Genomic DNA, 72,089 nt, shown 5'->3' on the forward strand with positions numbered 1-72,089 from the left:
GGTAAGGCTGGGAAGAGCAGGATGTTTCACTTGCTGTACCACAGGGAAGTGTAGTCTGTGAGGCTGGACCAGAAAATTTCATAGGAAAGAGCTGGGGATGGCACTGGAGTTGCTCGGGAAGTCTGCAGTTGATTTGAAATCTGTTGGGACAGATAGACTAGGGACAGAGGTGACGTTAATCTTTAATGTACATTTGAAACTGTTAGGTTCATGGCCATGCTAGCTGGGAAGAGGAATCTCAAGACCAGGGAAAGGGAGAGATCTCAAGGAAAGGGGGAGATCCTATCCTCAGGAATAGGCAATAAGCAGGAAAATATAGGCTGTTGGTTGGCAGGAGTGTGTTTGAGATTTCTTGAGAGGTGCCACGACAAGTTAGATTGACTATAAAAGGTTCATTGGGGAACAACTGTTATCTGAAAGCAGGTCTGCTTGTGTTGGGAGAATACAATTTGAGAGGCTTTTGTCACATTCAAATAGTCTTTCCTGGGGTGTTTAGGTGGTGTTGAAATTGAAATATTATAGGGACATGGATGACTGGGGAGGATTTTAGCAAATTGTGAAAGGGACAGTCTGCAGCAGGATTTGGGGTCTGGTGTGGAAAGGTTGAGAGAACTTGGCTTTGGTTCCTAAAGGGAGACTTGGATGGTCAAGGAGACAAGCAGTCAGTAGAGGTTTGGGGCATTGGCAACTGGGGTATCAGTGGTGAGATGAAGTACAGCTAATTGGGGGTGTTGAAGAGAGGTGCAAAGAAGGCAGTGGGAGGCATTGAAGGAGGGATCAGTGAAGTTGAGGGGAGAGTTTGCTGGATGACTATGAGAGTGTGTGCATATCAGAGAGGAGATAGCTTGGGTTTAGTTCTGTCTTGTAATTGGGAGTGTAGGGTTTGTTCAGAGTGTTGATGACTGGATGTCTGGACAGTTATTGAATGTAGGGGAGTCAGTTGGCACTGGATGTTTGGCAATCATTTGTCCAGAAGAAAAGGGGAGTGTGAGAAGAAAGATGAGATGTGTGGTGGAACCCGGTGATCTTGAGAGAACAGGCACCAGAGGGTGAGGATGAATGCTGATGATGGAAGGGGTCAGTCTGATGTGGTCGTCTGACAGGAAGGAGCTGCCATCTGCAGAAAATGTGTAGGCAGAAGAAGCTAGAAGACCCTCTTGTGTATGAGACGGATAAGTAGGAGGTGTTTTAGAGTTTCTGGGCAGGAGTGAAGGGGGTCTGGGGAATGTTGGGGTAAAGGGATAAGTATGGAGGGATTAAGGGGAGGACAAGTAAGGAATATAAGTGATGAGTTTTCGACAAGAGAAGTTTGTATGGATGGACTCTGAGACAGTGGGAGAGATTGGCGCCTTTTGTAACTTAGGAGTTGAGGGAGATAGTTGTGGGAATAGAATGTGAGAGTGGATGCCAGGGTTAATTTGTTAGATTCAGAGATGAGAAGAGAGGCTTCAACAAGAGTATACAGCAGGTTAACCATGGATGGTGTTATGTAGCATTTTGGAGAGATAAATGACAAAGACAAAGGTCAGTCCTGAAGAGTAATTGGTATGTATTTTGTCACATCTATAAAAGAGCCTGGGTCCCATCAGTCTTTGGCTGCTAGACTCAGTAAGTCCAAGGAAGGTGCATGCAGGAACGCTGAATGATCCCTGGGGACAGTCCGATGCCCAGTGGCCCTCTTGGGGACATTTAGGTTATAGTTAGGTAGGTGTGTAAGGATTTAGGCAGGCACAAGCCCAGTGACTTTCATTGCCACATTTGGACAACACCCCTTCCCCCCCTCCCACCTCTTTGAGGGAATGTCACTGCTGGTTTGGTAGACAATGAAGGGTTACTTTCCCCAGTCAAAAAGGAAAAGGCACTATTACAAGGGGTGGGGCTGTGAGAACATCTGTTAAGGGTGAAGAGACTGCCTCCTTGGATGAGACTTCTACGCTCTCAGAAATTCATATGCTTTATACAGTTGTAAGTGCTTTTCCTGCACGTATCTTGCACCACTTGCATGCTTAGTGCCCACAGTGGTCAGTTGAGGGCATCATATCTCCTGGATTTTGAGTTACCAATGGTTGTGAGCCACAATGTGACTGCTGGGAGCCAGAGCTGGTTCCTTCACAAACGCAGACAGTGCTTTTAACCATTGAGCTATCTCTCCAGGCCCTGATTTGGACTCTCAAGAGGAGAGCATCTGTCTTAAGCTAAGTGCTTTAGGAACATATTGAGAGCTGTGGGTTCTTGTGCAAGTGCCATATATATATATATATATATGTGTGTGTGTGTGTGTGTGTGTGTGTGTGTGTACATATGCATACATACATACATACATACATACATACATACATATGAAGTGTTCTTAGGTAAAAAAATGGGGTGAACTGGAACAACACAGGGAAGTAGTCATGTGGGGATGTCATTTCAGTTGGAGATCTCTCATCATGCTATTGTCATGGTGTTCAGAAGCACAAATTCATCTCAAAGTTGGCTTCACTGTTAATGGGAATCAGCTCTTCACGGTGGTAGGTGCTCTCTCTGATGTCGCAACTTCCAATCAGACCATGGTAATTTTCTAGAGACAGCTTTAAGTTGTCAACAACCAGCCCTCTTAGCAGCTGAGAGATGGATTTATGGACTGAAGTATCTGCAGAGGCCAAAAGAGGGCATCAGATTCCCTAGTGCTGGAGTTGCAAATGATTTGAGTCACTGTGGGAGTGCTGGGAATTGAACCAGGGTCCTCTGAAAGAGCAGCCAGTGCTCTTAACCACTGAATTGTCTCTCCAGCCAATGTGTTTGTTCTTTAAGACATGGTCTCATGTCTCTCAGGTTGGCTTCAAATTCCCTGTGTAGCCAAAGGTGACCTTGAGTTCTGATACTCTTGTTTCTATCCTGAGTGCTAGACGTACAGGCATGAACTAGGAAATCCAGTTTTATTCTGTATTTGGGGGCTTCATACAGGGCTTCACAAAGGGTAGTCATTCTGTATATGAGTGCCTTAAAATATAGAGCATTTAAGATATCACTTTTGCAACAAATGAATTATTTCCTAGGGGTGCCTTTTCTAGGTATTAAAGACTACACTTGCCAATACTTGTGATAGGGATGTTTCAAATGCCTCATGTGTTGTCATTACCACAAGGGAAGATCAGACAGATATTTCCATGATGACTCAGGATGACAATTAAGGAACCTCAAACACATTGCTGGGGTGCAAATCAGTAGAATTTGGCCTTCTCCCCTCTTATGTACCTATTGGGAGGCACTGTATAGCCTGCTGGGCTGTCAGAAAGAAGCTGTAGTGGTTCTTAATGGGACCCTGGCTCCTCACTACTCTCTTTAACTTCAAATCTCCGCAGCTTGAGAAATCCCATGATCAAAGATGTCAGATTGTTGAGAAAATGAGCTGTGAGTTACATCCTAAGGGCCTCTCCTAGAGAGGATTATGGGTCTTTCATGCTCCCAGTGAATGACAGACGATGAATCAGGTGTTAAAACATGCTTGTGCTCTGTTCTCACTTGTGGCCTTATTCTGCATCCTGCCCCATTCTACACTTCAACTGTGGGAGGGATGTATTCAGAACTGATTATTTATTACTGACAGTTGGCTCTTTAAATGAGAGAGACAGTTGGCTTGGCAAATTCCATCGTTCCTGGTGTTGAGAAACTAAAAAAGAGGCCAAGCTTGTTTTCACTCACTTTCTGACTTAGAACCACTAATGTTTATTTTTGTTGCTGTGAGCTGAGATTTGGGCAGATTTAAAAGCAGAGAAGAAATAGAATGGAGTGCAAGAGAAGAAGAGTCAGTTGTGTTTCTGTAATAATAACCAAGAGGGCATTAGTTTTCTTCGGCCCCCTTTTCAATTCTATGTGGTAAAGAGGGACTTACTTTTGATCTTTGACTCAACTGGCAGGTGTGTGTGTGTGTGTGTGTGTGTGTGTGTGTGTGTGTGTGTTTCTGTGCGCACGTGTGCACTTGCCCACACGTTCACATGTGCATGAATGTACAGGTACACATATATGTGGAGGCCAGAGAATAACTCCAGGTATTGCTCCTTGTGTAGTCCAGGATCTACCCAATTAGGGCAGACTGACTGGGATTTGGAGCCCCAGGGATCCATTTGTCTTCCTTTTCCTGTACTGGGATTGCAAGTGTGTGTGCCAACATGTTTATCCTTCTAGTTTTTCAAGTGGGGATCCTGGGGACCTAACTCAGATCTTCTGGCTTGCAAGGCAAGTACTTTACTAACTGATCTGTCTCCCTTGTCCACCAGAGGTGTTGTCTTCTACATGATAGAAGAACTGAATATGAGTTGAGAGGTGAACATTAGCATCTATTGAAGCGCTTTGATCAGTGAGGTGTTATGATCAGCTCCATGAGAGCCAATTGTGTGCCTTTCTCTCTTCAACTCCACTTCTGGTGACATTGACCACAGTGACAATATGCATACCAAGAAAATTGACACTGTGCGTCAGCCTATCCTGCCTCCATTTATACCCAGAGATCCAGTAGATAAACATTCACCAGCACACCACTTGTCCCTAGACCTTAACAATGACACTTTGTTCAAGGCCCCCATCTTGGATGAACAAAACAAATTAGACTCAAGAGAACTGGGAGTCATTGAATTGCTAGACTGTTCAGGTCAGGAGAGACAACACTGGTGAATTTAATCATTTCATTTTCCTTTTAACTGAGCAGCTCACAATGGAAAGCAAGTTACACAGATCATGTATTGTACAGAGAGGAAGGTTGGGATTAGAAGAAGTCTCTTGACTCTCTGGCTAGAGGATTAAAATATTTTATCATATTAATAATATAGAGGTAATGTTTCAAAATGGGAAACAATAATGAAGTTGAACAAGACGTATATTAACAATTACAAGTGGTTCCCTATTCATGATGGTTTAGTTGTGCGTTTTTGACATATTGATGGTGTGAAAGCTGTATGCAGTCATTACAAATCATCCTCAGATCTTGACCTTTGATCTTTCTCCAGGCTAGTGATATGGTGCTAAGATACCCTCTTGAGAAGATGGGCAGTGTCAGTGAGCCGCAGTTCCTAATTAGTCACGATGTCCTGAGAGTAAACAACCGGGACCCTGCAGTGTGCTGGGTCATTAAACTCTGATATTTGTTAGACTGCCTTTATGAGATACAGTTTTACTTAGGGTACTTTCAACTCACAGTGCATCTATCTAGGTAAAATCTTACTGTGAGTGGAAAAGCAGCTGTAATTAGGTCAATATCTCATGTTTCTAATTATTGAATTCATACTATGTTCTGGGCACAGAACTGGCAGCCTAAAGTAGTGTCTAATTTAACCTCAATCACTATCATGTGTATGGTGATTTCCACTTTACCTAAAAGACTCAAATGCAAGCGAGGTTGTGTGGTTTGCGTATTCACAAAACTAGTACTGAGCAGAAACTGGGATTTAGATGAAGTACTTCTATCTTCAAAGTTTACTCTTCCACATGTGGCAGATTGCTTACTTGTTATTTATTTATTTATTCTGAGGTTTTCGAGAAAGTCTTATGTTGCCCAGGGTGGCCTTGAGCTTGCTATGTAGTGGAGTCATGTGCTATCCCTACTAGGCTCATAGTTCATTTATGGATGTGACATTAGCAGGCTGGCTTGGACATGGTGCACACTTTTAGGCTTGGAAGGTGCAGGCAAGAGAGTCAAGAATGCAAGTTCAACCTTAGCTGCAAAGTGTGCTTGAGGTAAGCATGGGGCACATGAGGCGCTGTTTAAGCAAAACAAAACTAAATTGAACTGAAGCAAACAAACAAGGAAGCAAAAAAAAGAGGCCTGCCTCTGAAACCACACTGCTGTTTAGAAAGTGTTTTTTTAAAAAATACAAACCTGTGCAGGAAAACAACCTACCATTTTCTGAGGTTAGCTTTATGCTGCCGCAAGTGCCCCTTGAGCCTGAGAGATGCCTGCTGTGTTCTGTTGCCTTGGTCCTGCTGGGAAAATTCACTGATGGGGCGTTGATTGCTCTACTGATAAGCTGCCATCTATCAATTTGGCTAATGTGTGTGCTAGTTTGTGTGGTTTACTGGAAAGAAATTTGACACAGCTTCTGTTTTCCATATAGGAAAGCAAGCTCTCTCTCTCTCTCTCTCTCTCTCTCTCTCTCTCTCTCTCTCTCTCTCTCTCTCTCTCTCTCTCTCTGGAGGATTTGTCTACAGCTGTATTATGTATATGTGCGACTCTGATTATCTAATGAATCTCCCAGCTTATAACAGAAATTCTCCAAAGAGAAATCAATTCCTCATGGAGTAAATGAAACTTTAAAGGCTCATAGCATAGGGTAAATAATATTTTTTTAAAAAATGTTGTTATTATGGAGAACTGACCCATGGTCCCATTGAACACTATTGCCCAACTCTCTCCTTACTTGCTATTTTGAGACATCGTCTTCCCAAGTTGCCCAAGCTTGCCTCCTATTTGTTTTGTAGCCCAAGCAGGCCTTCAGTTTGTGATAGTCTTACCTTAGCCTCTATTGAAGCCATGATCACAAATCCACATGGCACACTCACTTCATGAAGCCAAGGAATATACCTATTTAAGCAAACCGATTCTTTTTCATCCCCTGAGACAGGGTCTCATGTAAGCCATCTTAGTTTTGAACTCAATACATAGCGACAGATGACACCGAACTCCTGATCTTCCTGTTTCCAACTCTACAGTGCTGGGGTTATAGTGTGAGCCACACCATCCAGTTTTATGGGGTGCTGGGCACTGAATTGAGGGCTTTGTGCATGCTAGACAGACATTCTACCATTGTGAGTTACTTCCACAGCTCTAGAATGTTTCTGAAAAGACAAAATATCTTTCAGTATAGTTTCAGAATTTGTCTCCATACTGGGCTGCCAACCATAAGTAGTTCAAGCGGGCTGCAGTGATCAAATGAAAAGACTTGGAAGCATATATGCTCTCACTGAAGCCTGAGACGGAGGGCTGTAATGGAAAAGTTTAAGAACAGCTATGTGTGGAAGCCTAATCTTGGAATCAGAGGTAAAATGTGGATTCAGGCTATATTGGATGAACACAGGTACTCAAGTATTTGGGCAGGTAGATGCTGTTGGATTTATCTGGAGCCTGAGAACAGCTTTTCTCCCTTTGCCAGTGATGTTCCAGTAAGCTGAGTATGCAGCTACAATAGGAGTATGCTATGAATCCAGAGTCGAGAGTTAGGGAGTGAGGGGACCTACTCAATGACTCAGCTCTTTGAAGTGACCAGGGGAGTGAGTGAGGAATGGAGACAGAAGATGGAACCAAATGGTATTCTTGGTCAAAGACCGTTTTGGTATCTAGCTGATTGTCAAGTCACCCCACAGCTGGGGCTTTAAACATGATAGTAGTTTACTTTCCTCACTAACATGAAGGTTGACTGGACTCAGCAAGGTAGTTTGGCCTGTGCTCTCTCTGGTTGTTTCTGTTAGGCAGGCATTGAAGGTAGGGCAATCTCAAAGACTCTGTGAGCATCTCCAGCTCTGTATGGTCTCCATAACATGGCAGCTACATACCACTGGAACTTCTTGTGTGGCAGATGAAAGTGACCAAATAGGTGTCCAGCGACAGAGGATCTTCTTTTCCTGGTTAAAGAAAGAGGGAGTTACAAAAATCTAACCTTTTTTTTTACCTCCAGCTTCAGTTTTCTTTTTATTATTTGAAGGTTATTTTTAGGAAAAATATAATTACATAACACCTCTCCCCACCTCTGCTATATTGAACCTTCCCATTCTCCCCCTCACTCCCTCTCAAATTCATGGCCTCCTTCTCTTTAACCATTATTGTTACATATTTATACAAATGAACCCATATATAAATACAGCCTACTGACTGTAGTATAAACTACAGTCTATTTAGTTTTGCTTGTATGTATATGTTTTAGGTCTGACCAGTTAGTATTGGATTACTTCTCCTTCTCTCGGCATTCCTTATTTGCCTATATCTCTTCATCTAGGGTGGGGCTCATCAGATTCTCCCCTTCCATAATAGGATGGTTATTGGTGGTGTCCTTGTTCAGGTCTTCTTTAGGCAGGCATCTCATTGAAGTCCTATGGATGGGTGAAGCTTCCCTGCCATGTCTAGGAGACACAGCCTTTCAACCTTTTCTGCAGTCATGTTTTTATTGAATTTTATTTAAATTAAAAATAATCTTATTTTACATACCAATACCAGTTCCCTCTCCTTCTCCCTCCCGTGTCTTCCCACCAACCCTCCATCCCAACCCCCATCCACTCCTCAGGGAAGCTGAGGCCTCCAATGGGGAATCAACAAAGTCTGTCATATCATTTGGAGCAGGACCCAGGTCCTCCCCTGTGTATCTAGGCTGAGAGAGTATCTCTCCATAGGGAATGGGCCCCCAAAATCCATTCATGCACTAGGGATAAATACTGGTCCCACTGCCAGAGGCCCCATAGACTGCCCGGGCCTCCCAACTGACATCCATGTTCAGGGGGCCTGGTTCGGTCTTATGCTGGTTCCCCAATTGTCAGACTAGGGTCTGTGAGCTCCCACTTGCTCAGGTCAGCTGTTTCTGTGGGTTTCACCAGCATGGTCTTGACCCCTTTTGCTCATCACTCCTCCCTCTCTGCAACTGGATTCCAGGAGTTCAGTTCAGCATTTAGCTGTGAAGCTCTGCTTCTGCTTCCATAGGCTACTACATGAAGGCTCTATGGTGGCATTTAAGGTAGTCATCAAACTCATTGTAGGGGAAGGGCATTTAAGGTAGCCTCTCCACTACTGCTTAGATTGCTAGTTGGGTTCATCCTTGTGGATCTTTGGACATTTCCCTAGTGCTAGATTTCTTGTTAAGCCCATAACGGCTCCCTCTATTAAGGTATCTCTTTCCTTGCTCTCCTTCTCTGTTCTTTCCCCAACTCTACCTTCCTGATCCCTCATGTTCTCTTCCCATCTCCCCTTCTCCCCTCCTCTTTCTCCTCCATCCCTCCCTCCACCTCCTCCAACCCTGTGCTCCCAATTTTCTCAGGAGATCTTGTCTTCTCAGGGGTCCATGTATGTCTACTAGCTTCTTTGGGGTTGTGGATTTTAGTCTGGTTATCCTTTGCTCTATGTCTAATATCCACTTATGAGTGAGTACATACCATGTTTTTCTTTCTGTGTCTGGGTTACCTCACTCAGGATGGTTTCTTCTAGTTTCATCCATTTGTCTGTGGATTTCAAGATATCATTGTTGTTTTTACCACTGAGTAGTACTCCATTGTGTAAATGTACCGCATTTTCTCTATCCATTCTTCAGTTGAGGGGCATCTAGGTTGTTTCCATGTTCTGGCTATTACAAATAATACTGCTGTGAACATAGGCGGTCACATTTTTATGTATCATTCTCATACCTGTAGGGGAACATATCTGTCAATTTGCCAAAAGTGGTTGAATATATCAGATGAGTCTATGAACGCATGCTCTTAGTTCAACTCAGACACAAGTCAGTATATTGTTTCCTATTAATCACCTATCCAGTAAGTTTACTACAAAAGTGACAAGTGTACTGGGAATTGAACAAAAACACTTTGGTTTAATCTTAGAAGATGGGGAAGGATTGTTTCAAGATGTGTAAAAAGGATAGGCATTTTGCTGGGTGCATGGAAACTTGAGGCTAGAGTCTAAACACGTAAATAAGCATACACATTTAGTCAGTCCCTTAAAATCCATCAAAAATCTATTTGGACACATATTTATCCATCTTTAAGCTGTTTTTTGTTGAGTTTTAAAGTACCATGGAGCTTCTGAGCTATTTTGTGGTAATTAAAGCTGTTTGAGAGATGACAGAGTCTAAGTGTTTGAAAAATGAAATTGCATAGCTGATAATTTGTGAGGCTTCTGATTATCTTCTTATTCTGAGAGTTTAAAGTTCATTTCAGAATCATAAATAACAAGATGATGAGACCAGATATCCTAACTAAGGTGCAGGCTTCATCCATTTAAGGAAATTATCTCCTGCCAAGTTTTGTAGTTGCCTAAATCTAGTTTTATAGATCAGCCCCACTTTTTTGTCCTTATTCCATTGGAATAATCAGGAACATTTTTCTCATTGAGATTACATGTTTTTTAGTATGTTTAGAGCTATTTAACCAAAATCTCTGACCTGTATAGACATATTCTCTTGAGCTTGAGTGTTTCCCACTCCCTTTATTTTGATGGTTCATGCATCCCAGAGAACCCTATTTGAGTAGCCGGGTTACTTGCTTGTAGCAAATGCATTATTCTTTGCTGATTTCTTTAACTTGAAATGAAAGGAAGTAGTAATCCATTTAGATGTTGGAAGAATCTGTTATTTGGAGAGACATAAACAAACATCTACTCTCTCTTTGTAAGGGACTAACAACAAACCAAAGTATGACCCATCAGTATAACATGACCAACCATGGTGTTTATTTGCCTTATCCAGAGCATAGGTATTTAATGGTTGCTTGGGAAGAAGGGTTCAAGAAACCTCGACACTCCCTGAAGATACATAAGGCAGTCAGTCAATGACTGCTCAGAGAGAAGCATTTCCTTCAGTGGGATAGCTGTTTGGAAATTGCACAGGCTTCTGTAAGTAAAGCCCCAACCTAGGCTGTAAATGACCCCTAACCTACATTCTTGCCAGTAACCCTAATTAAACTCATTGGTTCATCAAGCTAGACTTGGTGGAATTGTTCCTTTGGTTTGTCATTGATTCTCTGTGTGAAGTGAATAGATTTTTTTCATCCCCCAGGTAAAGTTAGTGCAACACTCTAACAAATTACTGAAAAATTTATGGCAGCAAACCTTATTGTTTCTGTGGTTCAGGATTCTGGATGTAGATAAGCGGAGTCCTTCTCATCAGAAACTCCCCCTGATTGGCTGGGCAGTTTCGTTTCCTAAATCACATTCAAGGCTATTGGTAGAATTTACCTTCTTGTCGGCTATTGAATTGAAACTTAGTATCGTTATGAGGTGTTGATCAGAAGCCTTTCCCAGGTCCTTTTTACATGTGTCCCACTACAGAGAAGCTCAGAACATGGCATCTGGCCTCATGGGAAGAAGAAAGACACAAGAGGGAGTACCCCAAGAAAGCCAGAAGGAGAGAGCAAGTCAACAAGACATGTAAATTTGTAACACAATCTCAGAAGTGACAGTCCATCACTTCTGCCGTATTTTGTTGATTACTATGTCCAGCCCCCACTTAAGGGAGATTACTATAGACAAGAGTGTAGATGTCAGTAGGTAAGGACCATTAGGAATAATGTTATAAGCTGCCTAAATAAATAATAAAAGTTAAGAAAAATACAAAATGGATAACACAGTACCTAAGTATACAAAAATAAAACTTACCAGTGTGATTGAACTACTAACAGGATAGATATGTAAGAGAAATGAAAAGCTCATGTCCAAACTTTAAAAAATTTATTTTAAAAAATTACATTTGTGTGTATGTATATCTATGTGTGGATATGTGCACAAGTACAGTTTCCTACAAAGGACAGAAGAGGGTGTCTGATGGTTCTAGAGCTGGAGTTACAGGCAGTTGTCAGCCATTTGCTTAGACTAAACTCAAGTCCTCTGGAAGAGTAATGCGTGCTCTTAACCCAGAGTGGGAATATAAAGAACCAGTGTGGAAGTTCCATAATACAAATGCTTTACTAGCATTTTCAGAGTTCCGTGGTCCAGCAGTATCAACAAATTTACTAAGACTTGTTGAATATTTGTCAGGATAATGAGTGGGTCATTGGAAAGACAAGAAGGGACTATTGAGAGGAACAAGAACCTTTGCTTATTTTACATTTATTGCAGATCACGGGAATACATAGGGAAATCAAGACATGGATGGAAAAGGAGCAAAGGACAAAGGGAAGCTACATTTTTATCACTGGTAATTCAGCTGAAGTCTCTCATCTCCTATGCCATGCATCTCTGTACCCCCAGGAACGGAGTGAATCAGTGGACCAACTTTTCATGAGTTGTGACCCTACCAGGCTATCCTGGGAAATCTGTCTCCCCTCGCTCATGAAATGGTAGTAGAGGAAGAAACTTGGGGTCAACATTCAACATCAGCAGAGAACCTGATGCATATTCCCATAGTTTTAGGATCATAGTGTGTGGTAGTAGTCAAAATTATTCATACTGATGTGGCAGTGTGTATGTGTGCATGCTTGCTCATGGATTATAATTGCATTGAGTTTCTTTTAATTTGCTTCTGCTGTCATCTCAGTTGCATTTTCACAAACATACTTTCTCTTTTCCCGATAGGAGCTTGTACTTATTCCTGAGTCTAATTGTTTTTGGCAACCTTCAATTTCACATTCTTCAAAATACTGTCCATGAGATGCCGTTTTCTAATGATTGATGAGTTCACTGTTCTGCCAAGTAATTGTCGCCCAGTTAGGTGCTTGGATTTATTTTTAAAGTGCTGGATGACATAAAATTCTTTTTTGAATCCTAGGGAGGAATCATAGTTTGAGCTGGTGACAGAGTCAACACCTAAACCCAAAGCCTGTGTTGTATTCCTCATATCAAGTTGACCAAAAGAGTCAATAGATGAAATTATCATTTCAAGTTACTGACCAATCTGCACTGTGGGAGAGCTGGATGTGTGGGGTTTTCTTCTTTTCAACAAGGAAGTACGTGCTGTCAACCCTTGGGATGATGGAAGTTCAGCCGAGTCAGGACAGGCTCCACAAGGGAATGCTAGTATTGCCCTTCTCTCCACTCCCACATTGTCAAGTTCAGGCTATCGTCTCTAGTGACAATGGAGGAAGTAAGTCACTGAACCAGAAGAGTTACAGTTAGTCTCAAAAAATGGTAGATTCTTTATATATTATTGAAAACGCCAATCAGAACATACCACCACGACCCTTTCTAAGGCATATATCAGTATCCTTCCTGCAGCTTCCTGATTTTGTCCATTGATGATTTAAGACCCAGTTTGTCTTTGCCTATCCACAGATTATAAAGGCCTAATTTCCTCTTGGGCCACTCATATGACATCTGACTTTAAACTGGAATATAAAATAAGCCTTTAGTTTTCAGCATTTTCAGGTCTTGAGATGCGTTATTTCCAGCTTCTGATTAGAAAAAAACTGTGCCCACCTCTTTTTTCCTGCAGAGCAGTTTTATAAGTGGCACAGTCTGATGGTTAATTTCTGAGTCACAACAGCAGCATGTATACAATTACACTATAATTACATGCTTATATATCCATCCTTCTCACTAAATTGGTAACTCCTTCCAGGTGGGAGTCCCATGTCACTCATTTATGCATTGAAATGCATATAACAGTTCCTACACCTCCTAGCAAATTGCCAGCAAGTGTATGTCCACATGAACGTCCCCATTCAGTCACTTGTGCTCATGGTTTTTAATCACCCTGAGTTTTTTTTTCTTTCTTTTAAAAATGTTTGTTGAATCTAAGTGACGTGTGTGTGTGTGTGTGTGTGTGTGTGTGTGTGTGTGTGTGTGTGTGTGCGGTTGCTTACCCATCCATGTGCATGTGGAGGACAAAGGTCACAACTGGTGTCTTCCTTAATGGCTCCTACATTATGTTTTTTGAGACAACATCTCTTACTAAACCTGGAACTCTTTCTTTTAGCTATTCTGGCTGGCCAGCAAGCCTGTTGTAATCCACCTGTCTCTGCCCAGCCAGCAAGCCTGTTGTAATCCACCTGTCTCTGCTCCCTGTCCTCCAGCAATGGGGTTATAGGTGTGTACATATAAAGCCTGGCTTTCAGATGATTTCTGGGGAATCCAGTTCAGTTCCTCATCCTTGAGCACAAGGTGTTTTAACCAAAAAGCCATTTTCATAGCCTTGTGAGTTTTATTTTCTTGCCCCCTTTCTTAAAATTATGAAAACAGGACAAAAATACTCAGGAAAATTGTCAGTAAATGATAGGAAATTCCTCCTCTCTCAGAGATGCAGCCATGAAAACTGAAGGGCCAGATATTATTTTAGAAGATGAGTGTTCATTGACCATGTTCTCATCCGCTTTAGACTCATTTCATGTCAGCTTCAAGTCTACCAGCCTGTACACTCTGTCCTTGACTGAGAATTAGGAGGCAAAGGCTTCCTGTACCCCCTGCTTTCTGTGTTTTCCATGAACGTGATTTGTGTACAGACTACGAACCTTCTAATTCTTACTCTTGCTGAGCAAAAGGAGCTGTAAATAACTCGACCTTCCAGACATGATTTGTTCCGGTCCAGGCCCCTCTTTTTAGTCATCCTTGGTTAAACATTTAATTTTTGTACGTGCCCTTTTTCGTATCTGAGTTCATCAAATGACTTTATTATTCATTTCCCACTTTGATCAGAGAAGCTCTGAAATGTTCAAGGCTTACAAAATGGAAGCATGATAAAATATCACATGCCACTAATACAGTCAAATTAGTACATGTGATTCGAAAGCTTATCAGCGCATTAAAGAACTTCATTTGGATTCTGTCTGCTTTTAAAAGGCCAAACACATTAATATAATGTCTGAAAAGATTTCTTTTTTCTTTTCTTATCAGAATAGTGGAAGGGTCTGAATCTTTAACTTGGTTGAAAAATTCAGGTTCATAGTCCCTTGTCTACAATTTTGAAATTCCATAGATGCTAATGAGCCAAAGTTGTTTTATAACTTATTAAGACAATTCCAAATGAGCTGAAGTGAATTATAGTCCTTCTTTAAACTGTTTTGAATGAATTTTGTGGGAAAATATTAATATTTAATTACTGCTTGTTGTTCCAAACCCTGTGGCAATTGTTATGTGATATAGATGTTCTATATTTGTATGATCTGCCAAAATGTGAAGTCTGTTTTAAAACATATTTAGTCCTAAGATTCACGAAAGTTGGTCCCTGGGTGTTAGTACTCTATATAAGCATTTGTATGGACTTTGCTCCTTGAAGTGTTGGTATTATATACATAGATTTGCATGAAATTAAATTTCACCATCTTTATATTGTTTTCAAACATTATTCAATAGTTTCTGACTACAAAAGTATTTAGGACTGAAGCCACACCATGTCTGGTTGAAACTAACATGAGTAGGCTAGAGAGATGTCTCAATGGGTAAAAGGGTTTATTACATAAGCATGTGAACCTCAATTCATATAACAGAACCCACATAAAAAGCTAGGCTACATGTGTGCCTATAACCCCAGTACTGTAGGGGACAGATACAGGAGGATTTGCTGGCTGCTACCCTAGCTCCAGGTTCAGTGAAAGATCTTGTCTTAAAGTAATAGAGAGTGATAGAGCAGGATCACCCACAGGCATGTGCATACACCATACATATAACACGTTCACATACATATATATAATATAAATAGAGACATAAATAAATTAATATGGAAGAAAATAAATGGGTATAAAGAACTTTGGAATTTCTAAATATTTACCACATTTCCAAGCTTAAAAGTTAGTCTACCAATTTCATGGATATTGACAAAATGCACAAGACTCTTAGGTTCTATGGAAAGGACCTTATTATCCAATGACAAGTGACAACACACAGATGTTCTGTGTTCACATCAGGATCCCCTTGTTCTCCAAGTACCATGGAAAAATGTGAAGTGACCCAGAGGGTGTCATGAAGCGTTCAATTTGCACCTCAGTTGGGGAAGCCTGTATTTAGAGAACCTGAATCTTTTTACTGTACATCAAGCAAGTATGAATGACCTTGTCTTGTAGGGAAACATTGTCTTTACTATTTTGACTCTTTAAAAATTGCCTTCTACTCTGAAGAGAGATGCAGTGTTTGTCATATAAGACAGCTTGCTGCCTGTCAAACTGCCTTCTAAACATTTATATTCACAGATTAGTGTTTACATCATCTTTGGTCAGAGAAGTCTTTTTGCTGTAATGGGCAGAGACTAATAATTGCGCAAAGTGCTGAGAATAAGTGACTGTTGAATGCCCAGCCATAACTGCACACTCATATCACCATCTCCAAGAGTTAGGGAACACTGTAGAAGGCAAGAAAGAAGAATGTAAGAGCTTGAGGTATGGGTGAAATGCTGAGGAACCCTGTTATGATAGAATGTGACTCCTACACTCTTGAATTCTGGGCAGCTCTGATTACCTGAGCAATATCTGCAAAAGATTGGGGCTATCAACATCATGTCTTGGAGGCAGGGAACTTATGAGGCATCTCTCCTACCTGAGGACTGATCGGCCCTTACCGGTTGCTGGTGGTGGGGGCGCAAGAGATCTCACCTATCCTGAGTATCTATAGACAGTTAATGATTGCTGAGGGAGGGAGGGACATTTTCTTTAGTGGTTTAGACTCTTGTAAGTTGCCCATGCTACTGTAAATAACCGCAACCCACAGTCTTACAAGTAGCCCAATGAAAGTAATTTGTTGCTACCAAGTGAATGGATGACTAAATAAGTAAAATGTTATTAATTCAAACAAATAATAAAACAACAGCAGAAAAAGATTGCTTGCTCTACAAGGATCTTTGTAAGAACAGGAAATAACAAAATCAGACCCATGGAGAACTGTCTTCTAACAGGAGTAGGAGACAAAAGATTAAGTGAACTATTAATATATGTATTATATATTACATGTATTAAAATTTAAATATATAACATATTTTATAATATAGCACAATATTTCATATATATACATAAACTGAGATGATACTTTGAGATATAGTCCACTTGAGCATATTTTTTTATATTTTCCATAGCTAACAAGTTAAAAATAGAAGCTACTGTAAAGTGGTGTGGCAGTCTCCATCTAAATCACAATAGAAAGATCCAAGAAAATGATGCTGACTAATCCCTCTGTCATACCTTTTCTTCAAATGTCTGGGATCTAGTCGGCAAATGCTGTGGGAGGCCATCTGATTATTGATTTGCTCACTTGGTAGCAAGTTTGATATCATTAATTCAGACCTCTACAGGTTTAGTCACTATTGCCTTATTCACTTTTCATTGCCATGGCAACATGTCCAAGAAAACGTATAGGAAGAAGGATTTGAGTTCCCACCATGGTACCCTTCAGGATATGTAATCCAAATAAATCCTTTGCTCCCCAAGTTGCTTTTAGTTATGATGTTTCATCAAAGCAATAGTAACCCTAACAAACACAACTGCCAGCTGAGGACTGAGCCTTTAACACACATGCCTTTTGGGGGAGATACTTCATATTCAAATCACAGCAACTGTCAATCAATTGAGGAATGATAGAAATTACCTCTTAGTTTATAGTCTTAGGAGACTACAATAAAATTGATGTATGTAATACACATAGATATGTAATAGTAATGAATATAACATATATAATGCTTACATGATTTAGATGGGGCACAGGATACTTCATTTATGTGCAAGGCATCTTATTCACATGAGTAATAATCAAGCTGTCAAAAAGGGAAATCTTGAAAATAACACCAATGTGTTTTCAGCAAATATATGTCTTTAAAGTGTATATGCCTTATTAAAACATAAATATGTTCCTATTCTAAAAGCAGAAGTGTCTAAACTAAAGCATGGATGTCTTATTTCGCATACAACCAGCACCACCTCACTCTAATGGTTCACTTGCCTCCCAGGAGGTGATTGGTGTGAATGGTTTGCTTTGTATTCTTCCAAGCTGGTTTCTATAAATTTACACATATTAATATGTAAAAGTCCAAATATAGTTTAAAAATCATAAATGGGATTATCCTGTGCAAAGTCTTATATATTCTCCTTTTTTCCTTCAAAGTTTCTTGAAGGTATTTCAATTTTAGTATACATGAAATTGTTTCCATTTGGAAATCTGTTGCACAAAATTCCATGGGTTGAGCCGGGTGGTGGTAGCGCACGCCTTTAATCCCAGCATTCGGGAGGCAGAGGCAGGCGGATCTCTGTGAGTTCGAGGCTGGGCTGGACCGATAGCCTCCAAAACAATACAGAGAAACCCTGTCTCGAAAAACCAAAAAAAAAATCCATGGGTTGGATATATCATATTTGAAACACATAATCTAAACTTATCTTTCAGGACTACTTAGAGTCTTTCATAGTTATTTTGGGCACATGTTATGACTGCATTCTCTACCAAGTAAGTTTCATAGACTAGCTCCTGTCCATTTGGATCTATAATATATGACAACTTTGACACAACCATGTATCAATGATGCACACTGAATACTTTTCTCTTGAGATTGTAATTTAATTACAAAATTTCCTCCTTCTTTTTCCTCCCTCAAAACCCTCCTGTATACCCCTCCTAACTTTCCTTCATGGCCTCTTTGTTTTCATTAATTCTTATTGCATTTATACATGTATATATGTATATAAATATGAAGTCCTCTTCAGTCTGTATAATGTTTTTCAGGGTTCACCATGTGGCACTAAACAACCAGAAGGTGTGCTCTTCATTGTGGAAAACTACCCGTCCCATTCCTAGATTTCTGCCCTTGGCTGTAGTTGTTTGTTTAAAGTTGAGTCCTTTTGAGTTTTTCTCCATCCAGTTTGTCATGCACATTGGTGTCACCCTTGTCCCGCTCACATTTGGTCAAGTAATGTTGGTGAGACTTTAGGGATGTAGCTTCTGTCATTGTTAGGAGACAGCATCTCAGAGAAATCTCTCTTATCCTCTGGCTCTTAAAGTTTTTCTGCTCCCTCTTCGGCTATGTTCCCTGAGCCTTAGGTGCCAGAGTGTTTTGTAGATGCATTCATTGGGAAAGGGTGGGACGGGGCTCCACAACTCTTCATTTTGATCAGTTGTGGTTTTCTGTAGTGGTCTTCATCTGTATGCACACTGTTTACATACTAATAGCAAAGTTTTGAGAGCTTTTGTTACGAAATTCATTCTTCTAATTGTAGAGGAAGGGAGCTTAATGAAGAATAGGATTCTTAGGAAGCCTCAAAGTATCTCTTCATCAATTATTTATTAGTCACAAATGGAAAATTTAGACAGGAAAAAGCTTTCATCAAATGACCAAAATTAATATCACTGATACAGTTAAATGAGTATCTTGTACTCATAACTTTGAAACCTTGAGAAAGAAACAAGATCCTCTATGTAATGTTCTGGCCAGATAGGTGTTACTTGTATCAGATCACAAAGAAACATAAGCTAAATTTGTATGAAGTGACACTTTTAAAACAAATGACCCATGTGCTTTGAAAATAATGAAATAAAAATATTGAAGAAAGACAGGCTTAGGAACTCTTCCAAGTCAGTGTAATCTAAATATACATGAAAACTTAACACAGTGTAACCCTGGACAGAATCTTGTACTAGGAAAAGTATTCTAATATACGTTGCCAAAACAACCAAAAATGGAATATGGTATGTGAACTGGTTTTTATATCCATGCTAAAATTCCCACTTTCAGTAATTGTGCTGTGGTCATATGAGGTCGTATGCAAAGGGTGGGGGGGGAGATAGTTTGTCCTGGGAAGAACAGAAAAGACACACCAAAGAACTGAGGATGAAATAAGCCTATTGGCTTCAAATGAGTCATGGAAAAAGTGGGTGTGCTCTGTCAGGGGATGAGTAGTGAATGAGTCCTGAGGGAATGTGTTTTCTTTTGACATGAGCATGACTATGTCAAGGACCCCAGCCTCACATAGGAATGGCAAAGGCTTCCCTGGGTAAGACTCAGGGCAAGTAAAGCCTTCCACGGTTGTGTGTTTCCAGTCTGAGGTTGCTCCCCCACACAGAAATCCCCTACCCAGACTATCTAAAGCTGCCTCCTTGTTCTGCTGTGTATATTAACCCAACTCTTCCTTTAGTTGCATACAATTAATCCACCTCCTTCATTCAGATTTATAAAATAAACATGCTGAGTTTCCCAGCTGCTCCTGATGCATCTCAATCAGACCACTCAGCCCACCCAACCCCAGCTTTTCTGCATGTGTGTTTGTGTCTATCCTGTCTTCATTCCCTTATCACCATAGTCAGGTCAATCCCTAAAGCTGTGAGGCAGAGGCACCTGTGTGTGTACTGATAGACTATGGTAATGCAAAAAGTAGCAGCTAATTGAACATCAGTGGATATAGACAGGAATATGAGGCATGTATAAATTCTTCCAACCATATTTGCAAATTAAATTCTTTAAGATTGAAATAATTTCAACTGAATCCAAGAACATAAAGAGACCCAGAGTACATAAGTTATGGAATTGAGCTGTGGAGTCCTGTTCAACCACTTGCCTGAGGTGGGCTCTGCTGGTAGGACTGGAGGGAATGTTTTTCAAATGAATTCTCTATAAATAGTTCATACTCTTGTCCATAACCCAAGATAACCTTGACATAACCATGTATCAATAATGCACCCCAATTAGAAACTGCCCAAATTCTCCAGTTTCCAAAAGACAAGTAGCTGAATAGCAGATAATTTTCAGAGGTAGGAGAGAACTTATATTCTAATATGTTTTGAGATTTAATTTATTTATATACTATGTATATGAGTGTTTGCCTGCACGTGTGTCTAAGCATCACATGCATGCAGTGCCCATGGAAGCCAGAAGAGGGCATCAGATCTCCCTGAGACCAGGACACTCTCCCTCTCCCCCTCCCCTTCCTCTCCTTCTCCCCTCTCCCTACTTCTCTACCTCTTCCTTCTGCTCCCTCTCCTCCAACCTCTCCCTGTTTTTGCAAATGGTTGTGAGACACTATGTGAGTGTTGAGAAATGAACTTGGGTCTGGAACTTTAAAATGGCAAGTTGTTGTTTTAATAAAACATCATCTTGCATCAAGCGTGCCCCACTAATTCTTCTCCTCAGGCATTTCATTAAGTTGTGCTTTGGCAGAGAAACTTGCTCTTGCATTTCATTTTTCACTTTCTGTAAAGCTGATGCAGTTAGTGAACAATAGAGCATGCCTTAAGTTTAGAAATGCATAAAAACAAATTATTTTTAAAAGATCAATAATCTCTCTTTTCTATCTCTGGATTGCTCCAAGCAACTGGCATAGCAATTATTTTAATGGATTTCTTGAGATATAATTCACATACATACATTTTATCTGTTTAAAAGTATACAATTCAATAGTTTTTAATATATTCCCAGAGGTGCAATGACGACCACAATCCAATCTTACAGCATTTTCATCACCCCCTAAAGAAACCCTGAACCCATTAGTGCAAATCCCTATTCTCTTTTCTCCCCCTTGCCCAAGGCAACTACTAATCTACTTTCTACATCTCTGGATTTAGGACGTTCCATATAAATGAGACCCAACAATCTGTGGACTTTGTGTCTTGCTCCTTTTGAAATTTATCATGATGTTTTCAGGTTCATTCAGTTGTAGCCTGTATCAGCACTTCGTTTCTTTTTATGGTAGGGTCATATTCCATCATATGAACAGAATTTTGCTTTATGCAACAGAATTTTGTTTATCCACTTATCATATAATGCTTCCATTTTGCTACTAGAACAGCAGTTCTTAAACTGTGGGTCGAGAACCCTTGGTGGTCAAATAACCCTTTCACAGGGGTTACCTGAGACCATCAGAAAGCACAGATATTTACACTGCATTTCATTACAGCAGCAAAATTACAGTTATAAAGTAGCAATGAAAATAATTCTGTGGTTGGAGGTCACCACAATATGAGGAACAGCATTAAAGGGTTGCAGTATTAGGAAGGTTAAGAAACACTGTGTTTGCTTGCTCACTTCTCTCGACTAGCATGAACTAGTGTGTAGTCACTGTGTAGCATGTCTTTTTCTCCACAGCAAGGAAAGCTGGTGCTAAAAAGTGTATACATCCCTGTTTTCAGAAAGCTTTTCAAGTTTTTAAAGAGCATCCCTCTTTACAGTGGAATACCTTTCTGAAGCAAACCAAAAGTGTATGTCTCCGGGTTCTGCTGCCTTCTGTAGCATTTGATGGAGGATCTTTTATACATTTGTAATAGATAGAAATAAACCAGATTTTGGTATGGAGAGATGGCTCAGAGGTTAAGAGCTGCTGCTCTTCCAGAGGTCCTGAGTTCAATTGCCAGCACCCACATGGTGGCTCACAACCATCTATAATGATATCTGGTTCCCTCTTCTGGCAGAACACTGTATGCATAATAAACAAAATAAGCATTTTTAAAGGTTTTTTAAAAAAGAAAGAAACAAGATTGCAATGTTTTTTATTGTAAACTATGTAGTGAGTTACTGGTCAAGATTGTGTAGGATGAGTTAAACATTAATTGTGTTCTACTAACCAGTGTGAGTATATCTCTTATGCAGAGTTACGTTGAATTAAAGTTCTTTTAAAAAAAAAGAAACAGTGTGTTATAATATGCAGCTATGGGTATTGCTGTGAAGATCTTTCGGCATATATTTTAACTTTAACTTCCCTTGCATGTATTCTGAACACACATGCAAACATAGATAGATGACTTATTGATAGACAGACAGACAGATAATAGAGGGCTAACAGTAGAACAAATGGATCATATGTTGACTCTATGTAACATCATGAGTAATTGCTAGACTCTTTCCCACTGTGACAGCACCTGTACATCCCCAGCAACAATGTTCTATGGTCCCAATGCATGTTTTTAAATGACTATTATAACTGTCCTAGTGGGTATAAAGTGGAATTTCATTGTAATTTGGATTTGCATTTCCCTAATGGCTAATGATGTTGACCTTGTTTTCACGTGCGTGCCGGCCATTTTAATATCCCTATTTGGAGAAGCATCTATTGAAATTCTTTGCCAATCTTTTAATTGGGTTATCTTTTTACACATGGGTTGGAAGACTTTATACATTCCCTACTCATGTTCCTTGTTAGATATGAAAGTGATAATTGGAAACAGCAATTTACAGAGGTTGCTATCATTGGGCTGCCCTTTTTCCACTTAAATTTTTCTTGGATGTATTTCAATTTTAGTGCCAGTCTCAATTAAAAAAAGAAGGAAAGAAACTTTCTAAGTAAAGGTACCTCTTGATATCCTCAAGGTATTAGTTCCATTACTCCCTCACAGATATAAAAAATTATGGAAGCTCTAGTCTCCTACATAAAATTGTATTGCATTTGCTTATAACCTATGCACAGCCTCTTGTATCCTTTAAATCATCCATAGATGACTTATAATACCTACTATAACGTAAGGCTATGTAAATAGTTGTTATACTATATTGTTTAGAAAATAGTGACACGAAAGAAACCTGGATATACTCAAGACAGAAGCAATTCTTTTTCTGAATATTTAAAAAATGTGTTCTTTGAAAAGTTTATATACATATGTATATTCACAATGTTTCTTGGTTACATTCACCACTCATCCTGTTCCCTCAAACTTGTCCTGAGCCCACCACAACATATCTCCCTCCCAGCTTCATATTCTCTCTCTCTTTTTTGGTAACAAATTGAGTCTAATTAATGCTGTCCACATGTGTATATTTGTGGAATCATCACACAGGACACCTACTAATGGCCAAGTTCCCTAAAGAAAAATGACTCTCGATCTCCCAGAAGTTATCAACTGTTCATAGTGTCTGAGCTCTAGTTGGGGCCTCAGAAACCCCTCTTCCTTCCAGTTTAGAATATTAAACTGGCTTTATCTTTTACAGGCAGTGTACACTAACCACAACTATTTTAAGTTCATGTGTTAAAATCATATCATATCCAGAGACAGCATTTCCCACCTTATCAGCTCCTACATTCTTTTTTTCCATTAAAAATAATTTATTTGTACAATATAGGTCAAATGCCCAACAGGCTCCCAACAAACTTGATTTTCAAGTGTCCCAACCAGAAGACATGGATATATGTGGACAGGGTCTGCGACACAAGGAATGACTGTGGTGACTGCTCAGATGAGTCAGGTAAAAACGAAAATTCCCTAGTTGATCTTTTTAATGGGTTCTGGGAGTGGCTGCCCTTACACTTCAATTACATAAATTAGCTCTAACTTAGAAACCTTCTAAAGGGGATTTCTCATACACACACTAAGAAATTCCATCATTCCCTGGGCTGCAGGGAACTCCAAGCTAGAGAGCAGGCTTAGCCAGGCTGGGGGTCCTGGATTCCATTTCACCAAAAACAAATAGGAAGGAGGGAGAAAGGGAGAAAAGAAAGGAAGATAGGAGGAGCAAACAGAGGGAAGGAGGAAGAGGGAGGGAACTACATTATCTCATGTCTATTTAAAGTAGACGAAATCTCCAGCAAGGAAGTTTAAAAAGTTAGTTTTGTCAGAAAATGTTCTTAATAGAAGGCTCTCCTCTACTATAAGCTTTCATTTGAGTTTCTCTGGCAATTCTGAAAGATCTACAAAAGTTTTGTTCAGTGCTTTAGCTCTCAGAAAACTAGTAGCTAACCTGGTCCTTTCTTTCTCACTTCCATCTTTGACCCCCATCATGTTCCTAACGTGGGTTAACACTGAACTACAACAATTCCCACTTCACAAGCAGGCAAGACCCCAGCCAGGAGACACAATTCCAGTGCATGACATCTCCAAATGGTATACTGGAAAGCTGCATCAGAAACACACAGATCAGCTCTTTGACAGTGGTGTGGGGCAGAATGAAAATGCACCCTTGTAGTTAGGAAGAGGTCTGCCTCTGTAACAAAGGCATAGAAGTGTGAACAGGGCCTTTGTTTCTGGCTAGCTGCCAATGCAGCTCCTACATTCTTTCTGTGCCCTCTTCTGTAATGTTGCTTGAGCCTTGAGGTGGGGGAATTTATGTATGTGTCCCCTCTAGAGCTGAGCACTCAACACTTTATTCTCAGCACTTTACCCAGCTAAGAGTCTCTGCACTAATCGCTGCCTGCTGCAAAAAGAAGTTTCTTGACAAAGGTTGAGAGCAATACCAATCTATGGATGTAATTATAGTTTTAAGTTAGTTTGGCAAGATGGCCATTCAGCACCACAATCGTAGGCTCCTCCCTAGGGCTTCAAATATCCGCAGCCATAGATTTTTGATCATGTTCACAGTAGCAGACACGAATTCCTTTCTGTGGAGCAGGTCTCAAGTCAAATAAAGTAGCAGTTGGTTACCCCCATCACCAGTCTTGCCACTGTCACATCATTTTGGGAACATCTTGCCTGACAGGTTGCTTTTGTAGTCTGGCGTTGGGTAAGACCATTGATGTCATTTCTACCTCACAGCCTTCATAGCATCCTTCAGCAGTAAGGAAAATAATATATTGGACACGTAAGAACATGAAGACTTGACTTTATTTTATCAAATAATTTTAAATTAGTTATTTTGTGTGTACATGTATGTAAATAGATGCTTGCAAGAATAACTTTCAGGACTTGGTTCTCCCTTTCAACCATGTGGGTCCCAGAGATCAAACTCAAGTAAGTGGCCAGGTTCAAGCCTTTATCCACTGAGCCATTTCAGAATGTATGTATGTAATACCATATTAAATATTATATATGCCATTAAAATTCTTAATAATCACCACCTAAATGAAGTCTTCTGTTCATATATTTTCAAAAGGAATATTCTAAGCCACGCTCTTAGATAAGCTAAGCTGCTGTAACAAAACGACCTCAAATATGGGAGCTTAAAGACAAAATGTTAATTTTTCCTTCTTTTAAAATTAGAAACAATCTTGTTTTACATGTCAATCCAAGTTCCCTCTCCCTCCCCTTCTCCCCTGCCCCCCCCACTGGCCCCCATCCCATCCATTTTCTACTCCCCAGGGAAGGTGAGACCTTCCATGGGAGATCTTCAAAGTCTGTCATCATTTGGATCAGGGCCTAGACCCTCTCCCATGTGTCTAGGCTGGGAGTGTATCCCTCTATGTGGAGTGGGCTCCCAAACTCCTTTCATGTACTAGGAATAAATACTGATCCACTACCAGAAGCCCCATAGATTATTCAGACCTCTAAACTGGCATTCACATTCAGGGGGTCTGACACAGTCCTATGCTGGTTTCCCAGCTATCAGTCTGGAGTCCATGACATTCCCCTTGTTCGGGTCAGCTGTTTCTGTGGGTTTCTGCAGCCTGGTCTTCACACCTTGCTCATCACTCCTCCCTCTCTGCAACTGGATTCCAGGAGTTCTTCTCAGTGTTTAGCTGTGGGTATCTGCTTCTGATTCCATCAGCTACTGGATGAAGGTTCTAGGATGGCATTAACGGTAGTCATCAATCTCATTACTGGGGAAGGGAATTTAAGGTAGCCTCTCCACTACTGCCTCGATTGTTAGTTGGAGTCATCCTTGTAGATCTCTGAACATTTCCCTAGTGCCAGATTTCTTTTTCAGCCTGTAATGGCTCCCTCTATTATGGTATCTCTTTTCTTGCTCTCCTCTATTCTTCCCCTGACTTAATCTTTCCTCTCCCTCATGTCTTCCTCTCCCTTCCTCTTCTCTCCTTCTCTTTATCCAAACTCCCTCTCCTCTCCCCCATGCCAGAATGTCTAAAATAAAAAAACACCGATGACAGTTTATGCTGGAAAGGATGTGGATAAAGGGGAACACTCCTCCACTGCTGGTGGGAGTGCAAACTCATACAGCCACTTTGGAAATCAGTATGGCAGTTCCTCAGGAAAATGGGAATCAGTCTACCACAAGATCCAGCAATTTAACTCTTAGGTATACACCCAAAGAATGCAATTCATACAACAAGGACTTCTACTCAACTATGTTCATAGCAGTATTATTTGTAATAGCCAGAACCTGGAAGCAACCTACCTGCCCCTCAACTGAAGAATGGATGGAGAAAATGTGGTACATTTACACAGTGGAGTACTACTCAGCAGAAAAAAAGTGGAATCTTGAAATTTGCAGGCAAATGGATGGCACTAGAAGAAACCATCCTGAGTGAGGTAACTCAGTCACAAATAGAAAAACATGGTATGTATTTGCTCACATATGGGTTTTAGACATAGAACAAAGGATTACCAGTCTACAATCCACATTGCCAGAGAAGCTAGGAAAAAAGGAGGACACTATGAGAGACATACATGGTCTTCCAGAGAAGGGGAAAGGGGCAAGATCTCCTGAGTTAATTTCTCTTTCACTTACCACTGCTGAAGTGGATAGTTGTTTTAGTACTGTAGGCTGAGAGGCTGAAGACAATAAAATGCGTTTGTTTCTTACTTATATTTCCTAAATGATTAAATAATCAGACCCAAGCTTTCTAATTCTATCTGTGTGACCTGCAACCATGAACTTTGGGAGAATTAATACATTTTGGTGAGGTGGGAGAAGACTAATTGCTGCTAAGGGATCCATCAGTGGTATCATGTATCTAGAGCTATAATATGGAAAGGAGTTTGAAAGAGACAAAGATGGAAAGGCAAGGTGAAGCCACAGGAGCTTGACTGCTAGGTTAAGGACTATACCAGTTTGGTTCTGTACTGTCTCCCACAGGCCTATGTATGTGTTAGGCTTGGTCCCCAGCTTGCTGTTATGGAAGATGGTCAATGTTTTAAGAGGTGGAGGGTTAGCAGGAGATCATCAGGTCATTGTGGATATGCCCCCAAGGGAGATTGAGGGACTACACTCTTCATTTCTCTTTTGGCTCCCCATCTTGCCATGAGATGAGAAGATTTTGATGTACTATGCACTCCTGCCATTGCATTTCACACAGACCAAAGCTAATAGGACCAGTTGATCATGAAATCTCTATAATGGTAAGTTCAAATAAACCTTTTAAAATGCTAAATTAGGCATCTTGGATGTTTGTTTTAGTGGCAGAAAGCTAGTATGTATTAGTAGGATGGGCATATTACAGATATGATAGGTCAGTGGATAAGATGAACACAGGCTGATTTGCAGGGGGAAATGTCAGAGAATTCTAGGGTTGTAACAAATACATTGAGAATTTTGGGAAGAAACACTGATTAAGACTAAATTAATGGCTTAAGTCAAGGTAGCACAAATAAGAATGGAAAGAACCAATGAATCTGGGAGGAAATATCCTTAGGATTTTTAGACTGATGACTTGTCAAGGTGGGAACTATGATGGTCTCCTGGCAGCCATCTCAGTTAGAGTGAACCTAAATGAGAAAAGTTGCGGAGTTGTCTTGGGTGTGTCTGTGGGGGGTAATAAATTTAGGTTTGACTTTATTGATTCAGGTCATTCTGAGGTTTTCTCTGTAGACCAGGCTGGCCTCGAACTCCCAGAGATCTGCCTGCTTCTGCCTCCCGAGTGCTGGGATTAAAGGCGTTGGTGGCGCCTGGCCCATTCTGAGGTTTTCTAATGAAAGCCTCCTCTTCATCTTTAGAGAAAGGGACATAGGTTTCAGAAGATAAAGATACCCCCTCATGCTGTATATTCATAGCAGTTAGATCATGAGAGTCATCCTAACCATATCATGTAAAAAGGATAGCATGTAGAATGAAGAGGTAGTAGAACCAGGAGAGATTCTGTATCAGACTCTGTATTGGTCTGTGTCAATATTCATCCTAAATAACAAAGATTACAAACTAGGTATAGAAGAATGCATGGAGAATGTAGAGTAGTGCTAAAAATTTTGGGATCAGAGATACCTGTGGTGATATCCTACTTGTACAAATAAAGCCTTCTGAAGATCAGAGAATTGAGCTTGGCACTAGCTAATAATATAGGAATGTACACACAGACAGGAAGTGAGGTAAATGGGCAGAAACAGGATATAAGCAGGGAGAAACGGGAACTTGCTCTCTTGTCTGCTGAGACAGTAAGGAGTTATGGTGTGACGGTGGTTTGCTCCTTCTCTATAATCTCTCGGCATTTTCCTCTGTATGTGACTCTGGGTATTTATTACATAGACCAATTAATATCTCCATTTACAGAAACCAAGGAAAGAAATGGTTTCTGTATGGACACTGTAATCAGTTGTGTGGCATATGAGACAAAGGCCACCACCTGAACTAACCCACAGTGATTTAACAAAGTTGAGTTTGGATGGGTTGATGGGAAGGTTATATTGGCTATACTGACAGTAGTGTGAAGGTTGTGGAGAGTAGACCTTGAGTGAAAACTTCTCTCTTGGAAAATCAGGTTTCAAAGAAGGTGTGAGAAAGGGTAACAGTTTAGTGGAATGTGAAACTTAATAACTTTTTGTTTTTTATGTGTATTATGTATTATGTCCTGGTTAGTTTTTTGTCAATCTGACACTAGCTAGTGTCATCTGGGAAGAGGAATATCAATTGAGAAAATGCCTCTATAAGATTGGTCATAGGCAAGTATGTGGCACATTTTCTTGATTAATTATTGATATGAGAGGACTCAGACCACTGAGGATAATTCCCCTCTGGGATGATGCTTTCTTACACAAGAAAGCAAAGTGGGCAAACCAGTCAACATCATTCCTCCATGGTCTCTGCTTTAGCTCCTAGCTCCAGGTTCCTTCTTTGAGTTCCTGCCCTGACTTCCCTCAGCGATTTACCTGTAAGTGTAAATGAAATAAAGCCTTTCCTCCCTAAGTTGCTTTTGGTGAGTGTTTATCACAGCAATGGAAACCTAACTAAGACACAGAGGGACACTTACCCATGATTTCTGTCGCACCTGCTGTGCGGCCTGCATCTGAGAATGTAGCGAGGTGGTCGGGATAGATAACACAGAGACCGGTCGGTTGCTTTAAGAAAACTTTATGCTTCCCAAGTCAGCTTAGGAGGAGACCCCAGTCCGCTTAGGAGAGAGCTCTCAGGAGAAGTCCCCCTAAGAAAAAGGAGCTTCCCTTTTTAAGGACTTCTGCCATTCATCTACATACCATTCTTTCCAGACTTCTCACCCTCCTGGCTGGTGGTTAATCTCCTGCCCCAGAATCAGGGAGACACAGCAGGGAAACAGGAAGAGACATCTAGCCTTAGGGGGTGTCAAAAGCATGGTATTTCAGTGAGCAAGCCCTTATCTGAGCCCTATCAAGAGCTTTAGCACTGAATTGTTTTCAGTAAACATCGCACAGCTGCCTGCTCCCAGGCCAAAGGGGAAGTGGGTTTCTGCTCAAGGTCTGGTGTCCCCACAGATTTCCATAGGGAATGAAGCTCGGTAAAGATAAAAGTGAGAAAGGAAAGAATTATGGGAGCTAGAAAAGGAATCAAGAGTTTCCACGGATGGGATTAGTTTTGAATAAGAGTCCTCTTTCCCATAAGTCATTCCCTTTATGAATGGCTGTAAATATGTTTTTGACTGAGATGAACTATGTTTTCTTATAACTGCTTTCACATCTCTTACATAGCTTCATCCCTGCTTCCTCTTTAGTTTCTTTTATAAATATCCATAGTTCCTTCAAACATTTTTCATATGATTTCATCTCAAAGTTTTGTGTGAGCAATGTTTAGCTCAAGTGTCAAGGCCAGAACTGCCAAAATTTTCCAGACATAGCTTGGCATATGCAATACCAACCCTACTGTTTATGTTTCCTCTCATGATCTAGGCACTACATAATTACTGCTGGTCTACAAATGGCATTATGAACCTTTAAAATAACACATTCTACAAACATTATGTATTGTGCTTATAAACAATGAAAACCCCCAGGCCTTGTTTCAGGGACTGTTTTTAAACCAACATTCCCATAGTAAATCTTAGTCTTCTAACAGATTTAACTGAAAGGAGATTTTGATATTTGGGTCTAGTGCTTTCCCTTTCTAGTTTCAGGTTGTTATGTTATGCTAAATTGTCATCCCATTGCATAGAAGGTGGAGTCCCACATTCAATATATCAATTGTCCTTTTCAATAAGTGCTGTGGGCTTCAACATACACAATGCTGTTTAGAGAGACAGTGTTCTAAGAGGGTTCCCATGACCCCTGTCCTAATGAGGTCATTTAAAGTAGGATGAAGAAACAAGCAAGAGTGACCTCTAAGCTGATTGCACATTGGTTGGAATTGCCTAACCTTGAAGAACTGGATTCTGCCAACAACCTGGATGAGTTGGGAAGAAGTCCTCAAGTTTTGATTGCAGAGGACCCAGTGAAGGAACTTCAACAGTTGTGAGCTAATAAATATGTCATTTTGGCCACTGTTAATGGTTGTCTGTTAATATACATAGGAAATAGAAGTATATGTATTCTGCTTTACTGTTCATGTTTTAGTAGGCTAGTTGGATGGTGTGGATTGCACAGGGAGACAGCACCATTCATTTGCACCTCCAATTTGCACTTCTAACCTGTGGCTTCTATAGCACTCTGAAGCGCCTCACCCACTGAGGCTAATGAACTTTGCTCAGTGAGAGGCAGAGCACTTCATTATAGCGTAGCACGCAGCAGAGGCCTCTGAGATAGAAGAAAGCCACCTTCATGAAAACAGAACACACTGAAACCTGGTACCATCTATGCTGCATACTCTTGTGGTGCTTATTAACAGCCTTTGCTGATTCACTCTGTGACATAGCATCTGAATCAGGCATTAGTGTACTATCGCTGTCACTGTGAGTGATTTATTTTCCTCAGGATAAAGAATGTTAATATTCTGGGCACACTTAAGACTCTTGACTAAGAAGCAAATCTTGCCTTCTCATTAGTACTTTGTGGGTGTCAAGACTTTCATTAAAATTCCACTTCCTTTAATGTGGTCACCTTGGAATTTTTTTTGAATGACATCAGTGGCTTGGGGAGAATTGGTTTTTGCAAATAAATAACACAGAATGCAGGATGTAATTGAATATGGCATACTTTGTAGCATCATACTGTATTGCTTTATTTAAATCTGAACAAAGAGGAAGCTTTGGCTTCAGATGCTGATGAGCTTCTATGAGATTCTATGACTAATGCTTCTCACCAACATCAAGCTTCCTGAGGATGGATAGTATAATATCCATATATAGACTCCACAGTAGTGGAGGAGAGAAGGAAGGCAAGGCACCACACCTCGTTTTTGAGATTTATTTTTATTTTAAATGATGTGTGTGTGTGCGCGTTCATGTGAGGGTAAGTGCATGTGTGTGCCGTGCCGGTAGAGAACAGACATGGGCATGGATCCTCTGGAGCGGGAGTTACAGGTGGTTGTGATCCATCTGGTGTAGGTGCTCTTAACCACTAAGCCATCTCTACATCCCCCAAGTCATTCCCACCTCATTCTAGAAAGTTATGAATAGGTTGAGAATCCAGGAGACTGCATAGATTTTGTACTGACTGATGGACAAGTGGGTGATATTTTCATTTTATAAGAAGAATTTGCTATTAGAGATGTCTTCAGACAATAGCTATGGACTTGACTTAAGGTTTTTCAGCCTCAGTGATACTGACTTTTAGGGTCAAATAATATTTTTGTTTTTAATTGGGGGCAGTGACTGTCCTGTGCACTGTTGGGTGCTCAGCAGCACCCTGGTCCTCTAGTCATTAAACATCAAGTACATACTCTCCAAGCTATGACACCCCAAATGCCACTGTTCATTGTCTGATATCCTTGATGGTAATTGAGGTGCTGGAATAACCTCTGCTTGACAACCACTGGTCTAAATCAAATAAACAGACATGTACTTTCCCCCCAATTTTCCATTGCTTGTGTTACCTTAATTTTCTCAACTCAGTTTATCTGAAATGGGTTAAGCACTTACCATTAGTAAATCAATGCTCTGAAATTTGACTCATACTTGTGATTTGTATCATCCACATACCCCTCCAAAAATTTGTACCAGCAACTCCAGATCAGGGGTTCTCAATCCGTGGGTTTCCACTCTTTGGGGTCACATGTCAGATATCCTGCATATGAGATTATTTATATTATGATTCATAACAGTAGTAAAATTACAGTTAAGGAGTAGCAACAAAGTAATTTTGTGCCTGGGGGTCAGCACAACATGAGGAACTATGTTAAAGGGCCGCAGCATTAGGAAGGGTGAGAACCATTGATCCAGATAGTTTGTGAGAGTCAATATACTGTTAACTAGCGTCTTTGCTAATATTTACCCATAGTGCACATTTTTTAGGAAGTCAGGAATACATTATTGTTTATTTATTTTGTTATTCATGGGTTTGAGGCAGTGGGGGCATGTGTCTATCACAACTCATATAGAGTTCAGAGGCCAGTAGGGTTCTGGGCATTGAATTCAGGTTATCTGTCTTGGTGGCAAGTGTTTTTACCCACTCAGCCATCTCACTGGTCTCAGAGAAATATTTTATACATTAAACTTATAATAATATTTTCCATCTGGCTTAAGGTGTGGCTACACATACCTGTATTTTCAGCAATTGGGAGGTGGACAGAGATCAGGTATTCAAGGCCAACCTTGACTAAATAGCAAGTTCAAGGCTGCAGGAGTAACTTGTTTCAATAAGAAAACAAATTCTTTTCCACTTCCCTTCATTTCTTATTTGAATGTCAATTTATCTAATAACATTGAAGATGAAGAAGGAAATGGACATTGCTGGGTTTTCTTTCTGATATATTTGCTCTCACTTGCACAAAATGTACTCTCCTAATGGAATTTTCTCAACAATGACAAAGCCCATTTCAACCTTCTTATAGAAGAAATGTGATCAGGAGCATATTAGCTCAAGCATTCTTACCCTACCCAAATTGTCCTTGAGCCGATTAGTTTCTAACAGTAACTGGGAAGAGCCTCAGATATGAGTCAAACACTCCAGTGAGAGAAGGCCGTTCTAACATTTGCAAGGAAGATCTGGAGTGTCATCAATTTGCCCACGGATATTCGGTTAATAACTTGTCAGAAGAGGTCATTTAAAAAATTTTCCAACTACCATGTGCCTTTGAAAGGATCTTGTTCTAGAGACAGGGAAGCATCAGGTGCTAACCAAGGAAAGCAGTCTGGCTAAACTGGCAATGGAGATAAGAGGCTAAATCCATTACTGAAGTCAGCTTCCTGCTGTTCATTCCATGCAGTCCAAGCTTCTCGACAGTAATGAAATTATCTTCAAGTGAAAGACCAAGACTTGGGATAGAAATTGAGCACGGAAAATCAATACCAAGTTTCAGTGGTTCCTGACCAGAACATTAAATTCCATTTTTAGTGCTTGCAAGTGAGTCCTGTGTCTTTGGTTGGTAGACAGCATCACAAAAAAATTCGATTTGGGTTTCTTTGAAACCTCTAAAAAAACATTCAAATCTGGGAAGCTAGTGATTATTTTCCTCCAATGATATGAATACTGACTTGAGATGTTTATCTTTAATTGGATTGGTATTTTAATTAGGTATTAACTTCCTTGGTTCTGTGAAAATGAAGATGAAGGTAATTATTTGGTCTGTAGCCCTTTGAAAGGAGAACACTTGTCAATAACATCAGAGAACACTGGCAGTGAGGAAGGTCAGAAACGATCCTCTGATCTTTTCTCACTGGATACGCTTTGTAAATATAAAAGAGAAATGGTTGTGCTAGAGTTTTGCAGATTTTCCTTCAGTCTATAAGACTATGATATAGATCTTTTTTCTTCTTCAAAATTGCCAAAGAGAAGCTTGGCAATTTCCATAGCTCTGTATAATATTTGCATATAAACATATGTATACATACAAACATATGTGCATATACGGGTAGGTATTTGTAGTTATATCACTCTGTAGTGGAAGAATATGGCTCAAGGGCCAAATTCACTTTGCTGCCTGTTTCTATAAATATAATTTTATTGAAATTCAGTCATGCTCATTTGTTTATGTCTTACTTGTGGCTAATTTTGTGCAATGATAAAGTTAAGTAGATTTGACAGAGACCATATGGACCTCTACAGAAAAACATTGATGACTCTCTGTACCAGAGTCATATTGTTGCCATCAGCACATGGTAGAATCTGAAAAGATAGAATAAATATTCTTAAAAATTGTCTCAGTGTGGTGGTGTATGTCTTTAATTCCAGCACTCAGGAAGCAGAGGCAGGTTGATCTCTGTTAGTTTCAGACAGGCCTGGTCCATATCGCAAGTTCCAGACCAGTCAGGGATACACAGTGAGACCCTGTCTCAAATAAAACAAAACAACAGCAAAAATATCAATTTCTAACTCACAGTTTATGTTAAGTATGGCCTTTATTGACATGGAGGTAAGATGGAAACTTGTGAGATAAGAGAGGTGGCCCAGTGGTTAAAAGCACAGTACCCTCTTGTGGAGGACCTGAGTTTAGTTCCTGACACCTATGTTGGATGGCTTACAACTGCCTGTAATTGAAACTCCAGGCAATTGGATGTCCTTCCTGGCATCTGCAGGCACAGCACTCACACACATAAGATTATATGACTATATAATGTAAAAGTAAAACCAGGTAAAACAGAGTGCACAGAAGCTAAGAGGGAGGAACTCACAATATTAGAAACCTCTAAAAGAGGTAGAAAGAAAGAGATATAGTTGATAATCTGGAATTAATGGCCATCTTACCAAAAACATTAACTAAAATAGGCATGTGTACACACAGAGTTAATGTATTAAGACCTACTGCATGAAAAGCTAGGAATATTTTTGTTGGGTTCATTCTTAGCTGTAGCTTGGTACAATATTGAATTGGTGCATGACACAAATGGTCAAAACTGAATACTTCATCTTTCCCTTTAAACACTTTTTTCATGTGCTAGTACTATCATTTTGGAGACAGACATCACCAACTTACTTGTCAGTTTATCTGCTTTCTTTCTCATCTACCAGGATTTCCCCTGGCTTGGTTAGGTGCCATCTCTGAAGATGTTGAAAATTCCATGACCCCAGTTCTTCTTCTTCTTCTTTCTATACATTGTGCAGTTTGAGTTATGTACACCTGTTGTGCTTATTCCATACATCTCATGGAAGGGCCCTTGGCATTGTGTCTTAATTGTTTCTTTGTTTTGGAAGAGTTCCTTTTCACAGCATGGAAAACTAGGAGGTACTAAATGTTTGCATGGAAATGGGTAGATGGATATGGGCAGAGGTTGTGAATCCAGGTTTTACAGTTTCTCCAAGTACATAAGCAGGTATATAATGCTTTCTTGTTAATTAATTCCACTAAAATTTATTAATCATTCTGTTTCTATTTGAAACCTTTATATGTGACAGGAAAATAGTGGTAAGCAAGACAGACAAAGCCTGTGGCTTTATAAGACTTTCATCCCAGGGGAATCAGACATATAGTGAAGATTTTCATATGAATCTCTCTACTATCAATGCTGTCCTTCAGTTGAAAGAAACTGTCATTTATTATATCCTCTCATTCAAACCAACTTATATTTCTGTTGGCCGACATTGGGGAGAAGTAAACTAATTAATTAACAAGCAAGCATGTATACACTCATAAATGTACTTGGCACAACTATAAAAACTAGACTTACAACCTCTGTTCACATCCATTTACCAATTTCCATACAAAAACTCTAAGATGTTACAATAATCCTCATGATAAAACAATCAGAATATTGGGGATTCATAAGAAGAAAAAAACATAATTACATACAGTTAATGATAAGTGGTATGGTAATAAGTAGGAAGAGATGACCATTGAATGTGTATTAGTTTGGTGACGGTGTGACAATCAGAAGGCATAAAGCTTGACACTGCGAGACCAAGAAGAAGAGAAAAGTGAGTGTGGGATGGGTGAAGTAGAGAGAGAATCAAAGGGACAGGTCAAGTCATATCAAATTATTGGATGCTGGGCAGGCATGTGGAGTTTTCTCTGAGACCGATGGCAGTACCATTTCTGGATAGGAGCAGAAGAGTAGCATAATTACATGTGGTTTCCAAGTTCTTAGGTTGCTCTGGAGGACTAGCCAAGATTACAGGAAGAGAAGGGGAAACCTAGTTAGGAGACTGGACTGTGGCATTGACAGTAGCAGTAATGAGAAGTAGCCATATGTGGGAAATTTCTTTGAAGGAAGAAGTGCCATGACTCACTGGAGAATTAACTATGAGTATGAAGAAACTAGAGGGACCAATCATAGCTGACCTCAAGCACTCAGGTATTTTATCTGAAAAAGTGAATGTAAAGAAACAGCTGTTTGTGTGCACACACACACTCATATATCATTAAACCAACTGAAAATTATTGAATAATTTTATAACACTATATGTAATTTCCACAATAAGTATTAAAATGTCCTCAAACCACCTCAGGAGTATTTTATGAAATAAAAATGTGTCTAAAGAAAAATTTAGTCCTTTGACTGACCAACCTCCCCCATATCCCCACTGCTGTATTGGAGATTATAGCCAGGGCTTTATAAATGTTAGGAAAGCATTTCTTCCCTTTACCCTGTATTTATAAGTTTTAAACATTTTCAAGGTTTTTTGTTATTGCAATTTTTATTTTATTATTTTAATTTTAAATAGCTTGCTTCACATGTCAATCCCAGTTCCCTCTCTCTCCCCTCCTCCCTCACCCCCCACCGTCCCCTCCAGCCTCCCACCCTATCACCACTTCCTTCCACATAGGGGGTATACAGAGTCTGTCAACTCACTCAGGGTAGGGTCCAGGCACTCCCCCAAGAGTCCAGGCTGAGAGATCATCCCCCTTTGTGTTATGGACACACGAAGTCCGTCTGTATGCCAGGGATGAACACTGATCTACTGCCCAGGGTCCCATAGGTTGCCCAGGCCTCCTCACTGACTCCCCATACTCTGATGGTCTGGATCAGTCCCATGCTGGTCTCCCAGCTGTTGGTCTGGGGTCCAAGAGCTCTGGCCTGTTCAGATCAGCTGTTTTGCCAGCCCATTTTTTGCCAATTTGCTCATCGCTCCTCTCTCTCTGTCACTGGGTTCCTTGGGTTCAGTTCAGTGTTTAACTGTGGGTGTTTGCCTATGCTTCCATCAGTCCCTGGATGAAGGCTCCAGGATGGTTATAGACATCAATTTCATTATCAGGAATGGGCATTCAAGGTGGTTTCTCCACTATTGCTTAGCTTGCCAGTTGGTATCATCCCTTTAGATCACTAGAGGTCTCACTGGTGCCAGATCTGTCTTCTAACCTATGATTCTCTCTCCCCCCTATTCCATCCCCCCACTCAACCTTCCTGTTCCCCCATGACCTACTCTCTCTTCTTCTTCTCCCCCTCTCTTCTTCCCAGCTCCCACTCCCCCCCCCTCGCCGTGTTCCCAATCTGTTCAGAAGATCTTGCCTCATTCCTCTTCTCTGGGGTATCATGCATATCTCTTAGGTTCTTTACTGTTTCCCAGACTCTCTGTCAGTGGAAGTGTAGACTGGCACTATCCTGATCCATGTCTAAAATCTATATATGAGTGAGTACGTATCTTTTATTTTTGGACAAGTTCTCACTAAGTTTCTCAGTCTGGCCTTGAACTTGAAACCCTCCTGCTTAAGCTTCCCAAATATCAGTGATTCCAAGTCTATACCAGGCCTACCTCCTAAGACCTTTCTTTAATTCAGTCTTTCACCACACATGAAATAGGCTCATAGGCAGATAACAGGTCGCAACTGGTACATGGTAAAGCAGGCAGCAGAACTCTGTTCTTTGTTTCCTTTACAAGTTTGGGCATAAATCACCTTGACTTTTATAAAAACACCATGTTCTTTTTGTATCTATTTTAAATAAAGCTTGAAGCTCATCATGAGAGATTCACTATAGAAAATTGTTTTAAACAGTGAGTTAATAGTTTAAAACATTCCTGAACATGACACATATTTTTTAAGATGTCTGTAATTCAATTTCACTTTTCCTTGGTGGTGTGTATGGGGGGGGTGTTAAATCTAATCAGTCCTATTTTGTTAAATCCTGTTTCTCCTATTTTTAGTTATTTTATGTAGAAATAATCTACCAAATGACTTTAAAATGCATGTATAAACTTTTTCTGCACACAATCCCTTTAGCTCAAGTTTATCATCTATAGCACACAGATGGAAGAAAATCTACCTGAATATATTAAATTTGTTTTCCCTCTGAGATGAAGGGAAGAAGGCAATTTAAACTATGAGGGTTTTTTTTTGCTGAAGTGAACATAATGTACTCATTAATAATTCTCTTCCTTGTCATTCATCACATCTTGTGGCAGTAAACAATTTTTATGATGTTTTACTTCTTATGAATTTCTAACATTACCATATTCTGTGATGTAGAGTCTATTGGTTGTGTAATGGCTTAGGAAAGTCTACCTCTTTTTAATGTTTTATAACACGAGTGTCTAGTGGTTCAAATAATATGTTATACTAAGACAGTTGTAGTTTTGATGTTGATAGGAAAAATAGTCAAGATTTCTTTTTAAACTGCATTTACTGTTATTACTATATAGGCAAATATGCAGAACAGATGATAAATTTGTGGGGTCAGTTCTTTCCTTCCATCTTTATGTGAGTTTCAGGAATCCAACTCAGGGCACCAGACTTCACAGAAAGTGCCTTTAGTCACAAAACCATCTCACTGGCCTCAAGATTCTTTTTTCATTTAAAGAAGCTACTTGTCTCCTCTTGACAGCGAGGGGATCCTCCTAGGCTAGACCATGCCTTGTCACTAGCATTTCAGTGTCAGGTCCTTACACAAGCCTTTACATCTTTACTTCTTTGATTGTGACATTTAAGAGATGCCCTCCTCAAGCCAAGTTAATACATTGATAATGCATTCAGTTCAAGTATGGCATTCAATTGTTGTTTTTCAAAGATGAAGAGGAGCTAACAGATGAGAATTTTGTTGGAAAGCGCTACACAAACAAGTTTACTATCTTGTTTGTTTGCTTGCTTATTTATATATTTATTTATCTATTTTTATTGCTGTGCTGGTAACAGAATCCAGGGCATTTGTACAAGCTGCTACTGACTTGTACTCCCAGCACTGATATTTTCTCCCTCTTACTTGATACAATTCCCACAGCACCAGAATGATGAATATTCTGTGTGATGGTTACTCTTGTCAACTCAAATGGAAGTGGAATCAACTGACTCACTTCTGGGCAGGACTGTGAGGGCATTTCCTGGAAGGACTGATGAGATGGAAAGATCCTCTCCTAGAGTGGGCAAGTCCCTTCTCACAGCAGCCTAGAAGGAGGTCTGAGGAAGAAGCCAGGCTGTTTAATTGCTTAACTACCTCCCTTCTCTCTCCCTTCTCTTGCTAGTGGGTCTCTCTCCCTCTCTCCCTCTCACCCTCCCTCCCTCCCTCTTTCTCTCTCTCTCTCTCTCTCTCTCTCTCTCTCTCTCTGTCTCTCACTCTGTCTCTGTGTGTCTCTTTCTGTCTCCCTGTCTCTGTCTCTCTCCCTCTCCCCCCCTCTCTCTTTCTTTCTCTTTCTCTCTCTCTCTGCTGAAGCTGCTGTTCTTCCCTGACATCAACCTGGCTTTCTTGTTTTTTTCAAGGTTGACAAAGCCAGTGGGGATTCTGGGAACCCTCCAGACTTTCAGAACTATATAGGCAAGACTACAGTTCTCAGTTTCTCCAGAGTGTAGATGATCATGATTGGCCTGGACTGTGTAAGCCAGTCTAATAACCTCCCTTAAATACATATTCAGAATCCTGACTACTATATCATGTTTTGAGGGTGAGCTGGGCCCCTATAAACACAAGTGAAAAGTACAGTTATCCCTAGTTTTGTTTAGTAAATTGATCAAAACCTGGAATTTAATACTAGGAAGAAAGTGGAATCAGTTGGTTCTTGGAATCAAGGAGATATAAGGGATTCCCACATAGATATGGATGAAGTCTGTAAATGTGAGGGCTATAACCACTATAATACAAAGCATGATATTAGTATATCTTCTAGGGCAGGGTTGCTGAGAAAAGGCTCTAATCACCTGCTTTCTTACTAAGACACCCTCAACCTGGCCCATCTCTCCAGCTCAATGGCTATTCATTCAATGGTAGCTCTTTAGTAATGCTGCCTATGTCTATACCCCAAACTGCTCCAACCATCTCCAGTGCCTCTACCACCATGCGGAAATTCGTAGAAGTAAGTTCATTTCTAAAAGAGGAAGAGAAAATCTCATGTTAACTATCTTTTCTTCTGGAGTGCTCCCTGTTATAAATCAACCTGTAGACATTGTCCAAAACTGAATCTGCACTGTTCTTGAATGAAGGTAATCACTCTTGTTGTCCATATCAACAGCTATATTTCCCACAGACACTTAATAACAAAGCCTCCATTTTAATTAGGTTGGTTTTTTCTTCATGCTGCTTATTTCATGAGTGACAACAACTATACTTCATTTGTCTCTACTTTAATCATCTCATTCTTCTTTGGTTTTAACTATGAACTCCTTCACCACGGCTCTGTCCAGAACAGACCCCACCCTTTTAGAGCTAGCAAAGCTATTTCCTGGGAATAAGACTGCTAGCATGTGTGTGAGTAAGATTACTAGCAAGTGTGCAAAGGGCCAGCATTTCAGCATCTTAGAGACTGGGATAAAGAAAGGAATTTTCCATGAACTCACCATAGTTTTTCATCGCCTACACATAAACTGGCATACTTTAATGCCCTTTCTGACATTTATCTCCATAGTCTTAACTGAACCATCTGTTTGAAACTCACACAGTGGTCTGAATTTTCTGAGAATACTGTGTTAGCAACTTCTGTCTCATTTGGAATAAACATGGGAATCATAAAAAAGGAAAACCTCTGTTATTTACTCAGTGTTATTTGATCATAATGACTAAGTATTGATTGGCTATAGGGACATTTAATATTATTTCCAATTAGCACTAAATAAATATTCTTAAGGTGATTGACTACCAGGTGTGTTTGTTTGTTTCCCTAGAATTTATGAGCATTCACGAGGTTGCTTGCATATTCAAGATACTTCTGAAGGACTGGCAAAGGAACCAGGAGACCCTAGTGGCCAGAAAAGAGGCTGTAGCTGGCTTCTAATTTTAAAAATAAAAGAAAAAACACTAGTGGGAGAGGGAGTCGAAGGACTTTTTTCCTTTTCCTAAAATCTGAGTGTGATGGCTAATCTTAGAAGTCAATTTGTCTTCATCTAGAATCAACTAAGACCCAAGCAGCTGGGAATGGGTGTGAGGGAATATATTGTCTTGAATAATTATTTTGAGGTGGAAAGACCTCTCATTTGCCTTATAGAGAGTATGAGCTTTCACACTTAAAAGAGAAAGGAAAGCCTGCATGAATCTCTGTAGATGTATTTAGCCAGTTGCATGACTTCCCAGAATAAGCAAAACGGCCATAAATACCTCTATATCCATGCAGTCTATCCATAAAAAGAAGGAGGTTTGTTCAAACCTACCCCTCTCTCCATCTTCCTCCATTTTATTGATTTGAATATTATCAAGGTTTCATACCCTCTTACTCCATGGAAATAAGGACAACATGGAGTATTAATTAAATCTGATCATTGGAAGGGAACTGCTTGGTGGTGTCTTAATGGAGCAGGACTCCACCAACCATCAGATCATTTCTCAGAAGGGAACTTTCTTCTTGCAAGTTGCTGCATGTAGCTTAATCTACTGGAGAATGAACAAAGACACTTTAGGAATAAGAAAGTTTGAGAAAAGAAAGGCTTAGAAGCAGGGAACTTAACCAGGTGAAGTAATGAGTGAGAATTATGTTTTTTTATGTATTATTCAGGTACATTTCTTTTTAAATTAGTTTTTAAAATAAGCATAGAAAACAATGGATTTTTCTATGACATTTTCATACAAATTTTTCTGTTGATCCTCCTCCTCTTCCAGCATATGTAAAAAGGACAAAGCCCTATTACATGAATCTTATCAGCAGTTTCTCTCTCTCTCTCTCTCTCTCTCTCTCTCTCTCTCTCTCTCTCTCACACACACACACACACACAAATGCACACATGTGGTTGTCTCAAGAGCTTTGACAAACTAAAATACTCAATCAAGAAACTAGTCCTAGGAAGGTAGAGAGGCAACAACATCAGAAGCTCGAGGTTATCCCCACATACATAGCAAGTCCAAAGCCAGCCTGAGCTACATGAGATACTGTCTTAAAATACCAAACAAAGTAGAAGAAAAGAATCAGGAGAGGAGGAGGGATGAGGAAGAGGAGGAGGAGATCATCATCAATCAGAGATAACCAGAAAAGATAATATTCTCTTAGCAATAAAATAAAACCAAAGCAAATATAAAATTCAACCACTAAAAATATACCAGATGTTGTATTTAGGCAGCTCTCACACAAACAGTTTTGGATGGACAATTTTTATAGGACTTTCTTCATAATAGTCATATTTCATGAATCACTAAGGGGTAGATCTTAAAATTCTGCTAAAGTTGAAACTGAAGCCTGTTCTTTTTACAATGGGAATTTGTAGTACGATTGCCACCTGAGTACCGATCCAGACCATTGGACATTGTAGACTCCAGTGCTGTTTTTGAACGGCTTTCCAGAAGTGATCCTGTGCTGTTGATGGAGTTTAGGATATGCTGCCTCAAAAAAAGAAAAGTTAACATTTGTAAAAAGAGCATAAGCACAGAGGGCGCTCTTACTTTCCCCTCATCCATCTTTCCCGAAAGAGCTACAAACCTAGGAAACATTCTGACCTCTCCCACTTCTCCCTTGAAAGCTGTTTTCTGACAAATGTCCTGTTTTATGAAAGGAAGGAAGAATTCCATCCCTAATCTGACCGGTCCTTTTTTTTCAGTGCTTAGGGTGGAACTCTGGACCTCGAGCATGCTAGATAAATAAATAAATGCTCTACAACTGAGCTGCATTCCAAGCTAACAGATTGGGTCCATGGCCCTACAGTGGCTAATGTTTGTGTTGATGTCCATGTTTCTTGATACCATCGAATGGAATTCAGATGCCAGCTAGGGGTCTATGCCACCTGTGACCATGTTTTTATTCAAGGGCTTAACTACCATGGACGTCAGGGCAATCTGAGTAGCCTGAGCAGTCACAGAGGCTCCGGCTCGGGCTATCTGAGTCTGTGATCAAACAGCAGCCAGGGTCTGGGCTGATGTCCTTGGCTCATGTTGCTATAGGGGGTCATAGGAATCAAAAGTGTTGAAATCCAAGTTCACTGCTGAGCCAGCCCTGTCCCTCACTGGCTCCCAGATTGCTGGCCTGCTCCTCACTGGACGTGTAACAGGAGAGCTGGTGCTGCCCCTGTCCTCACAGGAGAGCTGACCCCAGCACTCAGGAGCGATTGTCCCACCCCATACCACACCTGAGTGTGTAGTCCCAATGACTGAGACCATCTAGACTACCACCCAGACACACATCCTGAACCTTGGGTTAGCCCACCCTAACAGCTACCCCATCTTTGAACTGCTGGAGTGCTCAAATGGACTAGTCCTGCGGAGCAATAGCTGCAGCATCTCCACGACTTGGGGCAACAACGGGATATCTGAGGGGAGTTTCAATGAGGCCCAGCCCAGTGATGATGGTGTGCCAGAAACCAGAGGCCTTGAAACACACCGATGACTCACTGAAAGGAACATTTTGTGGTGGGGCTGATTGGACAAAAGGGATAAACTGTGTGACATACCACAACTCCTGATGCCACTAGGATGAATGAAGAGGTGATGAAAAGATGGAGGAGCAAGATGGGGTTGTTTTTCTTTGTTTTAAATTAATTTGAGGGAGTATACTGCAGCAGTGAGGGGCAGGTTTGGAGGGGTTGGGAGGTGAGTAGGATTGGGGTGCATGATGGAAAAGAATTACGTTTTTAAAAAAAGAGTTCAACACTAGTTAAAAACTATAAAACCCCATTTGTACTAGTTTTGTCAACTTGACACAAAGTTAGACACAGTTGGGAAGAAGGAATCTCAACTGAGGAACTGCTTCCATCCAATTGCAATATGGACATGTCTTTGGAGGCCCTCTGTGGACACAGCACCATCTCTGGGCAGGTGGACTTAAGCTGTACAAGAAAGATAACTGGCTAAGCTTAAGAGAGGCAAGGCAGTAAGCAGCATTCCTCCATGATCTCTACTTCAGTTCTTGTCTCCAGCTTCCTCCTTTGAGATTCTGCTTCAGTTGCCTTCCATGATCGACTATATAACCTGTAAGCCTAATAAACCCTTTGCCCCCCAAGTTGGTTTTGGTCTGTGTTTTATCACATTGACAGGAGGCCAACTGGAATATTTTTCTCCTTGGCTTCTGTGAAATTTATATCCAACATCAATGGATTTCTTTTTAAATATTTAATTTTATTTTGTATGTATGTATGAGCATCTGTCTCCATATATGTATGTACACTGTGTGTGTCTGGTGCCTACAAATCTATAAGAGGGTATCAGATCCCCTGAACTTCATTCAGTTAACAGGTGATTGAGAGCCACTATGTGGGTGCTAGGAACCAAATCCAGAATCTCTGCAAAACATTGAGTGAGTGCCCTTAACCATTTGGCAAACTTCCCTATCCATCAGTGGTTCTTTAAAAAAATTTAACTAGTTTATTTCACGTCTACATCACGTGCACACCTGGTGCCCAAGGAGACCAGAGGATGGTGTCGAACCCCTAGGGACAGAGTTACAGATAGCTGTGAGTTGCCATGTGAGTGTAGGAAATTGAACTCTGAGGTTGAATCTTCCTCTGGAAGAGCATCCAGTACTCTCAGCTGTTGATCCATCTCCCCAGCACCCCAGCAGTGGTTTTTAAAATGTGGTCCATGAACCATGAGCCATAGCATCTTTTGGAAACTTGTGCAGAAATGAAAACTCTTGGGTGCTGGAGTCTACATAAGTGGTAGAGAACTTGAGACCATGGGTCCCTGTGTCCCTAGGTCCTTGAGTCTCTGAGTTCAGTCCCTTGCACCATAAGAGAGAGAGAGAGATAGAAGAGAGAGAGAGAGAGAGAGAGAGAGAGAGAGAGAGAGAGAGAGAGAGAAGGGAGGGAGGGAGGGAGGAAGGAAAGTGAAGAGGGGGAAGAGTGAGGAAGGAGAAAGGGGAGGGAATGGCAGGGAAAATAAAGAGCACAGAACAGAGAAAGAAAGCAAATTCTTGAACCTTAATTCCAATCAACAGAATCATAAACTCTAAGAGTAAGATCCAATATAAGCCCTCCATTCAATCCAGATACTGGAGAACGCTTGAGAATTGCCTTTCTTCTACCTCAATTAAAATTTTAATTATTTTCAATTTTTGACTTTCGTCAGCTTTTGCCACATAACAACCCATTCCCAAATTTAGTTACTTAAAAACACCATCACGTCTTCATTTCCCACTTCGTTTGGATATTTTCTTTGTCTAGACCCCCCCCCACTCAGAAGAAAGCTACAAGGCAAAGATTTGAAAACAAGTTATTTCTTTGGGGGAATCCTACAAACAATTGCTGGGGGTATAAAGAAATGAGACAGGAAGTGGCTCTAAAATATGTTAATTTGCAGATAGTTCCCATGAAAATCTGACCTAACCTCTCAGGGCTTCATAGGCAATCTCCCATGCACAGATGAGGAAGCTTGATACTATGGTGTCTCATCCTTCTACTGGTTGTAACTGCCCCACTTCTCACAGTTCTATGTGACTCCACTACACTGTCCACCTGTCTAGTTTGAGATCCGGCTTGTTACTGTGTCAAGAGCAGGCTCTTGCTCAGAGGCCATCTGCACTGGAAGAGGATGAGAGCTCTGAGCATCTTTGCTCATGACATCTTTATCTCAAACCTGAGGAAACTTCCTCAGACACACCAGGGAGGTGTTTGGATATCTCTTTATACTTCTGAGTGTATGTCACTGGCTCTATTCCCTTGTCTGCACCTTAGATTACAATGCCCTTTTATAGAGGTGAATGATTATAATTTTTTGCCTCCCTTCTTACTTCACCTGAAAGTTAATCTAAAATGGTCTGAGGCATGAGTAGCCTTATCTTTTTATCATCAAAAGGGCTTTGAATAGAGAGGAAATTTTAAATATATATATTTTTATTGAATTAAACTAAGCAGTAATTGTGATTGGCAAGAGTATAAATTGGACCAATATTAACTTCAAACTAATTTCACTATGCCAGAAATTATTCCCCAAATATTAAAACTCCTCTTTTATAAAACAAAAAAGCTTTCTCTAAAAATCTGTATTAAAAGAAATCGATCTATGGTGAATCTTACTGAAGTTTTTGGGAAAACAAATACTTTTGTCTGCCACATCCTGCTCTCATTTATCCTTCCTTGTCAGAGAAGAGCAATATTTTATTACACTTGCCTTTTCCAATGTGTATACTTGGTTCCATGATTTAAATCTGTTATGTATTTTTCTCCTGCAAAAAATGCGATGAGAAAGCCAATGTATAAATAAAGCATTGTGGATTTTTGGACATTTAATAATTTATGCTACTTGGTAATGTCATCTTTCAAAACAACATCCCCTCCCCCAGTATTCTGCCATCAACACTTTTCACTCCTGTACTTTTAATAAAGCCTATCGGTGATGGAAAGGAACTCCTCTGGTGTATTTAGCTCTGAAGGAATATGCAATTGGTTTCATGCTGGAGGAATGAAATTTTCTGTGGCTAAATAAATGTTCTCCATAAAGAAAGTTATCATTTCATGTTCCTTCTTATTATTTATTTATGTGAGACATGCTCTCACTCTGTAGTGCAGGCATTGAACTCATAGCCTTCCTGTCTCAACCTCTTGGGTGCTGGGATCACAGGCACGTATCCCAACACCCTGTTCCATGTTCTTCCAATTTGAAAGTGGAAAATGTGCCTTCTTGTCTATATTTCGATGTTTTCTCTCCACAGGGAAGAATTCCAGGTTGAGTGACAGCAGATCTAGGTTCTGATCTTCATTTACCTTGCAAGTCTGGGGAAGTGACTACATACAATTCTCCCAAAGCCCCAAATGTACTTTGCACTTTTCCATTTCTATGTTTTTGTACAGCCACTGCCATTCTGGTCTTCCATAAAGATAATAAGCTTTCTAATGATTTTGCTAATAGCCTCAGCTTTTCCCTTTAACACCCCAGAGTCTGATTATATTAATAGATGATGTCACCTGATTAAATTTTTCACTCCATTGTTGACAGTAGTTAAATGTGACTTGTACTCGGGAACAATGCATTCTTTGATAGTATGGAGGATGGAAGATGTGCACAAACTCAGGTAGTTATTCTTGTCTGCCCCTGGTCCTTTCGCCTCTGCCTCCTTTTCTCTTTGGGGAATTTCTTCTCCATTCCATACATTCTGATAAAATTTAATTTTGTGTTGGGATACATACCATGAACTGTTCAATGATATTTAATTTACCATGCCTAGCACTATTATCTCTAGTAGGAGATAATGAGGTCAATACACAAGAAAAGATTGAGATCAATAGAAATTAAGGACAGATAGCCAAAGGATACAGAATTCCTAATTCTGGCTTATGCTTCTGGGCTTCTAGATTCTTCTCATTTACCTGATGGAAACTATTTGTTCTTGTTTCATCATCCTTGGTTTTCTGCATGATTGCAAACATAGACTTTTGTAAAAGACCAAATCTACACACTGTCAACTATTACTGGAAGTCAGGAACAATTTTTTTCTACTCTTGAAGAGAACACAGGTTCAGTTTCATCACCTACAAAGCAGCTCACCACCATCTGGAACTTCAGTTTCAGGGAGATCTGGTGCCATCTCCTGACCTCCATGAGTACTACATGCACATGGTGCACATATATACATGTAGGCAAACACTCATGAACATAAAATAAAAATAAATCCAAAATATATGGCTATAGGAAAATATGGAATACTCATCAAACATATCCTTTTAGCATAAGGATTATTTCAAACTGCAGACAGAGAAGAATGATTAACTCACTGGATTTTTCACTGCAGAAGGCACTGACTTACCTCTTCATAACAGACACTGCCCCCCCTTACTATACTTTTCTTGATCATGACTGTCTTCTCCCTACACTTGTAGAGTTCAGTATTTAGGCCTGAATTTAAAGTCACCTGGAGATTTATTTATTTCTCCAATATCCTATTTATATATGAGGCATACACATGTACTTAGCTAGTTTTATATCAACTTGACACAAGCTAAACCTTAAGCAAGAAGATGTCTCCATAAGATTGGCTTGTAGGCAAGCCTGTAGGGCATTGTCGTTATTAGTGATTGATGGGGGTGGGCTCATACCGTTGTGGGCAGTACCACCCCTGGGCCCCAGGTTCTATAAGAAAGAAGACTGAGCACACTATGATGAGCAAGCCAGTAAGTAGCTCCCTCCTCCAGGTTCCTGCCCTGCTTGAGTTTCTACTCTCACTGCTTTTGATGATGAGATAGTATATGGAATTGTGAGTAAAATAAACCCTTTCTTCCCCAAGTTGTTTTGCTCATAGTGTTTCGTCACAGCAATAGTAACCCTAAGACAACATGTTAATAAATTCCTGTCTGTTTTCCTCTTATTAATCTATCATTTGTTAAGATGTCAGTGTCAACTAATCACTACAACGAGTAGAAAGCAAGTTACTGTTCCTTGGTGTTCTGTAACTCCTGATTAAGTTCTGTGAATTAATCCAAGAACCTTTTTAGTTAGTTGAATTAATAAGTCTTTTGTATATGATAATTTGATTATTCTGCAAAAAGGGGATGTTGACTAATACCCAATGTGAATCCACAAATTTGTTTCAGACTATTTGTGACATCAGCATGCTCATTTTTATGGGCCACCAATAAAGAAGCTAGTTGGTTCATTCATTTGTTCATCTTTCTTTCTGTCTTTCCTTCCTTCTTGTAGTTTTAGGCTTGGGGTGTTTTTTCCTTTTTTCTCTCTGATATATTATATCCTGATTACAGTTTCCCCTACCTCCTATCCTCCCAGTCTCTCTCTGCCCCCAAAACTACACTCTTCCCCAGATTTGCTCTTTCTCCTTTCCCCTCAGAAAAGAGCACGCTTCCCAGGGATATCAATAGAACATGACATATCAAGTTACAATAAGACTAGGTACATACCCTTGTATCAGGGCTGGATGAGGTAAATCAGTAAGAGGAAAAGGGCTCCCAAGAGCAAGTAAAAGAGTCAGAGACACGCCCCCACTCCCACTGTTAGTAGTTCCACCAAACCTCCAAACTTAAACGACCGTAACATATTCAGAGTACCTAGCACAAACTCATATAGATTCTGTGATTGTCACTTCAGTCTCTGTGAGCCTCTGTGATCCCTGCTTAGTTGATTCTATAGATCATGTACTTATGGTGTCTTTGACCCCTCTAGATCCCACAATCCTTCCCCTCTTCTATGGTAGTCTTGAGTTTCACCTAATGTTTGGCTGTAGGTCTCTGCATCTGCTCCCATCAGTTGCTGGATGAAGCCTCTCTGATGAGGATTATGCTAGATTTTGGTCTACGAATATAGCGGAGAAATCATTTTATTGACTTTTTCAGTTGTGTGTGGTTCTATCCTACGTCTCTGGGCTATCCAGACTCTGGTTCCTGGCCCTCCAGGTAGTGTCAGGTGTGGGTTCCCTCCATTGGCATGAACCTTAACTTGGACCAGTCATTGGTTGGGTACTCCTACAAATTCTGTTCTACCTTTACCCCAACACATCTTGCAGGCAGGAAAAACTGTAGGTGGGAGGTTTTATGGCTAGGTTTGTGTACCAATTCCTTCACTAGAAGCCCTGCCTAGTTATAGAAGATGGCCATATCAGGTTCCATGTACCCCATTACTAATAGTCTTTGCTAGGGTCGCCCTCATGGATTCATGGGAAATTCCATTGCACTATCTTTCCACATCACCCCAGAAATGCTCCCCCAATTCCAGTAGTCTCTCCCCATACTCTCTCCCTCTACTCCTCTACTTAATCCCTCCTGTTTCCATCCCCAACTGTTCCCAGTCCACCTACAAATTTATTCTATTTCCTCTCCCCAGAGATCCATGGTCCTGCCTTGAGCCCAGGAAGCTAGTTTCTTTCTTTTTTACTTTTTTCTTTTTCAAGACAGGGTTTCAAGACTAAGACAGAGTTTTAATCACTATGATATAATACAGTTATTCAAATGTTCTTGAAATTGGCCTGAATGGCTTAAAGTCCCTGGTCTTCTATACCATCTGTAAATCCAACTAGGATAAATAAGAATCTACCTGGACTTCCAAAGCCTCCATATTGTTTTATGATCACCAGAAAATTAATATTTACTACTCACTCAAACAAAAAGAGCTAGCTGATGGCATTATATTATTCTTTCTAGACCTCTAGACTGTTATTTGTCTATTGAAATTTATTCCTTATATATTCATATTCATGGTCCCCAAGTTCTAATTTTGGGTTCTTTGACTTTGGTAACCAATTTTAGAGATGTTTACAGAACTAATTGTAAACACATATAGTAAACTCACAAAATGTAAGTACATGTCTTCCCATTATACATTATACTAGAGAAATGACACGTAGGAATGAGGATACTTTCTTACCAAAGTTTTACTGGATAAAATAAGAGCTGTCTGGTACAGGAGTTCTCTGGCCTTCTGAAGAATATTAAGTAATCTTTACACCACATTCCGTGCTATTACATACCCTCCTCTGCTTTCTCTTTGCTCAAGAACTCACCGTGGCTCTGGTTCTCTCTCTCTCTCTCTCTCTCTCTCTCTCTCTCTCTCTCTCTCTCTCTCTCTCTCTCTCTCTCTCTCTCTCCCTCTCCTTTACTCCTCCAACCTCACACCCAAACTGATTTTAATTCCATTTGGTAAGTGCTCTAAACCAGAGACAGAGTAAAGGTCCACAGGGAAATGTGACAATGACCAGTGAGGACAAACAACACAGGGAAAGGGAACCTGGTTGGTCAATCCTCACATATCAGTCATGATGCTCTTCACTTGGAAATAGTGGAGGGAGGTTCTTGTTTCTCTTCCAATATCAACTCATCAAAGAACAAAGTGCCCTCTACTCCATGAAGTCACTTATTCAGGCGAATCATAAGAAAAAAGAAAGAAAGGAAGGAAGGAAAGAAGGAAGGAAGGAAGGAAGGGAGGGAGGAAGGAAGGGAGGAAGAAAGGAAGGAAAGAAAAAGAGCTTAAACACATCCAACAGACTGGGAAGGTCTTAAGTTTCTCTTTTGTTTTTCTCCAAGGTAAACCAACCAACAAAAAACCCCAGAGACATGCAAAAGGAGTAGCAGCCAGATAAGTTTTCCTTTCCTCCCATTTTAGCCCAGATGTTATTTATCAGTAAAACAAGAAACAAACAACAATGTTGACAACAACAACAACAACAACAAAATCCCTTTGCATTTTCAAAAGCTAATGTGTTAGTAATTTTGTTTGCTTTTATCTTTTTCAAATCTTGTGTCATATCGTATATAACCCCCTCCAGCCCCAGTCACAAAGGATCTGTTCTATTTCTTCTTAAATTAAGCAGATTAATGCCTACCTGGGCTTTGGATACCCTTGGGCCATTCACATTTCAAAAATTTCCTCTGGAATTTAAAGTTATTTCTCATCAGAAAAAAGTTAAAGTAAAAAAAAGACAATTAAAATTTCTTCAGCATTGGTTAGCTTCAGAGCCAGTAATCAAGTAATATATAGAATCCTGAAAACCAGACACTCCAGAGTATCACTAAGTCAATTAAGAATATTTCAAAACAAAATTTAAAATACATCTGTGGTAGAAAGTAACACGAATATCTGCGTGGAGAATTCTCATGCAAATTGTAGTAATTTAAGGAAATGGCTTTATGGGCATTCTGAACATACCGAACATGTTGTTTGCTAAGTTATCTTTTATGCTCGCAATTCCTCTGTGTGGTGGCTTGAGAAAGCAGTTATGAAATTTCTAACTAGGATTCCCTTGACTCCAGTGGTTCTAGCAGTTGTTCCTGGGAACAAATTTTTGTTCTTCATTTCATCATATGATGCTGACAAAGCAATGATGGGAAGAACTTTTTTTCATTACATTTTGCTCTTTTTGTTGTTGCTGGTTATTTTGTTTTGTTTTTGTTTGTTTATTTCTTTTAAACCGGGGTATACTCTGTAGTCCCTGTTTCTCTCAAATTCTCGACAATCCTGCCCACCTCAAATTCTGGGATTATAAGTATGAACCATCAGACCTTACAATGATTTCCATAGTTCATCTTCCAAGGAAAAATATTTGAGATAAAACCATTAATTCATAAAGTGTGTGTGTGTGTGTGTGTGTAAACATATGTCACAAGTTGCCAGAATCCGTTCTTTTCTTCTACTATATGGGATGCAGGGATCAAACTCATATCATCAGATTTTTTGGCAAGCATCTATTGGGTCATTCCATTGGCCCTGAGGCTGTTTAGGTTGAAAAAAACTCACAATATTGAGGGCAGTATTATTTAAACTAAAGTACTAACTCTCCACAGATCACTATAGTAACAACAACAAAAACACCTTAGCTCACTTTTGTAAATTTAGTTTTTTTCTTTGTTTATATTTATATACGTGTCTTACATATATAATCAAATGCAGTGGGGTTCACAATTTGGTGAATGTAAAGCCGGAGTAGCACAGTCAAGAACTTAAAAAGTGGAGAAAAATGAATTACCTTAAATAGGTGTGCTCTTTGCAAAGGAATGTCCCCCTTGAAGAAAGGCAGCCATGAGGATTTTACAGGGCCTGGGGAGTCTATACATATTCAAGTTGGAAAGAAAAGTTTAAAGATGAGCACCTTCATGAACATTCTCAATTTAAAGTAATAGTTGAAGAAGGAAATATAGGCACATTTTTGTGCATGTTCAGCTCAAGGAAATGGAGCCTTTGGGTATGCTTAGCTTCTGCTGAACCATTTTTAGCTGAAAAGAACAAAAGGGGCATTTTGAAATGCATTAGTATAGAATGTTTCCCCTAGGGTGCCTGCCTTGCTTAGTGGCTAACAGGTTATCTCCCAAAGTTTCATACGTTAGAAGTTGTTCCTTAGTGTTGTGGTATTGGGTGTTGGTGTGGATCTATAAAATTTGGGTCCTAAAATTAATTTTCTCTTCACTAATGGAATGCCTAGAAGCAGCAGGTTAACACTATGTGGAGGCTCTTTGTTTCTCCCTAATTTTTTGGCCTTATTGGGTCCTATTTTTATTTTCTTTTTTTTTGTTGGTCATGTTGAGAGATAGAGAGCATGAAGTTGGGTGGATAGAGTGTGGGAGGAAATCTGGGAGGAGTTGGGAAAGGGAAAAATATGACCAGAACATGTCATGTGAAAAAAAATTTAGTGAAAATGGTTTGAGTTCAAGGAGGCTCTTAGATGATTAGAGGGCTTATAGTTTCTCCTGTGGGTTCGCTGAGTTCTGATGAAGGGAATTGACCCAAAAGTCTGAGCTTGACTCCTGAATCATTCTCCGGTTTCCTATCTTGTGTTGGGCTCTTTAGCTTTTACACCTGTTGCATTCTGGTGCATTCTGCCACGAGGCTTCACTAGAGTTGCATTCATGCTGCAAGCATGCCTAAAACTCCAGAGCCGTGAGCTAAATAAACATTTTTTTCTATATAAATTAGCTTGTTTCAAGTATTTTGTCATGGCAACAGGAAACTGATGACTATACATGAGTTCAAAGTTTAACTTGGGCACCCAGAGACTGCCAGCACCATAGTCCCTTTCTCCACCCATGGGGCTAGATAGGCCTGGACCTGTTTATAGCCCAACTTCTGGTGATCTGAGGCCAGGGTACTGCACACAGCATCCCCGCAGGAGCCAGGCTGCCCAGAGACGGCCAGCTTCCAAGTCCCATTCTCCACCCATGGGACAGGCAAGAGTCCAGCCTACTCAGAGATTACCAAGGCCCTGATACCAGGACGGTCTCCATCTACAAAAGAGGAAAGCCACCAGGGTATTTATTGGACCTGCTCCCACCCACTGGAAAGGAACCGTGGTCACATACCCACCAGGAGAGGAGGAGACTCCTTTGCACCCATAGGAAGAAATCATGGGACGGAGACCATATAAAAACACATCCAGCAACAGAAAAATCAATATGACACCGCCAGAGACTAGAGATTCTACACCCGCGAGACTTGAACAGTCCATTGCAGATGAGAAAGACTTTAAAAACAACTTCATGAAAATGATAGAGGCCCTACAAGAGGATATGAAAAAATCCCTTAAAGAAATGGAAGAAAAAAACAAACCAAAAAAAATGCAAGAAATGGAAGAAAAGACAAACCAAAAATCCAACAAATGCAAGAAAGAGGAAAAGACAAAGCAAAAATTGCAAGAAATAATTCAACAGTGCAAGGCTTGAAAACTGAAATAGAGATAATAAAAAACCACAGTCTGAAGGAAAGCTGGAAATACAAAAGCTAGGCAAATGGTCAGGTATTACAGATGCAAGCATAACCAGTAGAATACAAGAGATGGGAGACAGAATCTCAGGTGTTGAAGATACACTAGGGGAAATAACTCATCGACCAAAGAAAATCTTAAGTCCAACAATTCCGTAACACAAAATATCCAGGAAATATGGGACACCATGAAAAGACCAAAACCTAAAAATAACAGGTATAGAAGAAGGTTTAGAAAACCACCTCAAAGGGGCAGAAAACATATTCAACAAAATCATAGAAGAAAAATTTCCCAACCTAAAGAAAGACATGCCAATGAAGGCAAAAGAAGCTTACAGAACAACAAACAGAGTGGACCACAAAATGAAGTCCCCTCGCCACATAATAGTAAAAATCCCGAACATACAGAAAAAACAAAGAATATTAAGAGCAGCAAAGGAAAAGGGCCAAGTAACATGCAAAGGCAAACCTAGCAGAATCACACCTGAATTCTCCATGGAAAGTCTGAAAGCCAGAAGGTCCTGGGTAGATATTTTACCACACTAACAGACCACGGATGCCAGCCCAGAAGGCTATACCCAGCAAAGCTTTCAGTCACTATAGATGGAGATAACAAGATATTCCATGACAAAAACCAGATTAAAACAATACGTAGGCACAAACCCAGCCATACAGAAAGTTCTGGAAGGAAAACTCCAACCCAAGGAAGTTAACTACATCCAGAAAAACATAGGCAATAGATAATCCCACCTTACCAACAGTCAAAAGAAAAAAGAGGTGGAAATCCACATATAATTCCACCACCATCAACCATTCCAAAACAAACAAGAATGAGTAATCAATGGTCATTAATATCCTTCAATATTAATGGTCTTAACTCACCCATTAAAAAGACACAGACTAACAGAGTGGATCCAAAGACAGAGCCCATCCTTTTGCTTCATAGAAGAAACACACCTCAGGCTCAAAGACAGACATTACCTCATAGTTAAGGGATGGGAAAAGATAAAATGGACCAAGAAACAAGCGGGGAATGTTAATATCTAACAAATTAGATTTTTAAATAAAATCAATCAAAAGAGATGAAGGAGGTCATTTCATACTCATCATAGGAGAAATCTACCAAGATGAAGTTTCAGTTCTGAACATCTATGCCCCAAATACAAAGGCATCCACATTCGTAAAAGAAACATTACTAAAACTCAAATCAAATATAAAGCCCCATACACCTATAGTGGGAAACTTTAACACCCCACTCTCACCACTAGACTAGACAGTACTACCAAGCAGAAATTTAACAAGGAAGTTAAGAAACTATCAGAAATTATGACCCAATTGGGATAAACAAACACCTATAGAACATTCCATCCAAATAAAAAAGAATATATCTTCTTCTCAGCACCACATGGAACCTTCCCAAGACTTGGCCACATACTTGGCAACATAGCAAACCTCAACAGGTACGAAAAAATTGGAATAGCTCCATGTACCTTATCAGATCACCATGTGTTAAAATTAGAATTCACAAAAACACAAACTTCAGAAGCCCAACAAATTCATGGAAATTTAATAATGCACAATTGAACTATTCCTGGGTCAAAGAAGGAATAAAAAAAGAAATTAAAGACTTCCTAGAATTCAATAAGAATGAAGACAAAACATACCCAAACTTATGGGACACTTTGAAAGCAGTGCTACGGGGGAAGTCCATAGTTCCCACATGAAGAAACTGGAGAATAGTTAAACTAGAGAATTAACAGCACAACTGAAAGTAAACAAAGAAGCAAACTCACCCAAGAGGAGTAGACACCAGGAAATAATCAAATTGAGGGCTGAAATCAATAAAGTAGAAACAAGGAAAATAATACAAAGAATCAATGTAACAAAGAGTTGGTCCTTTGAGAAAATCAACAAGATAGACAAACATTTATCAAAACATTATGAAACAACAGAGTGTGAACATGCAAATTAATAAGATCAGAAATGAAAAGGGGGTCATAACAACAGACACTAAGGAAATCATCAGGTCATATTTGAAAACCTGCACTCCACAAAATTTGAAAATCTAAAGGAAATGGATAATTTTCTGGATAAATATCACTTGCCAAAATTAAATCAAGAACAGATAAGCAATTTAAATAGACCTATAACTCCTTAGGAAATAGAAACAGTCATCAAAAGTCTCCCAACCAAAGAAAGCTCAGGGACAGATGACTTCAGTGCAGCATTCTACCAGAAATTCAAAGAACAGCGTACGCCAATTCTTCTCAAAGTATTCCACCCAATAGAAGCAGAGGGGTCTTTGCCAAACTCTTTCTACGAGGCTTCAATAACCTTGATACCCAAACCACACAAAGACACAATTAATAAAGAGAACTTAAGACCAATATTCCTCATGAACATTGATGCAAAAATACTCAATAAAATACTGGCAAATCAGATCCAAGAACACATCAGAAAACTCATCCACCATGATCAAGTAGGCTTCATTCCATATAAACAAGCTGAGAAACAAAAATCACATGATCATCTCACTAGATGCTGAAAATGCCTTTGACAAAATCAAACACCCCTTCATGACAAAGGTCTTGGAGAGATCTGGGATAACAGGAACGTACCTTACCATAATAAAAGCTATATACAATAAACCAACAGCCAACATCAAACTAAACGGACAGAAACTCAACACGATTCCTCTAAAATCAGGAACAATACAAGGCTGTCTACTCTCTCCATACCTCTTAAATATTGTACTTGAAGCTCTAGCTAGAGCAATACGACAACAAACGGAGATCAAGGGAATACAAGTTGGAAAAGTCAAACTTTCACTACTTGCAGTGATATGATAGTTTACATAAGTGACCCAAAAAATCTACCAGGGAACTCGTATAGCTGATAAATACCTTCAGCAATGTGACAGGATAGAAGATCAACTCAAGAAAATCAGTACCCCTACTATATACAGATGATAAAAGGGCTGAGAAAGAAATCAGAGAAACATTGTCCTTTACAATAGCTACAAACAACATAAAATACCTTGGGGTAAGGCTAACCAAATAAGTGAAAGACTTGTATTGCAAGAACTTTGAGTCTTTCAAGAAAGAAATTAAAGAAGATACCAGAAAATGGAAAATGGATCAACATAGTAAAAATGGCAATCTTGCCCAGGCAATATATAGATTTAACACAATCCCCATTAAAATCCCAGCACAATTCTTCACAGACCTTGAAAGAACAATTCTCAACTTTATATGGAAAAACAAAAGACCCCGGATAGCCAAAACATCCCTTTCAACAAGGCAACATCCGGAGGCATCACCATCCCTGACTTCAAGCTGCATTACAGAGCTATAGTCCGAAAACAGCTTGGTATTGGCACAAAAATAGACAGATATACTAATGTAATAGAATTGAGCACCCTGACATTAACCCATACATGTATGAACACCTGACCTTTGTATAACTAAAATTATACAATGGAAAAAAGAAAGCATCTTCAACAAATGGTGCTGGCATAACTGGTGGCTGACATGTAGAAGACTGCAGACAGATCCATGTCTATTGCCATTCACAAAACTTAAGTCCAAATGGATCAAAGACCTCAACATAAATTCAGTCATACTGAACCTGTTAGAAGAGAAAGTGGGACGTACTCTTGAACAAATTGGTACAGGAGACTGCTTCCTGAACATAACTCCAGTAGCACAGACACTAAGATCGACAATTAATAAATGGGACCTCCTGAAACTGAGAAACTTCTGTAAGGCAAAGGACACAGTCAACAAGACAAAAGGCAAGCCACAGATTTGGAGAAGATATTTACTAACCCCACATCTGACAGAGGACTGATCTCCAATATTTACAAAGAACTCAAGAAGCAAGTCTCCAAAACACCAAAGAATCCAATCAAAAAGTGGGGTACCGAATTAAATAAAGAATCCTCAGTAGAGGAGTCTAAAATGGTTGAGAGACACTTGAGAAAGTGCTCAACATCCCTAGCCATCTGGGAAATGCAAATCAAAACAACTCTGAGGTACCATCTTACTCTTGTCAGAATGGCTAAAATCAAGAACTCCAATGACAGTTTATGGTGGAGAGGATGTGGAGAAAGGGGAACACTCCTTCACTGCTGGTGGGAGTGTCGACTCGTACAACCACTTTGGAAATCAGTATGGAGACAGGAAAATGTGAGTCAGTCTACCACAAGATTCAGCAATTCCACTCTTAGGCATATATCCAAAGATGCACATTCATACAACAAGGATGCCTGCTCCAGTATGTTCATAGCAGCATTATTTATAATAGCCAGAACCATTTACACAATGGAATCTTGAAATTTGCAGGCAAATGGATGGCACTAGAAGAAACCATCCTGAGTGAGGTAACCCAGTCACAAAAAGAGAATTATGGTATGTACTCACTCATATATGGATTGTATTTTAGACATGAATCAGGGGAGTGCCAGCATACAATCCTACTGCCAGAGAGTCTGGGAAACAGAACCTTCATCCAGCAACTGATGGAAGCAGAGGCAGACACCCACAGGTAAACACTGAACTGAACTCCTGGAATCCAGTGACAGAAATGGAGAACTGATGAGCAAAGGAGTTAAGACTGGGCTGGTTTAACCCACAGAAACAGCTGACCTGAACAAAGGGGAGCTCTTAGACCCCAGATTGAAGGCTGTGTGGAAAGCATAGGACTGATCCAGATCACCTGAATGTGGTGAGGAGGCCTAGGTAATCTATAGGGCCTTGGGTAGTATTTATCCCTGGCGTTCAAATAGACTTTGAGTGCCCATCCAACAATGAGGGATGCTCTCTCATCCTGGAGTTTTGAGGGAGGTCCTAGGCCCTGCCCTGGATGAAATGTCACTGTTGATCCACCATGGAGGGCCTCACCCTCCCTGAGGATAAGAGTGGAGATTGTGTGGGGGGTCTGGGGGGACCTGGTGGGAAGGCCTGGGGAGAAGGGGAGGGAGTTGGGATTGACATGTGAAACAAACTTGTTTCTAACTTAAATGGAAAAAAAAGAAAAAGAAAAAAATCAAAGTTTAACTTGGGCTCCTGCTCTACTTCTCACAGCAGCTCCTATATCTTTTTCTTAACTTTTATCACAGTTAGAGATAATATTTTCAATGTTCAACTTATCACCTTATAGCATTATACTGAAAATTCCATGAGAAGAGATCCGGGGTTGTATCTATTTTTTACTGCAGAGAGACTGGTGCCTTACATAATACCCAATGCAAAAAAATTACTAGATAGGTGGCTGTTCCACAAATTAATCTGGAGAACAGATAAAACTACATAATTTAAAGGATAAAGAGATTATAAGGTTTCTGAGTAAGTGGACTTGCTCTGCAAATTGAAGCATCAAACCATCTGATTTTTTGTGATTTGGTCACCCATATATTTTGATAATGCAGAGAAATATTGGAATAGATTTGGGTAATTTATTCAGATGACGGGATAAACTGAACAAAGTTGAGACGTAGGATCTGGTGATTGTAACATAACTGCTAGTTAACATTTTAATATTTCTTGCCATGTGGTATTAAACAAGAATGCCAGTCCCAGATATGGATACCTAAATATTGTTGGTCAGGGACACCCAAGAGGTGGCCCAAAACAGTGTAGGCTATTGACATTGCTCTCAGTTTCTTCCCAGAACTGACTGATAAAGCCCTATTGCTGAAAACAACATGTACTTGGATCACAGGACATGGAGAAATTAAGCTAGAACTGAGTTAGAAACTTCCTCCTTGCTGGCTAGCTGTCATAGTACTAGAAAGCGCTATGCAGGATGCTGCGGGAAAAAAACTGTTTTATTCAGATATGAACTCTAAGAATTACAATAATGAAAGGCTTGGCAAGAATTGCTGGTGGGTGCAATTGTAGTATAAGTGCTGTGGAGGTAACCAACTACTTTATGATTGGATTCCAGGCCTACTCTATAGGAAATGGAGGGCGTGTCTAGTACTATACTTGGTCAAGAGCTGATGACTGGAGAGATCAGATCACAGGGCTTAGGGAGAAACACATTATGATCATTTTAATAAACGAACACATGATCAGACTTCTAAATACTAATATGTGTATCAATAGATAGGTACTGCTCTCACCCTTCATCCAAGAAGCTTTTTATTACAATAGGTGGCAGCTAATGCAGAGACTCATAACTGGTCAAAGTGCTATAAATAAGGGATGGGTCCCTAAGTGGGTCATCTGTACCACCCTCTTCAAGGTTCAGAGAACATCATGGAAGAAGAAGCAGAAAGAAAATAAGAACCAGAGGATGGGGAAATGGGTTGCAACAAGACGTCTTCTGAACATGACAAAGCTGTGGTATTTATGAACTCACTGTAGCTGCAGTTACTCACACAAGACATGCATAAATTAGGAATGCTAAGAATTCATCATGGAAGGGGGAAGGGTTCTTGAGACCCCACCCCTCCCTGGGGAACTATTAACCTTGGTGGTGGCTGAGGGAAGAGTTGCCAGTTTCTTCAGTGATGTAACCAACCACTGGGAAGAAGTCCTGATAAATAACCTCTTATCTTATCGATGCTCATGCAAGCATTCCTAATAAAAATCACTAGGTCTCTCTCACACACATAACACATGAAAGTAGAAGGGAGTTTTGCTAGGAAGTAGTAGGGTCTTGGTGGGAGGAAGAGTAGGGATGAGAAAAAGTAATGGGCCAAAATTCATTTTTGTTTGCATGAAACTGTCAAAGAATAAGAAATGAAATTTCACAACAGTGTAGGATATGGATTAGCTTATCTATAAGAATCTTCCATTATTTTTGCCTGGTCTATTTAATATGAGTTGAAGGAAGCAGAGTAGAAGTTCATTATAATCTTACATTGATATAAAGGTATTTTAATTGCATCCCCATGTCTGTGATAAAATTCCCTGTTGAAAGCAGCTTAACAGATAAGGGCTTATTTTGTCTTACAGTTCCAGAGGGATACAGTCCCTTGTGGTGGCACTGGCATGGCAGTCACGGTGGCTGGTTGGTCACATTATAAGCATACAAAGAAAGTTAAGTATAAGCAGGAAGTGGCTCTGTAATGCAAAGTCTCAAAGCTTGCCCACAGTGACTCATTTCGTGCAGCAAGGTGCCTCAACCTTCCCAAATGTCACCACCATCCAGGGATCAAGTGTTCAAAAACACATGAGCCTACCAGGAACATTTCATATTCAAGCCGAAACAAAACGGAATACATTTTTCTTGTTTTCCCTTATAGATTCACTTATTGGCTCTCTTTTGACTAAAATCAATTCTGGGAGGGGATTGCTATGACCTATTTCCAGTTGATAATCATAAGAGCTGGAAGACTAATGTCCTAATAGTTTCAGGCATTCTGTCCCATTATTATAGACTTGATCCTTCATAATTCCTCCCTCTGGTGGCTTGTCACTTCTGCACATGATTTATGGGTGACCTCATTTATCTCATTGTTTTACCTCTTAAAAATCTCTCTACTTCACTCTAGTGATATTATGCCCCTGTTCTGTGTCAAACACTCCAGTCTTCGGTGAAAATTAATAACACAGGTCTATTTATTGAGCATCAGTACAGGTTCTTTCAGACATTGCTTGCCTCTAAGAAACCCAAGAGTACCATAAAAACAGAAAACACACATAGAAGAAACTTAAAAATTCCATTCTGATAGAGGAACTCTGAAACCTAGATGTTAACTTTGCTCAGCAAGGTCCTGATGAAAACATTCCTGTGGTCATAGAAATGTTTGCCAGGAAACTCAAGGGTATGAGAAGCCATGAGTTGTACTGCTAAAGTGGTCTGAGCTTATGAACACACTGAGGTATGTGTGTGTCAGGGCATATGCTGGAAATAATTTCATTCAAACTTAAGGAAGAAACCAGGGAGAGATTGTAGGTTAGGCTTTTTATTGGTAAATAACAAAATGCCACAAACACAGGAAATTGACACCCTCTCCTTCCCGCCTCCACATTTATGATTTCAGTTTCCCAAGTTAGGGAACCAACTGTTCCTAGCTGAATCCTTTGAGTTCAGAGTCTTCTGTTGTTGTAGTTGTTTTGAAGCAGGGTTTCACTGTGTAGCTCTGTCTGTCCTGGAACTATGTAGACCAGAGTCTTAAGGAGCTGCAATCAAGGTGTCTGTTAGTTCTGCAATCTCCTCTTGGGTTCAATTCCTATTCCAAATTCACGGACTACTGGCAGAACCCTGGCATTGGTTACAGGACTCAGGCCATGAATTTCTTATTGACTGCCATCTGTCTGGAGAACTCTTCAGTTTCTAGAAGCCTGCCACACAGTTGCCACACAACCCTTCCCACTGGCAGTTCACATCTCTGCTCTTCTTCAAGGCCAGCAAGAGAGTGTCCTTGTGCACTCTGGTAAGATGGAATATTATAGAAGATGAGTTATTCTTTTTTTGTTTTGTTTTTTGTTTTTTTGTTTTTTTCAAGACAGGGTTTCTCTGTATTGTCTTGAAGGCTGTCCTGGAACTCACTCTGTAGACCAGGCTGGCCTCGAACTCACAGAGATCCGCCTGCCTCTGCCTCCCGAGTTCTGGGATTAAAGGCGTGCACCACCAATGCCCGGCGAAGATGAGTTATTCTTATACAACGACTTTTATACTCAGGAACTGTGCAAGGCTTGTCCCACCCTGTTTCCATATTTAGCTGATTAGCAAGTCTCTGTTTGCTGTTGTTAGTTTCTCCAGTTCATTTAAAACATTTCAATATCCATTATCTTTAGAAAAAGACTAATGATTTTGTTTTGCTTTTAAAGTAAAGAACTTGTTTGAAATAAAAAAGATGATTGAATGTGATTGCTCTTATACTTTACATCTTGATCTACCAGGAAGTCCTATATAGTCTGGTTTCCTGCTAGCTTGCTGCTCTCTCTGCTCGAAGGATTTTACTTTAGGTAAGGGCACACCATAGTTCCAAGCATATCATAGACATGCTATGGATGTAGCATGATTGTACAGACAGATGCGTGAAAAGGAGTATTTCCTATACACACAGCAGACAGCTGACCTTCATTGGAACAAAAAGTATATTCTAAATCTGTGGTTTCAGCTCACCATCTATGCCAATGGAGGATCCAGGAAGAAGCTAATAGCAGTGTGTGTGTGTGTGTGTGTGTGTGTGTGTGTGTTTGTGTGCGTGTGTGTGTGTAGGATAGAGGGTAGCCTTTGTGCTTTCCTCTTCTACCTTATTTTTTGAGACAGGTTCTCTCACCAAACTTGGAGTATACCCTCTAGGCTAGGTTGACTGACCAAAAAGCACCAGAGATCCACCCATCTCTGCATCCTTAGCACTAAGATTATAAATGCCCACTACCATCTGCTTTTTCTATTAAGGCTAGGTACCTGAACTCATGTACTTATTTTGCATGTCAATCATATTAGCAATTTAACTGTCCATATTAGCCCTACCAATAGCTTGTTGAGTATAAAAACAATAATAGCATCAAGAGCTATAGCTTAGTTGCAGTTTCTGCCATATACCAAGAAGTTCAAGGTCAGCTACCTACTTTACTTTCTCTTTTAAAAAGTAATATTTGGTTTACAAAAGCATTACCTCTCTGAGTCACTGGTTCTGGAGTTTAGAGCCCTACGTGATTTATATCAGGTTGATTGCTGACAGAACATTATGGGCACGTATGAGTTCAGTCCTACTGGGGCCAACCGAAAGCATAGATGAGCTTCTTAGGCCGGCGAGCACATTTCCAAGTTATTACTCAGGGTAAAATATATTTGAAGTCAATTAACTTTCCACTCTGGTGGGAAGAAAGATGAGCAGCGTGAGTGAAAGAAAATAAAAGTATCTCGAAGTATCGTCTGCCCCTTGCAGTGACAATGCTCAAGAGCTTTGCCATCCATATGACCTTAATATGAGCAAAACAAACTAAGGGGGGCATCCAATTATGTATTCTGATGAGCTACATGTCTGTCATTGTAATGGTTAATTTTATTTATTACTTTGACTGGAGCACAGAGCATCCAGATGTTTGAACAAACATGATCCTAAGTGTGCCTGTGAGGGTGAGGGTGTTTTCAGTAAGATTAATATTTGAATTGGTGCACTGGCTAAAACATATTCTCTTTCCTAATGTGAGTTTCCCTTGTCCAGTCACTTGAGGGTCTGGATAAGAAAAGAAAAGCTGATGTTTTTATTGTTACCATCATTGGGTAAGAGGGCACTCCTCTTCCCTTACTGTTTGGAGCGTAGACATCAGTCTGTTCTACAATTTGAACTCAAAGACAGCATCAGATCTTGGAGCACCAGCTTTCAGACTGAAGCAACAGCCTAGGCTGTCTTAATTCTTGGGCCTTTGGATTCTGTCTAGAGCTATGCATAATTCTCCAGTCTCCAGCTTCCCACCTGCAGTTTCTGGAACTTCTCAACTTCCACAATCATGTGAGCCAATTTCTCTACCCCCTAAATTTTCTTCTAGTGTCTCTCTCAATCCCTACAACTTCTTCCAGGCTCTTAAACTAATTTTGCTCAATCATAACCAATGAATTAAGGTCTGGTAATGATGAACTCAGTACCTTGGCCTACCTGGCATTTTTATTATCCTTTGTCTGAAGATGGTAGCACTTGTCAGATGACCCTTGTTGTACAGCTGCGTTCTGTCTCTTTGCTCCTAGTTCTAACAACTATTCCTTTCTCCCTGTATCTCAGGCCAGAAGTGGGAAAGTAGGCCCACTTGTTGATTGTTGGTCTTTTGTTCTCTACTCCCATTGTCAAATACTAAGGAAAACAATGTTATTTTGAAATAGCAGTCCAGTAGCAAGAAGCTTCAAAGAAAATGCAGATATGTTCTGAGTTCCATTTGCCTATCTTCCTTCAGCAATAACTCCATCGATACCCAAGACAATGTTATCAAGAAAGGCAACTGATACTGATACCATACTATTGACTCAACTGCTAGTGTTACTTAACTTTCATCTGTTTCCATGTACACTCATTTTCTAATATCGCCCTATAATTTTTCACATTTGTTTCTGTGTGTGTGTGTGTGTGTGTCAATGACACATATATGCTACTGCTGTGGTCAGAGGACAACTTGCTTGAGTCTATATTTTTCCTTCCACTGTGTAGGTAGAAGAGTCTTGAGATTTGGCTGCAAACACCCTTATCCACTAAGCCATTCTAGTAGCCTAGTCTTATAAAATTTAACACGGGTGTAAATACATCTAACCATCACAAGATATCAAAGATTCCATATGCATTAAATTTTGGCATTAAACTCTTTTCAAATGGCCCATTTTGAGTATGCCTTCTGTTTCTTGCCAGCATGCCTACTAGTTAAAGCACTGCTGATATTCTGAGTATGGAGAGAATCTTGTCCTTTCATTTCTGGGTAAGGTCCAAGAAAGCAACAATCCTCCAAGGAAGAAAGGTGCAGTGTGCCAGCTGCAATGCAAAAATGACAGTTGGGTCACTCTTGGCAGAGAACTGAGACACTTTCCAGAGTGATATAGGGGGTGAGAGGAAGGTTCTATTTGATTAGTCTCAGAGATTCTGATTGATTTTTGTCTAGAGTGGTGTCAATGACAGAAATGTTTTATAAGTTCCTCAGGTGCATCTAATTATACAGCCGAGGCTCAAAGCTACTCTCTCAGCATCTGGTTTCTACATCTATGCTATAAAAACCTTCCCTACCCAAGATCTTATAAAACCTCCTGCATATTAGCTTTACTTTTAAAATAAACTTCCTTTAAATATTTAATATTTCTTAAATAGTTTTCATGTTAGGGAATGAGACAGGAATTAATTTTACTCTTTACCAGACAAGTAGTTTATTGTTTTAATATCATTTATTGAATAATCCATATTCTATCTGCTGACATAAGATTTTATCCCTATGATTTACTAAATCCCTAGACTCTTTTGCTCTGCTTCTATGTTCTATCTTGTGGCATTGATCTGTTTCTATTAAGTTTCAGACTCAAATTGTTTTCATGATAGTCACTTGATACACTTGGTAATGTTTTAATTTCTGATGGCAATGAGAATAGTTATTTTAAGGGATTGTTTTTGTTTCCATTGAATAAAACAAATGCATCTTTAAATTGATCCCAAGTTTGTGTGTGTGTGTGTATTTGCACACTCTGAAGCATTTAAAACATTCATACACATTCTGTATGATAAATAGATTCTGAATCCATTGTTAAAGATGGGGAGGCATGGTGGGATGACTCAGTTTGTAAAGGCACTTGCCACCACGCCTGGTGACCTGAATCCCTGGGGCTCACATGGTGGAAGGAGAGAACCAACTCCTGAAAGCTATTGTCTGACCTCCACATGTGCTCTATGCACACTCGCAAACACATACATACACACAACATATAAACACCATTTTGAAAATTTTACCATAGCTATAGCTCAGTGGTAGTGTGCTTACCTAGAGCATGTATGAGACCTTAAGTTCAATCCCCAGTACACACACACACACACACACACACAATTAAAATTGAAATTTTATTTTAAGGAAGTAGATGTATCAACGGATTCAGATCATTCTACCCCACTTTGACACATTGAATATTTTTAAGCTTCAGGAATTCGGTAAAGAAGATGTCACAGGTAAAATTAAACCTCCCTGTCCTTCTTGTATTCTTCCCCACTTGTAGCAGATTACTAAAAACAGGAAGGACTTTCTAAACTTCCCAGGTCATAAGACCCATCCCTGCCCCCAGACAAGAGATTCACTCCTTATATTTCAAAGTAAAGGAGCACCCTCCTCTCTTAGAAGGAAAAACCATAGAGTCTGAATTGGCCTTGCTGCCACCATCCCTTTACTTTTCTTAGCTCCCCCTCACTTCATTGCATATTTTTCTATGATTCTCTTTACCAAGTTTACTATTAGAATCATCCAGACTCTTTGGCATGGTCAAGCATATTTCTTCTCAACATTCATCCTGGACTACATAGTAAGTTCAAGCCCAGCCTGCACTATGTAGCAAAACCCTATGACAAAACCTACACCAAAATCAATCACCACAAAAAAATGACAAGGATTGTAACTGTTTCTCCAGGTCTTCATTGTCTCATAAAGGCTCTCATGCCCCATGAAACTGACAGTACATAAATGTATATTCTCCAAACCTGGAGTTCAATGCTTAGCACCTGAAACCAAATTACACAGACAAAGAAACAAAAAGGAAATAACTACATTGCTATGTCTTTTCTTTTACTATTCTGTCTTTTGTTATTAACTCTGGTTGTGAAACAAGATCGGCAGCAAAAATAACTGCTTGCCTTATGTCATTTCTTATGACAGTAGCATGCTTCTTAATTACCTGGCACAGCTGGCAATTTTGTTCCACCTTATTAAGAATTCTGAATTGGATATAATGTCTAATAGTGATGCACACCCTTTAATCCCAGCACTTGGAGTCAGAGGCAGGTGGATGTCTTTGAGTTTTAGGCCAACCTGGTTTAAGCCCTGTCTCAAAAAGGACAGAAAGAAGGAAGGAAGGAAGGAAGGAAGGAAGGAAGGAAGGAAGGAAGGAAGGAAGGAAGGAAGGAAGGAAGGAAGAAAAAATAATTAGGGCCAGGTATGGAGTACTTGTCTTGAATCCCTGCACTGGAGATGGAGGCAGGAGGTTCAGGAGTTCAAGGCCTGTCTCAACAGACAAGCAAGCAAACCAAAAAATTAAAAAATGAATACTGTTGTGGTGCACATTGAGTAAATTTTTTTAAATCTGCAAGTTAAGTAAATACTAAACATTGAAACACCGATATTTCTCTCCTCCTCTGGGATACTGCCAGTGTTCACATTGGCTTTCCAGTCAAGCACTGTCAACAGATTCTCCTTTGTGTGAGAGAGCATTAGCAGAGTTCTGAAGGATTCAAACCACTATAGCTTTGCTTTCCATGTAAATAACTAGAAGAATTCCTAGGAAGTGTTTAATTTAGTATTCAAGAATATATATTTGCATTTTGACCACAAAATAACTTAATTATTTTTATAACTATAAAGACTATAATAAACTATACCAAGTATAATTATGACTTGGTATTAAAATCCTAATATTTTGACATTAAAGTATTTGTTATAATTACCTTATAGATCGAGTATTTTTATATTTCTAGTAAGAACACTGTACTCTTTAATATTTATATTAAAGGATCCATTACTGCTATTTTTTTACTTGCAACTGGGAGGTCAATAAACCTAACATATTTAAAATACATTTTCAGCCTCAAGAGATGAAAGGACACAGGAAACATTTCTTGGAGGAACACAAAAGAAGAAAGGTCATTTATGTTTTCTTACCATCAAATATTTTGCTCAGTTCGAACCTGTAGCCAGAGTAAATGAAAGGTTAATTTCTTTCTTTCTTGCATGAGAACAGGACCAGCTAAAGTACGAAAATGTAGATAGAGCTCCTCATTCATAAATGCTTTAGAATTTCAAGATGGCACTCAGAGAACTTGAAAGTAAGCATGGGACCCTTCCCAACGAGGACCTGTGTGCTTCTTCAGATTCCCAGAAATATGTGCCTGTGAAATCGAGCAGCTCTACAAAGAAAACAACCCAAGAATGATACCCAAAGACTTTGAAATGGGCATTAACAAAGCCTGTAGCTAGGCTAGGGCCAGGAAAATGATGGAGGTATGACGCTTTGATGTGCTGAGCACTTTGAATTCAAGGACTTTGGGATGTCTTAGAAAGCTCATTTCAGAATTCAGGTCTCTCTAATCCCCCTTGGTATTCCCTCCCCAGCCCCAAATACAAGGAAGGATCACCTCATTTTTGTGACTAAAGGAAATACTTCCTAAATAAGTGCTGTTGTCTTAGACTCCTTTCTGAAAATCTCATTAACCAGATTAAGTTCACCAATAATGAAACAAGAGAAGTGCTTTAGTCATCATGATTTTTCACCGCTCCTTCTACAGGCAGCTCATTGGTACTCCTTGGGAGACTCCAGATGCATCAGGCAAGTTGTGCTGCATGTGGTTTTGCCTTCGCCTTTCCAACTGTCTCTACATCCTCCAGGGTTCAGAGGAACTCAGTCCCAGGTTATTGCCTGTTCTACCCATCCACGAATTTCCTCTAAGAATCATTCACTACTCTCTACCCTTCTAATACCCTTAGGTCTCTCTCTTCCACAAAGTTTTGAACCCCACTGAGGATATTGGGCATTCTCCTGAGCTTCTTCCACGCATATAATGAACTAAACTAGTGCCTTTTTCTGCTACTCTATTGTCAGTGTATTTTAGCAGATTCAAGCCTTCAGAGGGAGAGGTGGAATCCTCTTTGTCCCTACAGTTGCAAGACAGAACAAAGACCAGTGCTATATAGAATGAGTCCTGAATGCTTAACAGACTTCTCTGACAGATAAAAGTATATCAAATACCCACCTTGAAGTCAAGTCATAAGGCTGCAGTGAAATAAATGTATCAACAAAAGAAACACTTAGAAATAGTTTTTAAAGCCTAGATTTTTATATCATCTTTAGCAATTGATTTGTATTCACATAAACATATATGAACTTTCATAGCAATGAGATGAATCAGATTTTAAAAACAAAATTGGTTGCCTACTGCCTGTTATTTTTATATATAAATAAAGTTTTATTAGAAAACAACTGTGTTCATTCATTTTCACATTATCCATAGCTGCTTTCACACTACAGAGCAGAGCAGTTGGGATGGAGACTATACTGCCCACAAATCCTAAAATATTTATGTTGTTCCTTTCCAGAAACACTTGCGTACTGTTGCTAAGAAAATCATGTCATAAGTTGAATATGGGACTCCAATCTGGTCCATTTGGTTCCTTATTCCCTAAGTGGTGCTTTTGCATTCAAGCTGAGTGTGTGTTTTTCTTTATGAGTGGTTATAATTAGCAGATGCCTATAGATGTATTGCCAACAATAAGAAGCTGGAGAGGACCTAAGCCCAATTCTTCAAACTTCTTTTTACCATCAGAGAAAAGAATTCAGAGGTGAGTGCAAGTAAGGGATTGGGTGAGAGAAAGAACTGTTATTACACAGTGAAAATTAAAGTCTATCCATAAGTGGAGAGTGCAGGCTTCTCATAATGGGTAATAGGTCCTGAGGTTTTGGATACTTTGTCTTATGGGAAAATTTAATGAGAGTAAAATTATTCTTGACTCAAGATGGAGAAGGTTGGTGCACTCTACGGAAGCATCCAGATTTTCCCAGAATACAAACTTTCTATTTCTTTTTCCTCATATAGTGGAATGTATCATACTGTCTGTCATATGATAGGAGCAATCCATTTTGCAAGGGTAATGGTACTGATGCAAGGGGACAGTTAGCAGGACTCTGTAACCCACATTAGTCCCAGTGGTTTCGTTTCCTATTGTTTGAACAGTTATATGCTAGCCTGCTGTAATAACCTCAGCCTCCAGCCACCTTAGCCCCTGGTTTTCCCTGTGCCTATCTAGTGAACCTCAGACAGGTGTTTACATCTTACTAACATTTTGAATTTATAAATGGTACTCTAGTGCCTATTCTTAACCAACCATTCTTAATAAAAACACTTCTATCCCTCAGCAGGATTAGCCCTTGGATAGAACATTGTTGTGGAATAATAGTTTAAGATGTGTTACATTTGTTTATGCTGTGGAATATTTGTTTAATGATGCCAAGATGTGTTGCATTCTTTTGTGTTGTATTTGTTTAACTCTGTGAAGTTGTGCCTGCCTAAAACACATGATTGGTCTAATAAAGAACTGAATGGCTAATAGCTAGGCAGGAGAGACAGAGAGGTAGGGTTGGCAAGGAGGGAGAATAAATAGGAGGAGAAATCTATGCTGGGGAGAAAAAAGAAGAGAAGAGCAAGGAACAAGAAAAGGAGGAGTGGAGGACGCCAGGAGCCAGCCACACAGACACCCAGCCAGCCATGGAGTAAGAAGGAAAGAAAGATATATAGAATAAAAAAGGTAAAAACCTAGAGGAAAAAATAGAGAGAAATTGAATAATTAAAGTGAGAAAAGCTGGCTAGAAACAAACCAGGCTAAGGCTGAGTATTCATAAGTAAGAATAAGTCTCCTTGTATTTATTTAGGAGCTGAGTGACAAGCCCCCAAATAGTTTTAAAAAAGCAACCAACAGCATGCGGGTCAAACAGTAGTTACATTACAAATGTCAAGTTGTGTTATACAAGTCAACTGAGTTTTATAGTTCATCTAAACTCTGTAGGGGTCCACACAGAATGGGTACATCAGACACTCCCCACCACCAGTGCACAAGGATCCCTGTACCTCTGTAGCCCCTCTTCCCTCAGAATTTACCAATGCATCTTGTTGCATTTATTATTGATTCTATACCTTCCTCTACCAATCA

This window comes from Mesocricetus auratus, unplaced genomic scaffold (assembly GCF_017639785.1).
Source record: "Mesocricetus auratus isolate SY011 unplaced genomic scaffold, BCM_Maur_2.0 Super-Scaffold_100003, whole genome shotgun sequence".
NCBI lineage: Eukaryota > Metazoa > Chordata > Mammalia > Rodentia > Cricetidae > Mesocricetus > Mesocricetus auratus.